At 41.0% G+C, this 72,089-nt stretch overlaps 1 protein-coding gene across 6 annotated transcripts; it reads left to right on the forward strand.

The window, feature by feature from the left end:
- The first annotated feature begins 973 nt into the window (after positions 1 to 973).
- On the forward strand, positions 974 to 50,721 carry LOC132357384 (integrator complex subunit 6-like). 6 transcript variants are annotated; one of them, XM_059910788.1, is made up of 19 exons: positions 974 to 1,441; positions 1,583 to 1,660; positions 23,224 to 23,373; positions 24,175 to 24,264; positions 24,482 to 24,665; positions 24,925 to 25,053; positions 27,444 to 27,607; positions 30,088 to 30,240; positions 34,175 to 34,307; positions 37,847 to 37,941; positions 38,906 to 39,016; positions 41,194 to 41,412; positions 42,451 to 42,574; positions 43,990 to 44,132; positions 45,768 to 46,002; positions 47,737 to 48,111; positions 48,989 to 49,082; positions 49,806 to 49,842; positions 50,522 to 50,721. In XM_059910788.1, exons 1-19 carry the CDS (start codon positions 1,331 to 1,333, stop codon positions 50,630 to 50,632), a joined length of 2,736 nt encoding a protein of 911 aa, XP_059766771.1. In that variant the 5' UTR covers positions 974 to 1,330; the 3' UTR covers positions 50,633 to 50,721. The 6 variants fall into 6 exon arrangements, with proteins under 6 accessions (XP_059766771.1, XP_059766774.1, XP_059766772.1 ...); XM_059910791.1 differs by having other exon boundaries at positions 45,768 to 45,870; XM_059910789.1 differs by lacking the exon at positions 38,906 to 39,016.
- Positions 50,722 to 72,089: the final 21,368 nt, after the last annotated feature.

The raw sequence follows: 72,089 nt of genomic DNA on the forward strand, positions 1-72,089 counted from the left end.
TCACTGAAGTTCAGGATTCCACGTTGTGCACAGCATACTGCTGGGAATACACACCTCCATATTTAAAATTCGAGTTACATGAAGCAGTCAGCCAAGCGTGGTTGGCCACTCATTGAGACTCTCCGTAGAGCCAGACCTGAGAACATCCCTCAGTGTTGTCCTCATCTCCCTGAGCTGCACTTTCCTTTACTGAAAATTGAACATAATGCCACCTACCACAATTATTTCAAAGACTAAATGAGACTAACGTGGGTGGCTGACACTTCATAGGTGCTCAATAAATGTGAGATGAATCAGAATCCAGGATGGCAAAGCTTCCATGTGTAAAGGCTGCACAGACACGACAGTGGGTGGAATTATCACAGGCAGGGCAATACTTCAAAGTGCTCAATGAAACTGAAGAAGCTTGTGCACACAAAAGGCCAGTTTAGGTAACTGTGTTTAAGTTTTAGTTTCCTTTCTAAGTAGATATACGCGGAATGCAAGGCCAGCGACCGACTCACAAACACTGATCAAGCGTGGGGAGGGATCTGAAGGAATGCGAGTAGGTCTTGCCAGGAAAGAAGTTTGCTGCTTCTGAAATGTTTTGGTCTTAGCCACTGGCAGGATTGATCGATTGCAGTTAGCAAAGCGTCTTCTATACAGCCTGTCCAAGCATCTGTTTCTGTACCTCTGCACAACTGTTGCTCAAATTCACTCTTCCTTTCGAATTATCATCTTTGAAGAGCAAGAGAAAAGTCCATCCAAACCACCCTAAGTATCCTAACAGCTTCCAAGTCCTTTAAATGAGGGTCCTTAACATTTCCCCTTACCCCCTGCCTGGGTTCAAACTTCAACTCCCAGGGTTCGCCCAAGTCCCTCCCCTTGCCCTGTCATCTAATGAATATGCAAATAGCATATAATTGGCAGCCAATGGCGTGGGTTCTGGTCACATGGTGCCCATGGTAGGTGAGCGGACAGAAGTTGTGTGTTGGTTAACAGACAGCTCTCAGTCTGGGGCGAGCGCTTCAGTGAGCTTGGACCGATGCTCGGGCAATAGTCCCTGCGGCGGCAGCGGCGGCGGCGGCAGTAGTGGTGGCAGAAGAGAGGAAGGGGGAGGGTCCCGAGGGCTACACACGCTCACACTTTCAAGTTCCCTTGGAGGGAGAAGAGGTGCGGCTGCAGAAAGAGGAGGCCAGGAGCAGTTCCATCCGTCCCGTCCCGTCTCCCCCTCTTACTCTTGCTCCCTGCACCCTGGCTCTGCGAGAGTTGAGGGTTCGGGTGGCAGTACGCGGCAGTGAGGGCAAGAGGGCCAGGAGAGTGGGCACCGGAGCCAGGGGTGCGGGAGAAGATGCCCATCCTGCTGTTCCTCATAGACACGTCCGCCTCTATGAACCAGCGCACTGACCTGGGCACCACCTATTTGGACATTGCCAAAGGCGCTGTGGAGTTATTCTTGAAGGTAAAGGGAGGGGAGGGGAGAGATGGGGAGAGTTCGCTAGGGATGGGGGTGGTGGTGGATTTAGGTGCTTCTGTAACGTTGGTATCGCCCCCTCCTCCCCCTTTCCTTTCGCGGCCCCCTCCGTCATCCCTCGTCCCTCAGCTGCGCGCCCGGGACCCGGCCAGCCGCGGAGACAGGTACATGCTGGTCACCTACGACGAACCGCCGTACTGCATCAAGGTAAAGGGGCCATCCAGGGGGTGGGCCGGGCGGGAAGCGGGAGCCGGTCGGCCTGGGCAGCCGAGCCCCCCTGCCCCCGCCCGAGGCGGTCCTGCGTCGCCCGGCGGGGCGGGCGGGGCGAGGTGGGGGCGAGGGCGGGAGTGAGTGGCGCCTCCGCGGCTTCCGAGGAGCCGCGGCGCCGGGGGTCGGGGAGGGGGCCGGGGGAAGGGCGGCCCCGGGGAGAAAGCGCAGGAGAGCCGGGCCGGTGGCGGCGACGAGCGCAGCCGCCTCGGAAGATGGCGGACATTTTGCTTTTGTATGAGCCGGAGAGGGAGACCGAGGGCGCTGCTGAGATGGAAAGGAGGGAGGGGAGGGAGGAGAGGGGAAGGAGGGCCCGAGACCCGGAGGGAGGCTGCGGGCGGGCCCGCCCCTTCGGGGCGCACCGCGCGCGGTGTAGGCCGAGGGGCCGGACGGAGCCGGCGACTCCGCCCCGAGGTGCTGCGGGCTCGCGCGCGGGTTTTCCTGGAGCCCTGGCTCCGCCCCCGGCCCCTCCTTTCCCCCCCTCCTCCCTTCCTTCGCCGCTTCTCCTCCCCCTCTTCCTCCCGCTCCCCTCCCCTTCCTGCTGAGAGCGTGGCAGAGCCGGCCGCCGGCCTTCAAAGATTAGACTACTGCTTTTGCGCTTCTGTGGTCTCTAACCCACCCCCACCCAATGGAAAATCAGTCCGCGGAGCCAGCCTCCCAACCGCCAGGCCCGGAGAAACTCTTTTCACTTCTTCTCCGGCATCGGTCCGGTTAAGCCCGGCTCTGTTACCTTAGCTACTGTTAGTGTTTCATTGGCGATTCCACCCAAGCCGCGACAGGGTGGGGCGGAGAGATGCAGAGTCTGAACCCGCGGGGACAGAGCTTTTTAGGGACCTGGCCTACCTATTGACATCATAAATTAGGTTTGTGTTAGTCACGTAGGGGTTTGTCCAGGGAAAAGAAAGGAAGGAAGGGGAGGACTCGCTGAGCGCGGTTACAATAGTCAAATGCGATGACTCGATCCACAGGGTTCTGACCTACAGGAGAGAAGTAGGGAGCACTTCACCTCCCTACCCTTGTCCTAATGGTGAGGAGATAAAGAACTGCTTTGCCTGCAGTAGCCCGATAAAATAGAACTCAGACTATTAAAGCAACCTGCATAAGAGTCCTGCTTGCATATTGAAAATTTTAAAATACATCACCATGATCCTTGACGTCTTTCGCTAGATACCCTCTTTTTCTCAGAATTGTCTTAACAGGGTCGGGGAGGCACTGGATGTGTTGTAATCCGTTTTAGCCGAGTGAGGTGTTTGAAAGAATGGAACCTACCAAACTGAATAGTTGGCTATAGAGAGCCTTCCTTCAGAAATAAAACCAGAGAGGCTTTACTTTTGTAACTCGTAGCTTCGGTTAACAGTTTGATTAGTAGGGTCCCCTGAAGACCGGTCTGGTTTTGATGCTTTGTTTTCCGTTTTTGATTTATCTATTTAGAAAAATGGAGCAAGTAGACATCTTTAAGAATGCCATAAGCTTTTTAAACATGTCAGTTTCCTACAAGGGTGTGACCATTTTTTCCACATAGAAAAGCAGATGTTTGTCCATCCTAAGTATGAAAGTCTACACCCTTTGAGTACTCATACAGATAAGAACCCACCGTTTGTAGTGTGGCCATTTGAAATCCTCCTTAATTTGAAGTAGTAAAAAGGATAAACTACAAAGCAGTGTGCCTTTTTTTTTCTTGAAAGGAATAACTTATTTAACATTTTCCTGAATGCCAAGACTCATAGTTTAAACATGATTTTTGATCTATAGAACTTTTATGGCAATATTTACAGAATCTTTGGAAAGGAAAAAGAAAGTCTGGCCCCCTTCTTAACAACCATCATTACAGCTTTTTACCTAGCATTGTAATCATAGTGTACATATTACTTTGAGTTCTGCCTTTTCCACCTATTTTGTCCTATGAATTATTCCCGGTTGCCACATAGTCTTCATACTTAAAATTTTTAGTGGCTATGTAACTTATCCACGGTATTTTAGAGGCTCCAGATAGTTCTGTGAACAGAGGGGAAAAGTTGAATTCTGTTTTTAGTGGAAATTTCATCTGTCAGCTCGTTTTATCTTGCCATCTTCTACACTACATTTTTTCCTAAAGTAAAAAACCTTCTTCCAAGTTGACATTGATCTTTCTTTTCTTATGCAGGGCAGGTATGGGAAGATACTTTGTATAATACTTTCAATTGCTGATCATGAGTTATCTTCTTTAGTCTTTAGGCTTCTCTAAAGTCATTCAGGTTTTTTCATTTTAATCTTACATGATAACTACATGTGCTAGGGAATGGTTAATGATCTTAATGATGTTCTTGTCATTTTGCTGTCTATACCTGAATTTCTAATAATATGCCATATTTTGGTAGCATTTTCTTTCTGTGAGTCCCTTTCAGTCACTCCCTGCTGCCCGCCCCCATCCCTCCCCTCAGCATGTGGTAACTATTTGTTCTTTTGCTTTTAGGATCTAGCCATTTTGGAAGGTCTGAAATTTTAGAACATTTGGTGAATTTTTCTTAAAATTTAGTCTAATCTTTCACTTGCTAATAGCTGGGAGCCATAAATGTTCTGTTTTCTGTCACACTGATTATCAAATAGGTCTTTATTTGACTGTCAGCAGGCGTCTTAGTTGCTACTTAAAACTGCACTCTTCGCTGGGAGCCTGAGGTCCTTTCAGCAAAGTGATGTTAGATAGGGTTTTATTTGTTAACTTGTTTTTCTGCAGAATAACGTGAAGTGTATTTTTGGATTTCTGTACAGTTGGAGGGCCATTGTTTATCTCTTGTCAAAGTAACTGCCTACTTATTTCTCAGGTCTTGGTTATATCCAACTCTAAACACTGCAAAACCGATTTTTTTTCCTAGTAGAAGATTCAGTTCTGCTGGTGGTGTAACAGGCGTGAGTTGTGCATTTGGTTGGAAGGTTTTTTTCCTAATAGGCGTGGAACTATTCCCAGTATATCCACTTACAAGCTCTGACAATAAATCTTGTTGTGAAAAGTTACTGTGACTGGAATTCTTCACTAAAGTATACTGTTGAGCATGTGAATATAGTATTTCACCCAGGACTTAGTAGCTTCTTACTGCATACCCCTCAGGACATGGCTATGCGCTCTTTTAAAATTAGTCATACCTGTTACTTGCAGTCAGCTGGGCATGGATGGAATTAAGTTTGATTTGGGGAACCATACAAAAAGCATATGAAATGCAAGTATTTTGTGCTACATCTGTTTCAAGTGTTGCTTTGTAGACAGGTTTTATACATAGTGTCACAAATGTTAACACTACATTTATACAATGGTATCTTTAGTGTACACAGCTGGGATGAAGCCTTTTAATATTTTTAAATTTCCAGTGTATCCTTATAAGACGAATACATGGTTTTAAGAAGTGGGGTGGGTTTTTTTTTTCTTTTTCTTTTTTTGGTATAATAGTTCTTAATAGTTTTGGCTGAGGTTCTGCTGTCTTGTATGTTTTGTTTTGCTATGAGTCATAATTTCCTTTTATTCAGTGAATAGCAGAGGTAAGCTTGTCGCTACTACTAACTCTGAGCAAATTGAGGGCACCAAGAAGAAAGTGAGCCGTGAGACTGAAGTAGATAATAAGTATTCAAAATGGTTTGATGTTTGAAGCTACTTTCTTAAAGCGATTTCTTTTTTATTGAAGGAAATGCTTTTTTTTCTAAACATAAAACTGAGTCATTTTTCTAGAAATAGCTGAAACACATGTATAAATCATGTACAGACTTTTTTTTTAATAAATAGGGAGAGTTGTTTCAGAGAAATATCCCAAGTCTGTAATTTGAAACAGAGAGCATTTGAAAAAGTGCAATTTTCCCTTGAGTGTTGCTTTTTCACATCCTGTAGCCAGCCTTGCTTACTGGTATCTGTGTGCCTTCGTCAACATGTATCAGCAAAAGGCAGTATTTTGGCTTACAGATTTAAGAAGTAAACCTATGCTTTTTAAAGGATCTGTGTTCCAAGCATTTAGTGGTATTTTTAACTAAGGCTTAACTTTTTCATATGCCCGTGAGTATATTTTATGGGGCTTATTTGGAAAAGGAGTGACTTTTAGGGGAGCCTTTCATTGTGGTTGGAAGCTAAGGAAGTGGTTTTGGGTGAAACAGTGGCAACGTGGCCTGTGAGAACAACCGGAGGCAATGGAAGGTGCATTGAAAACTCAAAATGCCACAAAAGTGGGGCATTGACTTTTATAATTAGTTGTTCCTCCCCTGATCTTGCTTCCTTTTCACCTTCCTCATTGGCCATTTGAAGAGTGTGATGATAGTTATTTTGAGACGAAAAAGGGGGAAAGAAATCATCAACAAAATGAAAAGGCAACCTGCTGAATGGGAGAAAATCTTGTCAAATTATATACCTGATAAGGCGTTAACATCCAAAATATGTAAAGAACTCATATAACTCAATAGCAAAAAAACTAAACAATCTGATTAAAAAATGGGCAGAGGATCTGAATAGACATTTTTTCAAGGAAGATATACAGATGGACAGCAGGTACATGAAAAGATGCTTAACATCACTAATCATCAGGGAAATGTAAATAAAACCACAGTAATATCACCACAGGCCTGTTAGAATAGCTATTAACAAAAACACAAGTAACAAGTGTTGGAAAGGATGTGGAGAAAAGGGAACCCTCCTCCACTGTTGGTGGGAATGTAAATTGGTGCAGCCACTATGGAAAACAGTATGGAGATTCCTCAAAAAATTAAAGATAGAACTAACGTATGATCCAGCAACTCCACTTCTGGGTACTTATCTGAAGAAAATGAAAGCATTAATTTGAAAAGATATATGTACCCCCGTGTTCATTGCAGCTTATTTATAATAACCAATATATGAAAACAACCTAAATGTCCATCGATGTATGAATAAAGAAAATGTGATATATACATACAATGGAATATTATTCAGCCATAAAAAAGAAGGAAATCTTGCTATTTGTGCCAACACAGATGGACCTTGAGGGCATTATGTCAAGGGAAATAAGTCAGACAGAGAAAGACAAATACCATGTGATCTCACTTAAATGTGGAACCTAAAACAAAACAAAATGAAAACAAAAACAAAACAAGCTCATAGATACAGAGAACAGATTGGTGGTTGCCAGAGGCAGGGGGTGGAGGGTGGGTAAAGTGGGTGAAGGGTGTCAAAAGGTACAAACTTCCAGGTATAAAATAAATAAGTCGTGGGATGTAATGTACAGCATGGTGACCATAGTTAACACTGCTGTGTGGTATATTTGAAAGCTGCTAAGAGAGTAGATCTTAAAAGTTCTCATAAGAAAAAAGAAAAAATGTTGTAACTTTGTGTGACAATGGATATTAACTAGCTTTTCTGTGGTGATCATTTTGCAGTATATACAAATATCAAATCATTATGTTGAACACCTGAAACGAATACAATGTTATATATCAATTAAACATACATACATACATACATAAAAAGTAAATGCTCCCAGACTTCTATCCAACCTGTGAATTAAATATAGTTTACTAGAAAGAATTTTAAGAATGAGGTACTCTGCCTGATAGCTCTTTTTCTTTGTGTAAGAGTAGAAGGAGGAATTAGAACTTTAGTGAAAGCTTATACAGAGAACCCTCTATCGGTCATGTGTATACTACTATGTTTATCTGCACTTTTGTTTGTTTATTGTTTTGTTTTGCAGCGAATAAAATATTTCTTGTTAAAAAAAAAAAGAAAGAAAGAAAAGGGGAGATTTAGGGGTAGAAGACTAGATCCCTGGTCAAGGGAGTAAGTGCTACTTTCACATTAGGTACCAGCTGGGAGATGACTAGGAAGTGCTGAGACAATTATGGAGTCCTGTCTGTTCTGTATCCTAAACCTATCTTGTATCCATTCTTTCTTATTTGCTCCTCCCTTGTTTCAACTTTCATCTGGACCATTGTTTCAGCAGGCACTCAGTTGGTCTCCCTCCTGGTCTTGCTTGCCACTGATTCTTCACCCTCATCGCCACTAGATTGCTGATTCTTAAAATAAAGTAAATTAAAAAGTCATTCCCCTACTAAAAATTCTTCCATTTATATTTCAGAATAAAATCCAAACTCCTTAACCTGGTTTTGCCAACAGTGTCTCTCCACACTCTTCAGAGTCACTTCTCCAGACTCACTCTGCCTCTTGCTTCTGTGCCATTGCATATGTTGTTCCCTCTGCCTGGGACACACTGGTTGGCCTGACATGCCTCACGTCTTCATTCTACGTTCTCAAAAGTCATCCTGCCCCTCTGCCCACCCCTACTCCAAATAGTGAAACAACTTCCACTATGATCCCTTAACCCTCTGTCTAGAACTTAACCCAGAAAATGCTTCTTGCTTCTTCCTGCAATCCCTTCCTCCCCTGAAGGTAGCCGTTGGTCTGACTTTTACCACCATTGTGGTGATATGACCAAAATGGTGTTTCTGGAAGATAAGTCTGATTTTGGATTGCTACTATAGCAATCTAGGCTTTCGTATACCGTATGTTCATTCAACACCCTCTGTGGACTATACTATACTATACTTGGGGCCAAAGGAGACACCAAGAAAGACTTGCCCCAAGGGGAAATTGGAATAGTAAAAGATATGGTCCTAGTCCTCAAGGGTCTTGAGAATAGTCATTGGAAAAAGGTGACTGGAGAATGTGGATTAAGATACGGGAGATGTCAACAACAGTGGACTCTTAACCAACAGATTGCAGGTGAGGGAGGGAGAATTGACAGGACCCAGTGATGATTCAGTTTATCCAGTCAAGATTGCAACTAGTTAAGACTGGATCGCAAAAGGGCTTCGAAACCTACAAGCTAGAGTTTGTACATTTCTCCTGGAATGAAGAGCTATGAGGTGGATTTGAAGACAAATAGGGTAAGGCTTGTTGTCTGTGTGCTTGCATGGTTATCATGCAGAAGCGTACGTTGAGGTGGGCTGGGGAGATGAGAGAATGAGAGGTGGGGGAGATCTAAAATATGTAGTTGAAATTGCCTAGTTTTGCATTAGTGCTGGCCACTTGAGAGCTTTTGACTTTGAGGTTAGGATGGGGGTAGGAGGGGTGGCAGAAGGGCAGGGCACACATAAGGAAAGGGCAACTATTGTCCTTTTCAGTTTGCCTTTGCTTCAGGAAGATGACTAGAACTGTTCAGAAGACAGGGTTCTCAGTTTCACGGAGTGTTCCAAAATGGCAGCTGTTCCACATCTCAGGGAGAAATGTGCTTTCCAGAGAAGGGCAGGATTGAAGGACCCTCTGAATGCGGGGAGGAGGGGACAGGGATGAAGAAGGGAACCAACTGGCTTAATTTAAGTACTTAAATGAAAGCTCTTTGTAAACATGGCTGTCAGTTCCCTTTTACGAAGAGTGTAGATGAGAGATCCAGGCAGTCTCTTTGTGTGCCTGTTGGAAGGTTGGAACACGCTATCTCCTGGATAGTGTTCTAAATGGTGATTAGGTTCCCAGACCTTCCTCCCCAGGAAAGCCTATTTAACCCTTAATGCCACTTAGCCATAGAACTATTGTGTCTGCTATTGTTTCTACTGGGAAATGGAGTTGGGTTTCCAAGGTGCTTTGTTAAAAACACATCCTTTCCCCCCCTTCTTCCTCACAACTCCAGGTGGATTAGTGGTCCCAGAGAGGGGTGGGGACACTATAAGAGCTCCAGCAAAGAGGGTGAAGGGCTGAGGTGTCCGTGAGTCATTCATGTCAGATTGGCTGTATTTGCGCCATTCAGTACAGCATCTGCTAGCCACGTGTGGTTATTGAGCCCTTGAAGAGGCGGCTAGTTTGAATCAAGATGTGCTGTAAATGTAAACTAAACACGGGATTTTGAAGATTTAGTACCAAAAGTATATAAAATATCTCATTAACAATTTTTATATTGACTACAAGTTTAGACAATATTTTTGATATATTAGATTAAATTAAATATATTATTAATCTCACCTGTTTCTATTTTTTTAATGTGGGTACGTGAACATATAAAATTACATATGTGGCTTTCACTGTGTTTCTATTGGACAGCCGTGTTGGTCTCTATTTTTTCTTAACATATTTATGATGTTCATGTCCTAGAAATTGTTTCTGAAGGGGGATCCTCCCTCTCAAAGTTCTGTTTTAAGTGAGCACCTCCATAATGGAGTCATTTGTGCATGAAAGGTTATCATACAGTTCAGAGTTGATTGGGTTGATAACCCTTGGCCCTGGGGTAAAAATATGAAAGCATCCCATTCTTGTTTGTATTGAAAGCCAGTTTGGTTGCTTAGACTTTTGGATACAGTTGGTGATCCAACTGGTTGGGTTAGAAGTTTTTTTCCTGGGCTAAGTAGAAAAAAATATGTATGTGAACTCCTAATGTAACTACAGTAATTCAGAATTCTGTTTGTAATATGTGGTCACCAGTGGCACAAAGTGTTCCATGCTTCTAGTGCTATTAGAAATATGTAACGTATCCCTTATTAGATTTACATAGCTACTTGGCCCAAGAATTCCCAGGAACAGTATTCATCAACAGAAGGAGGATAAAGGATAAATTCTTTAGCTTGGCATAGTGTAAAACCTAAGAAACAAAGAGGGGTTTGTGTCACTGCTCTTGTTGAAGGATTTCTTGAGGTTCCCTAGCAAGGCCCTTGTCTTATATCATGGGAAGTCATCAGTAGCATTAAAAGGAGGGGGGAGGTCCAAGTGGAGCCATGGGCGGGCTCCCATGATTGTTGCTTTCTCTAAGCTCAGTCCTCCTAAGGGGGATTACAGGAGTGACAATGTTATTTTTTGTTACTGTAATGGCTCCCATTTAAGGAATAAATACCAATGTCTAATTCTGAGCCTGGGTGAGAGTACAGATATGTTGATGAATAGCATGTATATGATGTGGAACCATTTTATAGCCCTAGTTTTAGATCCTCCTAAAACCTATCTTATAGTCAAAGGCGTTATCTGGCTTTTACAGATATGATTCGACTTATATCTACTTCCTTATAATAATGAACAATAATATAATAGCTTTCTAATAATAGCAGCTGACATTTATTGAATAATGCTTATGTACAGGGCAATGTGCCAATGAATGTACAGTGCTTATTTCATTTATCTTCCCAACCAGCCTACATCACAGGTACTATTATTATCCCCACTTAACAGATAAGGAAACTGGGGGCCAGAGAGGTTAAGTAACACAACTGAATAGTAACCCAGGTCTGTCTCTATTCCGAAGTCTTAAGTAACGAGCCACTTCACTTTCCCTATCAACTATGGTAGAATATTCCTTTTAATAATTTCTCAGTGGTATTTTTCTCATTATGGTATATGTCCTGGAATCATGTTTTTTAGACAGAATTGTCATGCTGTTATTTATAGTTGCTTTTGATATAACAGTGTTTGATATTAGAGCAAGCACTCGATGAATGAAAATGACTACTGCTAGTGTTACCATTTTTATTATTTCTCTGATTCTTTGTAGGTGAATAGCATGGTGCATTTGTTTGTGAAACACTTTGGTCTTTGATATCACAGTTATGCCCCTACTCAGGGAAAGAGATGGAGTTGTTGGGACTCTCAGTTGATGGAACTTGAGATAGTTGGGGAGTAGAGGTTGAGCACTGGGGCCTAGGCCGAGTAGGCCCCGTGGGAAGAACGGTAGGCTTGAGAAAGCAACAGGGTGGTTTTTGGCGATCTAATGGCCTCCAGAAATTGATACATCATCTTCACCCTGTCACTCTCCTGATAAATGTTTCTCTTGTAGGGAAAAGAAAGACAGTCAGTGTACTCCACAGTAGCCATTTAGTTTCCTTTAATCCACAACCTGTGGGAGAGGCAGAAGCCATTTTGTAAAAGGCCTGAGTACGCCATACTGCCTTCGCCGAGTTTTATCTATCAGCCTGTGCCTGATCTAATGGTCCGCTCCTCATTTCAGCCAGATCTCCCACTCTCCTCAAGCCACACCCCTGCCATAGGCAGATAGCTTTTCCCCCCGCTTCCTGCTTAGTTACGTTGGTAAGGGATGAATTTCAGAGGATTGGAGGTGCTGCCAACTTAGCCACTGGGGTCTTAACCAGAGAAAAGTTACACGAAGGCTTTTGTGCCAGATGTGCCAGATGTTCGTAGAAAAAATTGAGTTCTGTATCTTAAACCATATGTGCGTGATTATCTTAATATATATGTGCCTGTATCTTCAGCCATATGCACCTGCTCTTTCGTTAGTTATATCCTGCCCTGTTAAGTCGAATAGTTCACTAAACTTAGTACTAAGAACCAAACTCTGGACTTGAATGCTATTGAACGAAAAGCTCAAAACATTTGTTTGTGTGAGTAGGGAGTAGTATTACTGAGGAAAGTAAATATAGTTTATTAAGGTCTTAGGATTTACTATGTAGCTACTTGGGCTAATTTACTAATGTTTATTCTTTTTGTCCTTGCCTATATTTGAAACTGTTAATGCTTCTTCCTTCCAGAAACTTATCACCTCCTCCATTCTGTTTCTCCACCCCTCTCTCTGATAATTCTTTCCCTATCTGCCAAATTCTTTCCCTTGCTGAATGCATCCTACCTCATTCATGATTTCAAATATTCCTTCTACTCCCCAACTTCAGCTTCTCACCCGGGCATCGCTAGCTGACGACGGGACATCTCTCCACTTGCCTGTCTATACTGCCATCAGCTCACAGTTAGCATGTCAAACAGACCTCCTTATGGCTCTAAAACTATCCCCTCTTCTATATTCCCCATCTTTTAGTCGCTCAGGATTGCAAGGTGGACATTATTCAGCTTTGATCCTGTCCTTCCATCTTTTTCTGAGGCCTATCCCTTTGCGATGTCCCTTACATATGTTCCTTCAACTCAATGTCTGCTGCCAACACTTCAGTCCAGGTCCTGACTTCTATGCTTTGGCCACTATAACAACCTTCTTATGTAGTCTTCCAAGTGCTTCCCAAATTCCTACTCTCTACCCATACCAACTGCTAACTTTCTAAAAAAAGATGGTTTCATCGTATCACTCCCCCACTCATAAGCCTTCAGAGACTCCCCAGTGCCTATGGAATCAAGTCAAAATTGCTCAGTCTGCCATTCTGAGCTCTCTAGGACCTGCTCCATGTGTCTGTATAAACGTATTTCCCATCATTTCCCCACAGGAGCCCTGCCCTTCAGCCAGACCTCTCTCTTCCACCCCCTGAGTTTGTCTCCCTACTCCTGATGCCAACTCTTAGACCATCAGTTAACCAAAGGGAGAAGAGAGAGAGAGCCAGAGGAGCCGGAGGCCTGGGGGAGGAGAGAAAATGAACCGAAAGCATGCCAGCAAGGGTGTGACTTGAGGGGGAGGATGTGACAGAAGGTGCTTTAAATGCTGTTATAATGATGAGGAGTTGCAGGAGGAAGGGGGAGAGAGCTGGACTCTGACCTTTAGTGGTTGATTAGCCTGAACCAGACCAAGATGTTTTGATTTAAATTGGCCTCAAGATGCCGGGAAGCCCTGCCGTTTATCTAACCAGTCCCTCTCTGCCTTTGTCTCTGTGGAAGGGAGCCCACGCAGCTAGACAGTGGATAATGGGATTCCAGGGAGAATATCTAGCCTTTAATACAGCCGTGACATTGGAAAGTTGGGGGTCCCTCCTGTTGTATGTCTCGTAGGAGAACGTGCAAGATGTTTGGAGCAAAGCGCTCCTTTTTCTTAAAAGCTTACGTGTGTATAGACATTGTAAATTCCATTTCATAGTGAAGTTTTTGAGCTATATGTTAGAAGTCTATTTAAAGTCTTCCTAGGTACTTTCATAAAAATTAGATTTGAAGAAGTGGTCATAGGATAGCCTGTCTGGTAGCTACTGATTAGACACATGACCCTGGGCAAGTCACATAACCTTCTACGTGTCAGTTTTCTTATCTGTAAAACGAAGGGATTAGACTAGATTATTTCCACTATTCCTTCTGAAAAAAGTCAGGAGAGAATTGTATAACTGAAAGGCAGGAAGTGGAATAATTCTGGCTGGGACGTCAGGGGTATTTCAGAATTGCTTTAATTTTTGGGGGGGGGGGGCGCTGCGCCGCATGGCATGCGGAATCTTAGTTCCCCAGCCAGGGAGTGAACCTGCGCCCCCTGAAGTGGAAGCACGGAGTCTTAACCACTGGACCTGCAGGGAAGTCCCAAAATTGCTTTAAATTTTAGAAAACAGTTTCTGTAAGTGGTTAAAGTGCTGTATCACGTACCTACTGGTTAAATCGGTCACTCCATCTTATTGGTAAATGTCACTTCATCTTATTGGAGTCATTTCTGCTTGCTGCCAACAGTTTAACGTTCAGGACAGATTCCTAGCAATGGTTACCTCTGAATAGTGGAACTGACAATTTGGTGAAGAGATAGACTAACTTTGTATTTCTGTTGGGATTTTTAACAATGAATGTGCGTTACTTTTATAATGTAAAAAACAGCTCATACAAATTTTTTGAGAGAATTTTTTAAAAAGAATTAGTCTGGAGGAAAGAGATGCCATAAGATCTTTAGAAAGTAAGGAATGGCCATTCTGCGCTCTCCTCTCTTCAACTCTTTCTGTAATGTTTGGGTGGCTTAGTCTCACTCCTGTCCTTGTGTATTTTCCAAGGCCACTTTTGTTGATTTTTATCTTGTGTATGTGTTCATAAAAATATCTCCTATCAGAACCCCAAACCTAAGCAATTGAACATGTGCTCTGCATGATAGCGTTATTTTGTTTGTTTGGTTGGTTGGTTGATTTTTGTTTTTGTTTTTGTTTTTCTAATAATAAGTATTGGTCAGTAGCTACAGTTGAAATGAACTCGGAGTGAAAGAGGAAACTTAACATTTATATCTGACCGAGTTGTTTGGTAAATTCTTTGCAACTCTATGGTATTTTTCTTTCAGTAACAGTTCAGTTGCCTCTTGGACAGAGGAGAAAATTTGGTTTCTACATGTTAGCGTCCTCTGGTGAAGATCAAATTTCTTTTGATCTTATGCTTTCACATGAACTCTGAGAGGTGTGCTACTTCATAATTTTATCTTAATTCCCTTGGGTAAGAATTGAAAAGTCATAAATGAATTTTGCAGATATTTTAGACTAATCCTTATGATTGTTAATCCACTAAAAAAAAAAACCCCTCATCCTAGGTATCTTAAAGAGACCAGTAACACAAAATGGTGAACTTTGTGAGGGTGGAATCAAACTGAATCATGTCTTTGCCTGGTTTACTTAAAAATATGTGGTTATGAGAGTCTTTAACCATCTGCTGAAAAAACAATTCAGCAGGCCACAGACTGTCAAATAAGTTTCTGCAATATATTAGGGGGTCAATTTCTAAGAATTTTTTTAAAAAGTAGAAGACTCAAGTAAGCTAGATTTCTTTTTTGTGGTCTTGGCTGGTAGTATTTCCTGAAGCTTATGGATGAAAATTGGTGGACTCAACCACAGAATGATAACATTCAGAGTTCTCTGGAAGAGAACTGATGTAATCAAATAAAATGGGCTTCGAGTATCTTAGCAAGTTCAGGACACTAAGAAGTGCCCCTGGGGAAGTAAATTTGACAAAAAGGAATCCAAGAGAACTGGATATTCTGTTTTGTTTTTTTTTTTAACATCTTTATTGGAGTATAATTGTTTTACAATGGTGTGTTAGTTTCTGCTGTATAACAAAGTGAATCAGCTATACATATACATATATCCCCATATCTCCTCCCTCTTGCCACTCCCTCCCACCCTCCCTATCCCACGCCTCTAGGTGGTCACAAAGCACCGAGCTGATCTCCCTGTGCTATGCGGCTGCTTCCCATTAGCCATCTATTTGACATTTGGTAGTGTATATATGTCAATGCCATTCTCTCACTTCGTCCCAGCTTACCTTTCCCCTTCCCCGTGTCCTCAAGTCCATTCTCTACGTCTGCGTCTTTATTCCTGTCCTGAGAACTGGATAGTCTTAAAACAAGTAATTTTACAAGAGAGAGCTTTATTAGTACACATAAAACACAGAATAATAGAATGTCTCCTTTGAACCTAGAACTGTATCAGTACCTTGAGTCAAGTGAGAAAACCACAAAAAAAAGTGAAATCAGACCAAATTGCTAGAGTAGTAAGGGAAAAATATTGCGTCAGATAGGGTCAGAAGATATAGTGCAAGAAAGAGTTTTCAAAGTTGATACAAGAAGCGAGACAATCCTATTCTTTCAATGATATAGCGTCTGCCTAATGTGTATTTCATGGTTTTAACAACCTCCTTTAAAGTGCTCTAGCTGTAAACACAATTTAAAAAGACGTTTTATATGGAGACACACACACAAAATAAAATAAAATAAAATACTGAAAAAAAAGACATTTGAACATATTAAAGTGATTTCAGCTGTTACAGTGTTCTGTTTACCTAAAAGGGCAAGTAAACCTCATCTTATATGTATCAGAATTGGAGTCCATTTTAGTTGTGAGAAGAAAATTCTCGAAGTTGAAAACTTTTAACTCACACAAATATTCCATATAAAGCTAAGGGCAAAGACCAAGGGAAAAGTCATTTGTCTTCTCAGGAGAGAGAGTTGATTGGAAAAGCAGGGCTTCTTATTTTTCATGTCATCCTGTCCCACTGGTCACTTTACCAACACAAGAACAGTTTGTGATGACAAAGATGATAGAATGTTAAATTGGAGAAGAAAGTTAAGTTAGTTGAAAAATGCCGTTGAAGTTGATTTATTCAAATTGTCTGGGTTGTTGCAGAGCAAGTTTCCCCCAACTTGTGAAGAGCAGATGGAAAAAGGAAAATAGTTTATCTTTCAACAAGAGAAATGATGGCCCTGCTAAATTTAGACTCTTTGGCTTTAACTTGCAACATCTGGGAAAATACTTAAATCCGTTAATCATCTTGTTTGTAAGCACCTAGAAGAAGAGCCCAAGGTTCGGGATAGCCCTCTATATGAGTTTATGAAGGGCAAATATTACCAGGCTGATTTCATTTCCTTTAATAGAAGTTAAAAAGTCTTGTCAAGGAGAGGGAAACAACATGTATTTTCTCTCTGCAATCCAGTGAGGCTTTTTATTCATTGTGAAGGGCTTGCTAACAAGCTAGGAAGCCTTGGATTGAATTGAACTGCTCTTCAGGTTAAGGTCCAAAGAGGCTTTCGGGTGCATTTGCCCAAAATGGGTTAGTGCAGTGGCTCAGCACCCAGTCAGAGGGACAGAGCAAGTGATGCCCTTCCAGTGAGAGGTTCTCTCGCTGCATGTGAGAGCCTGGCTTGTGACAATCTGTAATAGAGAAGGATTATTTTTGCTGTTTGAAAAGATTCACTGCCATTCTCTTTCAGGAGCTGTCACCCTAGAGGATTTTAACTATTCAACTGTTTTTTTATTTTTACATATTCCATTTATATGGTCTTTTAAGGGGCGCTTCTTCTGTGGAAAGCTAGATGCAGCTGCCCTAAAAAATGTTTTTCAGTTACCTTGGATGGAGAAGTTAATACCGTGTTCATTAAATCTGCACTATATACTGAGTCTAACACGATCATTTATATTTTGGAAAAGGATTGCAAGTGACCTTCAGAGATAGAACAGGCGTTTACAGAAAGGGCCCTAACACCACTGCCACATGGCCCTCTGGCTCCCGAGTGCTCCTGCCACATCCTCTTCAAGGACAGTTGATCTGTTTTTATCTCTTTTACTTGTTTATACTTCCTGGCAAGATTTCCTTGGAGGAAAGGGTTCTTCATTTTAAAAAATAAAAATAAAATAAAAATCAATGAATCAGAGAAATGGTCCTGCCGAAATGGGATGAAGTTTAGGAAGGACAAGTGTTCGGATGCTGAGGTTTGGGGGAGCCATTAAATAGCACCCCTACCTTTCCCTCCTCCATTGACACCAATGGAGAAATAAGACACAGGAGCCAGCCAGAATTCTAAGTAACAGCGTTATTCCTGAGAAAAGCTAGACTGGAGGGTATAACTTAGATGTGTGTTCATAAAAAGCTTCCAAATAGTTTGCATGTTGACAGACCTCCACTATAGTTCTGTCATAGGGGCAAAACCTACCCTTTAAACACCATATGGCAGAGAACATACCAGATAAGGACATGGAAATAGGGGTGCAGAGGGTAGTAGAAAATATTTCTTTTAGGCTTTGCCCTTCTGAGGAAAGGAGTACAGACTCTCTCCTTTTTGTGGTGGTATGAGTAGGGAATAAAAGGCTAGTGGGCTAGTCCGTAGAGCTGCGGGGAGAACCCAAGTCATTGACAGACTGAAAGGCCCATACTCTTCCTGCTGATATTCAAAGATGTCTTTAGTTGGCTATACAAATTTAAACCAGACCTGAATTAGCATATTTATTAAGATATGAGGCATTTTCTTTCTGTAAGTCAGATTTATATAAAGGATGGATACAAGGTATGGAATGCTAGGATATGAAAACTGGAAGGGACCTTAGAGTTGGTTTTCAGTTTTTTCATTGCTTAGGTGACGAAACAGCCCCAGTAAGGGGAAACGACTTACTCTGGACCACTTGTTTTGCTAGTTAGTTACAGCCAGGATTAGACCAGGGTCTTCCAAGTCCTAATTCACTGCTCCCCACACCGACCTGGTCTGCGTTCTGACATCAGGGAAAGTAGGCTTAAATTAATGAAATTTGGAAATTCCATTAAACTTATAAACCTTTAAGCTAGTATAATGAGACATGTCTATGAGGTGAATATGTAGAATAGGTAGAACAATCTCTAGTATAGTGGTTTACATTGGTGGGTTCTAAAGTTAGGCTACCTGGGTTCAAATCCTGGCTGTGTCATTTATTAGTTGTTTTGACCTGGACAAGTTGCTTATCCTCTCTGAGCCTCAGTGTGCTAATCTATAAATGGACATAATAATAGCACCTACTTCATGGGGTGGTTATGAGGCTCAGATGAGAAGGATAGATATAAAATGCTCTGCTTAGCATAAGTGAGTTCCTGACACATAGGCACTGATTAATATTACCTATGATTATTATTTATCATCATCATCATTATTCTCACTTTACTTCTGGGAGGCTTTAAAAACTTGACCTGTGAAGACAGTAAACTCTTAGTTTAGGATTTCATTCACCCCAGGTTTTTCCTTTGTCCTAAACCTCTATTCTTTAGTCATCTCAGGTTAGAAGTTTTGTAATCATCTGTTACTCTGTCTCATTTAGGCCTATGGTCTGTCTGTCACCAAGTCCTATCTTGGTGGTTCAAAATGTTTCTCAGTTAACCCCTTCCTCAGGCCTAGATGCCTATTCTAACCTCCTAGCTTATTTTTCCTGACTACAGCTTCTCCTTCTCCAGTCTATCCTATAATTCACTGCCAGACTGACCTTCCTGAGACACTGTTTGATCCTGTTTCTCCCAGCCTTGGAATCTGTAATGAGTCTATTTTCTGCTGAAGCAAGGCCAAGTTCTGCCTGACCTTCAGTTCCCTCTAGATGATCTCTGTCCAATAGATATATAATGCCAGCCATACACAGCATTTCAAATTTTCTAGTAGCCACAGGTGACACTTTTAGTAATATACTTTATTTACCTAAAAGCATTCAAAACATTATCACTTCAACATGCAATCAATCGAAAAATAAATAATGAGATATCTTCATTCTTCTTTGTTGTTGTTCTAAGTCCTCAACATCCCATGTGTATTTTACATTTATATCGCATCTCAAGTCAGACTAGCCATGTTTCAAGTTCTCAGTGACTGGGGGGCTACTGGATCAGATAGTGCAGCTCCAGACTGTGCCTCTCTGACTATCCACTATCCCCCCAACAAACAAGACATACTCAAGTCTTACTTCCTCCTGGTCTGTTAAAACAAAATAAGGATGGTAATACCATGCCTATTTTATAGGATTGTCTTGGGCAAATGTGAAGTATGAAAATGCTTTGTAAGCTGTAAAGCTCCATAAAAATGTATGGAAGTTATTATCAGGAGTAAAGGTTTTACTGACATGAGAGTAGGATATCTTTGGAGTTACTTGAAAGAAAAGACTGTATTAAGAAGGTCAACGGGCTGTCCTGAATTCATTTATGAAAAAATCAACTGCAAGCAATGAATGAAGAATATAAACATATACTTTCTCCCACTAGAACTAATAATTATCTTTTTGGAAGAATTTTTCACATTAATAAGGTTCTCTAGATATTTAAATTACTCTGTAGGCCTTTTTTCCCCTTCAGCATTCTGAGGACTGGATTTAGGGGCATTAATTCTTCTCTTGAAGGAGCTAAACTGCTACCAAGAAGTTTATTGCTTTGGGTTGTAAATGTAGCCCATGCACTGTGTAGTACTGAGATAGGAATAGCATTCAAATTTCAAGTATTGTCTAATTCATTGCAAAGGATTGGAATTGACCTAAAAATTGAATGCCAGTGATTCAGGTGCAGAAACAATTTGTAAAATGTTTTCAATTCATATTAGAAAGGAAATTTTAAAGAGCAAACATTCTGACAGATTGATTAGTGACAATTAGGACACATTATTTTAAACACAGATGAGTTATAGGGTGCTTGCTTAGGTGGTACTCAAACCTTATCCCAACCCTTTACCAGATCAAGTAGTTCACTGATTTTTCTTTAGTCATGCCTTGAACTATCTTGTGGCTCTCAGGAGTTCAGCACTCGCTGCAGATATAACTCTGAGTGTACAGTGTAGAAGTTAGATTGCTAAATGAAGCCGTTCTGAAAAAAAAAAAAAAAAGTCAACTTTGTAAAGTGGCTTCTGGGTGAAAGACCCCACCCAAGGGGCTTGCCCAAGCAAGAGAACTCAACCTAATGTATGACCCTTTTTCTCCCTCACCCATGCCCCTAATTAGCTACTAAATCCTTCTGACTCCACCTCTGAAATACTTCTTTAATCTGCAGCCTCCTCTCCATCCCCGCTGCCCTCGCTCAGGCTTTCATCACTTTTCTCATAAGCTATTGCAACATTCTCCAAACCAGTTTCCCTGCCTCAAGCTTCAGCTTCCCCTGCACCCCACAATTTATTCTCCAACTCCCAGCAGAACGATCTTGCTAAAATACAGATCTGATCATGCCACGCCCCTAATTAAAAACCTCAAGTCATTCCCAGGGCCAACAGATAAAATCCAGACTACTGAGCACAATGTACACAGCACGTTATAGTCAGAGCCCAGCTTATCAGCTCTGCCTCCTGCTGCGTACTCAGAGTGATGATAATCAAATTACTTGTGGTTCCCCAGGAAGCCCCGTCCTTTTATAAACTCTGTTCTCTTCCTTTGCCCTGCCCCCTCCACTCCTCACATCAGTGTGGGGATCCCATGATCTTCTCCTCATGCCATTAGACTTCTTCAAATGCCCCGTCTTCTGTGACAAGCCTTCCCTAACTCCCTGGTCATTTGTTCTTTCCGTCTCCATAACTGCATTCCTTATTCCTTTGCGGCAGGAACTCCTCAAGGGCTAATTCCTCTTGATATCTCCAGCATGTATCATTCTGCCCAGCATAGCATAGTTGGTCCATAAAACTTTGTTGGATAAATAAAGGAAAGAACTGATGCTATCCCTCTCCCTCACCTGCAGCCGTAGACCTTCTCTTCTACCCCAAATAAGAAAGCTAAGTTTTGAATTCAGTGTGATTTATAATCACCTGCTGATATTTCTAGGTATTTGATGAGGACAATTCAAATCATAATCCTTCCTTTTAACAAAAGTTTAGTTTGTCTAGTTCAGTAAGATTTTCCTTGGGCCACAAGGAATTATTCCCATCCTCTACTTTTCCCAGCTACTATAAGTCATATATACAGTCTGGCCAAAGGAATAATACATGGAAAGTTTCTACCTTTAGATCCTTTGACTTACAGGATATGTTAGGAAACACACACACACACAAAGAGGAAACTCACATTTTAAAAAAATTAATTAATTAATTAATTTTATTTTTGGCTGTGTTGGGTCTTCGTTGCTGCACGCGGACTTTCTCTAGTTGCGGTGAGCCGGGGCTACTCTTCGTTGCGCTGTGCGGGCTTCTCATTGCGGTGGCTTCTTTTGTTGTGGAGCACGGGCTCTAGGCGCACAGGCTCAGTAGTTGTGGTTCACAGGCTTAGTTGCTCCACAGCAGGTGGGATCTTCCCAGACCAGGGCTTGAACCCGTGTCCCCTGCTTTGGCAGGCAGATTCTTAACCACTGCGCCACCAGGGAAGTCCCTAAAAGCACATTTTTAATTTCACAGAATCCAGACTATTGGACTGGAAAGGATCTTAACCAGGATCACCTTCACCTTGTATGGTTATGGACGTTGCAAACTGTTCAAGCCTAGGGGGCGCCATTCTCATGGGTCACAATGTGAATGGCTCTCCAGGGTTGTAACATGCACAGCCTTACACAGTATCCCTGTTTATCTAATCCTCTTCATTTTCAGATAATGAAACTTAGGTCCTAAGAGATGACAGGTTTGCTCAAGGTCATGCATATACTTCATAGTAGGGTACAGGCAATGGGCCCCTTTTCTGCCTTTCAGTCACTCTGACCCAGATTGCTTTAGGAGGCTATGAAACTAGAAAAGATAGCGTTTGCTCTAGTTGTGTGGATAATGGTCTTTAGCTGAACATGAAACTTCAGTCATTTCGTTTAGCTCTGCATTATTTGCGCTAGCTTTCCACCTCTAGCTCTACTGGTCTGGTTGGCGTGACTTGAACCTTCAACATATTACACTACTGCCCGCAGGGCTACCAAGACTCAGGTGGCCGTTCGTCCCACAAAGTTGCCAGGCTGTGCTGTCTACTGTCTCCTTTGCTGGCCTATTCCTCTGTGACCTACTGTTAGCTGCCATCTTCTTTTGGCTTCTCTTCTTGGCGTTTTGTGCTGCTTTGTCTTTATAACCACATTGCTGACCAGTCAACGTGGTCCTTTCCTTCCATTCTACAAATGATTCAGTCAGAGCATGTTGGCTGTTGACCTTGGGTCTTTGGTTCTTTGCTGCTGTTCATAGCTGCTGGGGGTGCCTAGGCGATGCTGCTTCTTTGTCAAAACTTTTTGTTTCTTTTCTTTCTCCCCTATTCCAGATTTGCGCCTTTCTGAATGCTTAAAGATGCCAGAAGGATTGTCTCCACATAGTTGTGGCTCCATTCCTATAATTCCACCTATACTCTTGTTTAAAGTGAAAATATTGTTTGGGAGAAAAAAATCTTGGTTAGAAAAGTTCATGTAAATCAGACACTCAATAGCTAATTGTCTCTATCAAGGACGATGCATTTAAAAAATTACTCCTTCCTCTGCCCCGTACTCTGTGCTCATCCTCAGTGCCAAACTAAGGTAAATACTGAGGTGTTTTGGTAGGTTTGATTGAGCCTGAATAGCAAACTAGACTTCTTGAGCCCAAAGCCCTCCAGCCATAATGGACTGAATGCAGATCTTTCTGAACCTAATGGCCTGCTTTTGTTCCACTTCATCAGTCGAGATATAGAATAGAATTAGATTAAGGAATTATTAATTTGTTAGAGGTTTGATACTTGCTATTTGGTGGTTGTTTGCACTTTATATATCGTTCATTGTATAACTGAGAATTTCTTTGTAAATGTTTGGTTTTCAGGCTGGTTGGAAGGAAAATCACGCAACATTCATGAGTGAACTAAAAAATCTTCAGGCTTCTGGACTGACTACTCTTGGTCAGGCTCTAAGATCCTCATTTGATTTGTTAAATCTCAATAGATTAATATCTGGAATAGACAATTATGGACAGGTAAAAAAATTTTTGAGTGAGTATAGCTAATTTATTTTGGTGACTTGGGGTAAGAATTTAAGATTGGGCATGGCTACCAAGTTTTCTGCTCCTTTTTATAACGTCCAAAAGGAGGTCCATGTATCTTTTAAATACATACTTTAACAAAAATCCTTTTGGGGGAGTCTTGTATGTGGCTTGACCATAAAATAGTTAAAATTGCCTATGCATCAGATCATCAGCTATCATGGGATGAATAAATTGCTGAGAAATATTGGAACAAGACAATTGAAGAGAAACTTTCAGAGTCCTTAAGTCCCTCGTCCCTCTCAATTCAACGAAAAAGCTCTAGTATAAGAGGAAGGCAGAATAGCATTTGCTGATGCTATCATTACACTTTCCTACTGTAAAAGCTCTGCTCACAATAACCAGTCCCTGGCCAGCTTGCAGAGCATAAGTCACTAACGTCCCCCTCACTGTGCCAGGATTCTGAATGATACACAGGTGTGGGGGATGCTGCCATTATAATCCCTTTAATATCTTTCTTTTATGATTACTTGGAAAGCAGAGGGAGAGGGGGATTTGGATGTTATAGTTTGGGGTGGTTCCTGAATTATAAGAATTCCTCCGTTTATTCTGAATGTTACCTCTGCAGGGATTGTTATTTTGATTCCCACCCACTTCAGTCCCTAATCTTTTCCTTCTTATTGATCCAGGCAAATTTGATCACACACTTGAAAGATCACAGGCGAGGCAAATGTAAAAGTTGAAATACAATGTTATTACTTTACACAGCTCTAATACTTCTTAAATGTATTTTAGGGGAGAAATCCATTTTTTTTAGAACCATCTATTTTAATTACCATCACAGATGGAAACAAGTTAACAAGTACTGCTGGTGTTCAAGAAGAGGTGAGATTTCATTTTTTCAAATTTCGTTTAAATGGCAGAGAACATGCAGCTCTTTCAGTTAAGAATAAGTTTGATCAAACGTTCCATCTTGGTAATCCTTGAAAGATTGCCTCATTTTATTGACGACATCAAAGAAAGGTGAACTCTATAACTCTTGAACTGTCTTCATTTTTGTATGGGTTGTTATGATGAAACTTTTCCAATTTTGCCTTATCAGCTTCATCTGCCTTTGAATTCTCCTCTGCCTGGAAGTGAACTAACCAAAGAACCTTTTCGTTGGGATCAAAGGTTATTTGCCCTGGTGTTGCGTTTGCCTGGATTGGCTTCTACTGAACCAGAGCAGCTAGGGAGTGTACCAACTGATGAATCTGCCATCACACAGATGTGTGAGGTCACAGGAGGTATTGGCAATATTTACTATTTCTAAAGGAAAAATTCAGGGCAGCAGAGCACCGTTTTTCTTAAATGCCACATCCAGTCTTTACTTCTTTTCCTTCTGAATCTTTCAACTCTGCTGCTTAAGCTCATCATCAGTGTGATGTTTGCTGCCAGTGTAGTTTTGATGATTTCAAGTTGTATTTTAGGATTTCAGATGCTTGTATTGTTAAGTAGTGTTTTATTTGATAAAACTTGTACTATTTGTTTTTCCTTCTGGTATAGGTCGCTCCTACTGTGTTAGAACACAGAGAATGTTGAATCAATGTTTAGAATCTTTAGTTCAAAAAGTTCAGAGTGGTGTAGTTATTAACTTTGAAAAAACGGGACCAGATCCACTTCCTATTGGAGAAGGTACAGTAGATAACCCTTTTTTTTTTTTTAACCTTAAAGTGTTATATAGGAGAGTGATCTGAAGTTGAGAAAACATTGAACTAATCGCAATAGACGCAGTCTTCACTAGCCACACACAATCAAGTGGTTACAAACATCCATCCAAACAACTACCATTCATTCATTGCCTGTGGATACATTTCAGGTAGCCAAATTCTAGCTTTAATTCAATGTCAAATCTTCCTCAGAAAATTCTCCCTTTTCCCTACCCATTTCATATTCCTGGTCCCAGTCTTGGGATGACACTGAATTCTTCACTTCTCTATTCATGAAATATCTGGAGATTGACTACAGAGTGCCATTTAACCAGCCATCTGCTTTTGGTCTTGTGAGCGCCAAACGTGCCAAGCTATCTTGATGAAATCTGTGAGTGTTTAGCCAGGAACTGCTAATATTCTATAAGATCCTACACCAGTATTTTCCTGGCCACTTTTTAACTGCAGAACCTTTTCTCTTCAAATGAGATTTTATAGAAACTTCAACATCTCAAAATATGAAAGCAGAGCTACTTTTGTATTGGGAAAGGGAGTCATACCCCATTGCACGGCTTCCTCAGAGCTCTGTTCTAGGGCATCGCTTCTCCTCATTCCTACACACACATACATACATATGTGTACCTAGACTCCATCATCACCACAGTGCTTGTCTGATCTGATCCATACATTTTAATCGCTGTGCCCACAATTAGTGGTAGCTGCCTGGAGAAGCAAAGGGAGTAAGTGCAAAGGGGCAGAAAGACACACATTTCTTGCTGAAGCAGTGGATCCTGTGGTTCCTGACCTTTTTGCTATTTAGTCCCCAGAACCCTTTGAGAAGCTGTTAGAAAAAATAGAGACCCCTCTCCCCAGGAAAATGGACATGGTCAACACATACACACATAATTTTGCATTTCATTTCAGGGGTTCTTGGACTCCAATTTAAAAACACCTGCTGTAGGGACTTCCCTGGCAGTCCAGTGGTTAAGACTCCGGGCTTTCATTGCCGAGGGCTCAGGTTCTATCCCTGGTCAGGGAACTAAGATCCCACATGCCGCGTGGCCAAAAAAAAAAAAAACACAGAAAACGAAAACCAAAAACAACAACAACAACAAAAACCACCTGCTGTAGAAGACTGAGGCTTCACAGCCCATTTTAAAGTAATTAAATTAGTTGTAAAGGAAGGACGTGTTATATTGGTAACGATTGACCACTCAGGTCTATAATTTTGTGTTCATTACCTTCATGTGAACAGGGAACTTTCCTACTGAAAACCAATTTGATGGTGTCACGTAAATAGCTCAGACATTCTTTCTAGCTCCATTTCCCCTTTGTCCAGAGTTCTTAACCTTTGAGATTCTGGTGAAAGCTAAGAACTTTCTCCTCAGAAAAATGCACATCCCCAGAATTGTGAGTTCAACTTTAGGGGGGGTGTCTTGGTCCCCTGAAGCATTACATGTATTCTCTAGAGCTCCATGGGCCGCAGTAAATCCCCTGCTCTAAAGTAATTACTTGTTTAAAGTAATGCTTAAGTAAATCAAATGATATTGAAGAAAAAAATGAGACTCAAATCACTAACACATATCTTTTACAAATATAATTTAGACTAATGAATCATCCCCTTAAAGGTTATGTAACTCTGCCTTGTCCTGTTTTCCGGGGGCAAATGAAATATGCTAGTTCAAATAATTAAAATGCATTCAGGATATATTATTCAGCATTATACGATGCCCAGTTTCCATGGGATTTTAATGGTGGGATGGGCAAACTATAATGAATTAGTCCACATAAACGTGATGCATTTGCTTTGTGTTCCCTCCCCAACTATATACATAGATTGTGTTGTCAGCATTCCTTCTACCTTTTGGTGAATTTGCCTTTGTGGTCATTGGGTCTAACTGTTTAGTAAAGAATACTTTTTTTCATCTAGTTGGAAATAGAAAATCTAAATAGAATTTATGACCCATTTGTCAGATTCAAAAATGTAAAACTATACCAGGAAATGAACAATTTCATTTGCCTAATTTGGAAAAATAACTGTTGTGGTTTATTTAGTGTGTTTAATTTATGTGTCCAAATCTCAGAAAATTTAAAACTAACTTTGTAACAGTCTTCCATATAACTACATATTTTGGTTGTAATTAAGGAATTGGGGGGGGCAGGATGTTGGATTAGAGGGGGTGGATTAGATGATGAAAAGAGTTGCTAGAGAGAACATTCAGAAATCCTAGTAGAGTCACTTTTTACTTCCATCTTTCATGAATCACTGATTTGGTTTGGTTTTGTACTTTGCTTTTAACTGAAAAATCTGTACAAGAAGATCAGAGGCTGTGAAAGGAAATTCATGCCTTAGTCTGTCTTTTGTTTAACTTTTAGATGGACTTATGGATTCATCCAGGCCAAGCAATTCATTTGCTGCTCAACCATGGCATAGCTGTCATAAGCTCATTTATGTGCGACCTAACTCTAAGACTGGTGTTCCTGTTGGACATTGGCCAATTCCAGAATCTTTTTGGCCAGATCAGAATTTACCTTCACTAGTAAGTGTCATAAAACAATAAGGTAAACATCATTCTGGATTTTCCATTAGTTGATTGCAGAGAACCTTTTAAAATAGCTTGGAAGCTTTTAAGTTGTGCCTTCTATTTCTTACTGAAAAGTCTAGCTTGTACCTAAGAGCAAGAGAGGACCTCCTTTCTGTTCTGGCATTCTTTCTTTCAGTTGCCTTTGCCACTTGACCCGCCCTCTTCAGATGTTAAAATATTGTTATTTTTGATGCTGTTGCAATCTGTGACTTGGTTGTTATTTCAGAGCCAGAGCCGCTGACGTGATTTACATGGTAAAAACAATCTCTAAAAAGGGCAGGCATTGATTTTCACGTACATCCCCTGGAAATTAGAACTTAGTTTGCACCTTGTATAGGCTCTAGAAACATATTCAAAGCAGAGGTCATTCTACTTCCTCCGAGGGAGCCATTAGACATGTAGTGGGACTTTGTGGGCCTACTTTTCAGGTTTTTGTAATCAGTGGACTTGAGTTCCTTGGCAATGCACCTTTCAACAATGGGTAATTAAGCAATATTTTTAAAATAATCTCTAAGCAAGGGTTTATCTTTTTGTTCACTGTATTTGGTGGAAGAAGGTTTGATATTGTAGTTGCTCCTAGCACCAGATGAATTGGCTTGGGAGGGGGGAAGGCGCGGTGTCTAGTAATAAGGGAAACCATATGAAACCCACTCTCCCTTTCATCTTCCTCCCTCCCCGCGGCCAATATAAAAAGGCCAGAGTAATCCTTGAGGGAGGGAGGGGGCACAAAAAGGTCACTGCTCTTCCAGCACCTTCTTGGTTCAGCTAATCTATAGTCTATCTAGGTTTTAGACATTTCTGACATGAACTGCATTTTCTCCTGGATTGCTATTTTGAGGCTCCTGCATTTTTTTCAGAGGTGGCCACGAAAGGCCTGAATGTACGACTGAAGAGCCATCTTCAGCCCCTGCCGTGGGTGAGGCTCTGTCTCCTAATCCCATCCCTTGGGGCACCAAGGTGGCGCGCTTGTCAAACCTCAGGGCCCAGTTACTCTCAGCCCCTTCAAACCCCAGACTGAATGTTTTCGTTACAAATTTGCTTCATTATTGCTGGTGACAGGGTTTCACTCATGTCTTTTTTTTTTTAATGAAGTTCTCTTTTTTTAAATTAATTAATTTTATTTTTGGCTGCGTTGGGTCTTTGTTGCTGCGTGTGGACTTTCTCTAGTTGCAGCGAGCGGGGGCTACTCTTCATTGCGGTGCGTGGCCTTCTCACTGCGGTGGCTTCTCTTGTTGCGGAGCACAGGCTCTAGGCATGAGGGCTTCAGTAGTTGTGGCACACGGGCTCAGTAGTTGTGGCTCACCGGCTCTGGAACGCAAGCTCAGTAGCTGTGGCTCACGGGCTTAGTTGCTCCACGGCAGGTGGGATCTTCCCGGACCAGGGCTCGAACCTGTGTCGCATGCACTGGCAGGCGGATTCTTAACCACTACGCCACCAGGGAAGTCCCCACTTATGTCTTTTTATAGATTTCAATCTAATAAGCCAGAAATATTTTGCAAGTTTGATTAAAATAAAAAATTTTTTAAAAACCGGAATAGAAGGAATTTCAGGAAACTCACACATAGCTCGTAGCTTCAGCTTTAAAAGCACATTGGAAGGCTATATTTCTCAGCTTCCAAAACATCTTGTAGGTTTGTAAATCATAAAGCCAAATGGGCATGTTTTTCCCTTTTATGAAGGAAACAGGTGTTTTGTCGTATTCACATCAGCCTTACAGATCTCTCAGCCAGGGTAGGTAGAGCCACGTCTCACTCTTGACCCTGGAACTTGTCCAATCTCTTTTTCTCTCCATTTGCCCTTGCTGCCACCATTTCTGTCTTTGGTGCTCGCCATCCCCACAAGCTAAAGCCATTAATAAAATGGCTGCTCCATCAATCTGCTCTGGTACCCCAGGTACATGGGCCTTTCAGCCCAGCCAAAAGCATCCCCAGCTCTAGCTGTTCAAGGAAGTGTGTGGGTGTGAGAAATGCTGTAAAAACTCAGCTGCGAAGAAAATTTCAACCAGGCTCTGGAGTTGTGATGGGCTCCTTTTCAGTCTCTATCTTGCCGTTTCCATGCCTTTACAGTCATTCACCTTGCTTGTTAGTAGCTCCAGCTCTGTCATTACCTCATTAGAAAGCTTCACGGATTTCTTCTTCCCTAGCAGTGTCTGGCCTGTCTGAAACCTCATGGTACAGAGGAGTGAAGGGCAGGTAGTCCTTGGAGGTTGCAAAGTGGATCTGAATTTCAGAGTTCTTAATATTCAAAGCAGTTTTATTTTTTACTTCCCTGAAACCGTAGTTATGAGTGTTATAATTTACCTTTCTCAATTCATCTTTCTCAAAATAGTAGTCTGGATCTCAGCGATGGTTTAACAAAACATAAAAGGGTTGCAGAATTGTCAGAAATGTAAGCCCTCTTGATAACGGATTATATTTTCCCCTCTTGTTTTTTAGCCTCCACGAACATCTCATCCTGTTGTGAGGTTCTCCTGTGCAGATTGTGAGCCAATGGTAATAGACAAACTTCCCTTTGACAAATATGAACTTGAACCTTCACCCTTAACTCAGTACATCCTGGAACGAAAGTCTCCCCATACCTGCTGGCAGGTACTTATCCTTTGTTGTCAGCCAAATGTCTGGAACCACTCTGAGATCTGGGAATTGTTTTAAGAAGTTTCGAAGGTTAATCTGGGAATAGTCGAGCTGAGTCTGTTGATAATGTTTCTCACAAATGCTATCAAATAAGCAACAAGTCCAAGCAAATAATTTCAGACTGATATGAATCACTAGCCTACCGTACACTGCCATTTAAGGAAGTATGATCTGATGAAGCCTATGTATTTGAGGATTTAGAGGACTCCCCTAAAGCCTATCCAGGGACCCCAGGTTAAGAATCCCTAACCTAGGGACTTCCCTGGTGGTCCAGTGGTAAAGAATCCGCCTTCCAATGCAGGAGACGCGGGTTCAATCCCTGATTGGGGAACTAAGATCCCACACGCCGTGGGGCAGCTAAGCCCGTGAGCCACAACTACTGAGCTCGTGTGCCTCAATGAGAGAGCCCGCGTGCCGCAAACTACAGAACCCATGTGCCCTGGAGCCTGTATGCCACAACTAGAGAGAGACCTGTGCACCGTAACAAAAAGATCCCGCATGCCTCAACAAAGATCTCGTGTGCCGCAACTAAGACCCGACACAGCCAAAAAACATAAGGAAAGTAAATAAATTTAAAAAAAAAGAATCCCTAACCTAAAGGATGTAATTCTATTCACCTATGGATTCTTCAGCTGAAGCAATGTTCTCAGTCCTTATTGTGAACTTGACAGATTGGAACTACAATATTTTTTTTTAATTAAAAAAATATTTAAAAATTTAATTTTTAAAATTGGGATGCAGGATCTTAGTTTCCTGACCAGGGATCGAACCCGTGCCCCCTGCAGTGGAAGTGCGGAGCCCTAGCCACTGGACCGCCAGGGAATTCCCAGTACAAGATATTTTTTTTTTAAACTGGAGTTCCTTTATTTATTCTTTTTTTTTTTTAGCAGATATTCATTTTTAATTATTATGTATGTATTTATTTACTTTTGGCTGTGTTGGGTCTTCGTTTCTGTGCGAGGGCTTCCTCTAGTTGCGGCAAGTGGGGGCCACTCTTCATCCCGGTGTGCGGGCCTCTCACTATCGCGGCCTCTCTTGTTGCGGAGCACAGGCTCCAGACGCGCAGGCTCAGTAATTGTGGCTCACGGGCCCAGTTGCTCCGCGGCATGTGGGATCCTCCCAGACCAGGGCTCGAACCCGTGTCCCCTGCATCGGCAGGCAGATTCTCAACCACTGCGCCACCAGGGAAGCCCACAAGATATTTTTGACCAAAAAATAAATAAATAAATAAGCCTGAAACTACTTTATTTGTGTAATGTAATCAAACCCTTCTTCCTGTAGTACAAACCACATTGGTGAGTGTAGTGTGGGTTTTCCTTGGATGAGGCAAATGTACAGGCAAATGCACATACACTGGCTCTTCCAAGGGTTATACTTCAGCCAGAAGGGCTTGCTGATTTGTTAATAGACTCACCTTTGGATTTTAATTTGTGAAAATCCGGACGTGGCAGTCACAGCCTTTTTATTTGAATATAATAAGGAAGCCCTACACTGTAAGGATGTTTGTTCTATTTCTAAACTACAGCACCGTATAGCAATCAGTAATTATTAGGTTCTACTTACGCAAGGAACACTTTCAGACTGCCATCTGTTTCATCCTAAAATGTGAAATCATTGCTACTAGTTGCCTTTAAGCTACTTGAATTCTCCAAAGATGCTAAAACTGGGTAGAAAAAAAAGGAACAGGCATAAAACAAGGATGTAAAAGTGCAAGAAACAGAATGATCTCATAAATATGATATTGAGCGAAAGAAGCCAGACGTAAAAGATCACATATCATATGATTCGACTTTATATAGTTCAAAAAGAGGTAAGACTGCCTGACTCTGTTAAAAGTCGGGACAGTGATTTCTCTTGGGGGTACAGAGTAGTGACCAGAAAAAGACACGAGGGGGTTTCCGGTTAGGTTCTATTTCTTGATCTGGGTGCTGATGACACACGTGCATTCGCTTTTGAACATTCATTGAACTGTATACTTATAATTCATGCACTTTTTTGAACGTATGTTTATATTTCAATAAAATACACCAAAAATGTGCTAGAAATGTAGAGATAGGGATGATAGAATGCTAAGTTAAAATCAAGACAGAGGCTTGAATTTATGAATTGAAAAACATTTTGGAATAAAAGCAAATAAAATTATAAATTATACTTCTTCCCTAAATGAAACCCTCTTTTCTATATGGCACCTTCCTTGTAAATCTTCTCCAAAGGAACTTAAGAAATCCTTAAGATCCCTGCAGCACCCCTTAAATATGCCATATGTCTTTCTCTCGCATCTTACGTTACTTTGGTTTAGAGTAGTTTAATGCGATGAATTAGTGGGAGTGAAAAAGAATAAGATGAGCCAGGAGCTGGGAAGTTTGGCAAAATCATAATGGAGACTGGATTCTAACCCTAGCTCTGCCACCAGCTATGTGGTCTTGGATCAGACACTTTCTCTAGACTAGATGGTCTCTAATGATCCCTTTGAACCCCCAAATTCTATGAATCTGCAGGTGATAAGAAATTTGGAAAAACTCAGTGGGCTTATGGGAAGGAAGGAAGGTATGAAGGTGGGAAGGGAGGGAGTAAAGACAGAAAGGGAGTGAGAAAGGAACAAAAAACAGTGCTTTTCCTTTCAGGGGAATTACAGGTCTGATCCTTGCTGGCCGTAACTTTTTTATCCTTTATGATGATTTTCCCCCTTTTCTATTATACACACTTAGGAAACTGGAGGAAATCCAACATGTTTTATTACAATTATCTGTTTCTATTAAGGTTCAGATTAAGACATGAAATCTAGTAGGTGAGTCATGTTTTAGCACAACCCATTTTTTTGTGGAGGCATCCATTACATAGGAAGGGTTTATTCTTAGCTACAGCTAAGTATAGCAAGAATTTAGTGAGCTGGTAGGTGATATGGCTGGTACCAAGAATTAGCAAAGTAAGTGGGTTCTGTTCACCATCAGGGTTTGACTTTTGTCTTAAATAATCCTGCTGAAGGGCTTTAGAAAAGGTAAAGGTCTAGGTCCCTAAAATTACATACTGATGCCCTGATTTGGGCCAAAGAGTGAACATGGAACACAGAGAAAACATGATAGCCAGAGGACTCCAGAATAGCATATCAGGTGTATGGGACCTGAGAATATAATACATATCACATCAGGAATATCAATAAGGAATAAGATGCTAGTCATGTGGAATAAAGATTAATGTTTTCATTTTTATTGAATGTTTGCTCCACCAGGATCATTTACAAGAGAAAGTGCCTTCCAGATTGAACCAAAGCATCTCCTTGCTCAATATAATTGCATCAAAATAATTATCACCAGTGCCTGGCTTGTAACAGACTGCTCAATAAATATTTATTGGATGAAAAATGAATAAATGGGTAGGGGAGTGGGGCATAAAAGGGAAGTAGAGCAAAACTTAATAGTAGTACACATGAGGAGTGTTAGCATAATCCTTTAAATGGGCTTTGTTTTTGTAATTGCATGCTTTAGGCATAGGGGCTTGTTCCATTTTCCTAAGAGTCTCCACTCTGGTCACCACTTGTTCTTTTGAGAAGTCAATTTGTTTTCATGGCTGGTATCACTTAGTGGTATTTCAGCCTTATTTTCCATCGTGCTAACCAAGTAAATATTTGGGTATTGTTGATGCAGCCTGTGGTCTCTGAATCGTTATTGCATAGTACGGTTTCATTTCTTAACGCAATTTGCAGAAGAATTGCAATCTGAACATTCTTCTTTAGTACGATATGTTTTGACATAAATATAGTGAAAGCACTATTCCCATTTTTAAATTACAATTAAATTGTGCCAGAGATGTCAGTATGGAATGTTGCTGTGTTTAGTTTTACATAAAATCCTTATTGTCGTAACGGTACATTACTTCACCATCTTCTCAGGTATTTGTTACTAGCAGTGGAAAATACAATGAACTTGGATATCCGTTTGGTTATTTAAAAGCCAGTACGACTTTAACTTGTGTAAACCTCTTTGTGATGCCGTACAACTACCCAGTTTTACTCCCTCTTTTAGGTAAGTCAAGTATGTGCCACTTAGTCATCTTTGAAATACAACAAAAAAGAAAAATCGACGATGAACTAAGCATTTTAAACGTAGTCAAAGAGTAGTGGATATCAGGATATATAAAAGTCTAAAAACTGATTTGGAAGGATAGAATTTGCATCCTGTTTTCTGTTTTGTTCATTTTCCTTTCGTTGTTTTTACATCAAACAGAAGAGACTCTTCACCTCGGGGGGCGTGATTCTTATGCTGCTCTCTGGGTTGCAAGCTCCAATGCTGTCACCCCTCTTCTCTTCAGTTTTAAGTGCACTTGGCTTTTGGTAAACTAGTTTGGGCCCCCCAAAGTTGATTGGGGTTAACACTTCAAGTATCTGATGGTTTTCTTCAGAAAATAGGGCTTCCGTGGGGCTGTTGGCCTGCACTAAGTTCCTCCACAAAAGAATATTGAATGCTCTTGAGGCATGTGTTTTAGGCAGAGTAGCAAGTTAAGGAAATAGATACAAGAGTGAATTCTGCAATAACTGCAGTTGTAGAAGCTGTGGCTTCCATGGCAAGATTCTAAAAGGAACAACTCCAGAAGCTGTTACTCAGACATCACTGAAAATGTGTGTGATTTCTTTTTCTCATTTAAAGAGCCACATCTGTTTAGAGTAATACAGTACCACACGGTATCCTTCTCTTTGTAAAGTTGTGAACATTTTTAGTTGCTGAGGTTTCTTAATTTTTGCAAAAAGGATCAAACCTTTACTAAGTTTTAATATAGTCATTGAAAGCATAAGATTTTTATTGCTATCAATATTATATGTATTAAATGTCCTGAAAAAGCAATTCTTTTGAATGTTGCAAGTTAAGAAGGTTAACATAAGAATCATGTTAGTAGGGTGGTAGGTAACCAGATTATCACAGTTGGCAAGATTATCTCTCAATCAGGAAAGTAGGAAATTGTTTTTTCTATTGAGGATCAGTAACTACAGAAATTAAGGCATTTGTAGCAACTTGTCTTTTTTTTTCTTTTCTTAAGTATGCCACATTCAGTCACCTTTTTTTAAAAAAAATTAAGAACTGGGGACTTGTGTAAAAAATAAAGTTCATCTCCATATTAAGGCCAGTTATTATCAGGAGGAGGGAAAGAGAATAACCGAAAGAGGATAATCTGACGTTTATTTATCACTATATATCCGCTGCTTCACAGTTCACGCTATTTATAAATTTTATGTAGTGTTTTCACGTACGTAATCTAGTTCCTCAGAACAGTCCTGTGGGAAAAGGCAGTTATCATTAAACTCATTTTATGGATGAAATGGAGGCACAAAAAGGTGAAGTGATTTCTCAAAGCTCACTGAGCTAAGTACATAGTATGTGTCTGAGCTTGAACTCAAACCCCTGCCTTTTTGAAGCAGGAAATGGGGAGAAAGGAACCGGAAGAGAAAATATCTGTAGTTTTTGAGGTGTTGGCAGTGTCATTTTACTCTCGTTCCACACTCTCATCTCATCTTTCAAATGTGGATGAGCTGATTGTTGATGACATTTTTACTGTACCATCCTGGAGACTGCATGTGAATGGAAATCTAATACCATGGAAATCATTTTCTGAGCTACAAAGATAGTGACTAAAGCCGTGTCACCCTAACTGCTCTCTACCCTTGATCTAGTCTGTGGAAGATTTTCTTTTTTCCTCTCGCCCCCGTTAAAAAATAAATCCGACAAGAAGTAATTAGACTAAATTGGCTCCTGGGTGGAATCATTGCAATTGGCATTGTTAGAAATATTAAGACTATTATTGACTCTCATTGTCTAATCTATTTATATCTAAATGTCTCTTCAGTCTTGTAGTATTTACATTTGTCAGTTAGTTTCCAAAATCTGCCTAATTCCCCACAGACTTCACACAAAGACATGGTATAACAGGATATTTCCACGGTCTCCCGTTCCTTTCTGTCAAGGTATGAATGGTCTTTAAAGGACCTGCATGCTACAATGAGCCAGAAATCTCTTCAGATCTTTTTTCCTTTGTTCTTTCTACCCTGTACCAAAAGAACAAAAGACCTACATTTTATGACTTTGTAAATTCATTTAAATTAGTTTCAGCAGGAGTGAATAATTTATTATAGTAGTAAAAGGAAGAAAATATGTAGTTGCTTTTCTTAACCAAATAAATTCAGAATTTCAAAGAATAGCCCTATTTGTAGAGAAATTGTGCATATGGCATAGGGATGGTTTTGTTCCTAGAAGGAAAGCATTTGTTTTTTTTGGATAAAAGCCAGTAAAACATGAAGAAACAATATAGAGAGTGAATTTATAATATCTTTGATATTTATAGTAAGTGTGGCAGGTTCATGTTGGTTGATGTCTGGGGATATCAATTTTGAATTATTATATTAAAAAATTTCTTATCCTTGGAAGGAAATAATGAGATATTTTGGGAATTTTCCATGTAGTGTATATGATGCATTTGGATTATTTAAATAATTAAACTTGAGTGTAAAAATATAGGGGATATCTCCTTTTTTAAGGAAAATATCTTTAGTTGTATTAATAATGCACCTTATTCAAGAACCATATTTAGTTGTACAGAATTTTCAACTTCAACATACATCTCTACTTGCTTTTACTAGTGCCATCAGCCAATTGTTAACTAATGTTTGAGAGACCCAAAGTTTGGCTCAAAATGCCTGACCACTGAAATCAAGGAAATGAAGAGGGGGGAAATATGGATAAACAAAATATATGCTGATTGAGGAGAATCCAAAATGTAATTTAGAGCATGCCATCATTGCCCAGAAATTATTGAGGTATAATTGACATATTCTATTAGTTTCAGGTGTGCAACATAATGATTCAATATTTGTATATATTGCAAAATGATCACCACAATAAATCTAGTTAACATCCATCACCGCACATAGTTCCAATTCTTTCCTTGTGATGAGAAGTATTAAGATTTACTCTCTTAGCAGCTTTCAAATATGCACTACAGTGTAGTTAACTATAATCATCACGCTGTACATTACATCCCCATGACTTATTTATCTTATAACTGGAAGACTGTACCATTTGACCCCCTTCACCCATTTCACCCCCCCACACACACCTGGCAACCACCAATCTGTTCTCTGTATCTATGAGTTCATTTTGTTGTTGTTGTTCTTGTTGTTTTAACATTCTCTATTTAAATAAAAGAAATATTCCATCCACCAGTGACCATGGATTCCTTCTCAGGTGAAAATTACTACACTAGAGTTACCAATATGTAAGATAATATTTCACATAGATCAGAATCAGTGTTTTAATATTATATTTTATGTAGCTTCACAGATGGAAGATGAATATGTAACCTGAGAATTTATTTCATTTTCTAGAAAACTGCTATATATAATTTTGGTACATAGTACCAAAAAAAGATAATCAGATAAACTCCGATGAAATGTTCATCTAATGTAATTGAAACTGGAAATTTCTAGGAAATGATATAATAGATGTGGGTTGCTTGATTTAGATCTTGGAATTTAGGACTGGAATAGTGTAATATTTTCTTGGATTTTCTCTTGCAGATGACTTGTTTAAAGTTCACAAGCTTAAGCCAAATGTGAAGTGGCGACAGGCTTTTGACAGCTACTTAAAAACTCTGCCTCCATACTACTTATTAGTATGTATTAACTCTATCCAATCAATCAAAAACTTCACCCCTGAAATAAGATAGTTTTTTTTTTAATTTGTACATTTGGGTCGCCATTGTCTTCTCAAATTATGTGTAAGAGCTTGGGGATGTCATGGCGGCACAAAAGAGAACTGCTTATTTTATTTCCTTTAACTGCCATGGTTATTGTTATAAAACACATCTATGTTTCTCTTATAAAAGCTAACCTTGTGAAATTATAATTTTGGAATTTAAGAAAAATAGGACTGGATTTATGTATTATATCAACTTCCCTTTTTAACTCTAGAAATTCGCACTATTGGGTTTTCCTCTGAAAAAAAACCAAACAACCTGAAGACATTATATTTACTTATGGCTTGTTAAATGTGTCCTTGACACAGCATGAAGTAGGGGCACTGGTTAGAGGGAATCCAAAAAGAGTAAAAAATCACTTGGCGTCATTTGGACTTTTACAATTTGAGAAAAATATTCATAATTATTTTGAACTGGTCATATAATCTAAATCAAGATTATCAAAATCATTTCAGAGGTGGATGTGGTAAACTTTAAGCCAAGTTTCTAGAGGTGAAAAGGCAGAATCTTAAGTGGTACCGTTGGTGTCACTGGGAGGAGAAATTGGGGTGTGTTAGTATTTACCATGGCAGGAATGGGGTGCACAATCAAATGCAATGTGAAATGATTTTATGACTTGGGAATTAAGACTGAAAGCAATTTACCTGTTTGAATTTGCTGTTACTTGCTCTTCTTATCCCACTCTCTTCTGATTTTTTTACTTTCTGCTCCTTACTTCTCTGCTATTTTCATTGCCACTTTTTAATGTTCCATGTTTGGTTTTATGTGCAGCACCTTGACTTCTAAGAAATGAATCATGTCCCTTTGCCCCTTATAACTGAAGTTTGAGTATTTTAAGATTTATTCTATTCTTACTGTTGTGTATTTTGTTTCCTTATAGCCATTAAAGAAAGCACTAAGGATGATGGGAGCTCCAAATCTGATATCAGATAATTTAGATTGTGGACTTAGTTACAGTGTTATCTCTTACCTTAAAAAACTCAGCCAACAGGTAGTATTGGTAAAAACAAACAAACAAAAATCCTTTGCCCTCAGAAGTGCATTTCCTTATTCTTTAGTGTAACTGTAATTTTCAAATTAAATGTGTATATATTTCTACACTTTATGGATTAGTAATAATGTGATTCTCTATGGCTTCTAGCTTCACCATTAAACTGCAGTTAAGGGTCTGTCAGTATCATTTGATGCTGTGCCATTTCTCCTTTCGCTTGCCAGTTTGTTCTACCCACAAGCTGGTTGATATTTTGTGGCCTAGGAGGGGCAGAGGCTTAATAGAATTATCCATGGGTCACATTTTGTCTATCCTCAACCTAGTTTCTCCTCAAATCACGTTGGGCTAGAGCATCCCCCTTTTTAGGTCAGCACACTGAGGCATGGTGTGATTAATGACTTGCCTGAAATGCGTTTTTAGGCGATAAATATCAGTATGCTTTTTCTTGGAGAGGGGGAGGTGAGACCAGTGCTCCTCGCACTGGAGGGTGACAGGCCCTCCATCTGTTCCCCCACCTCATTTGCCATTATTCACCTTGTCCCTTGCCTGCCCCTCTCTATTAGTACCTCATCCTCCACTCACCCCTACTTATCATACTTCTCACCTCTACCTAGCCCATTCTTGCAGGGTGGAAATGTTTGAGAACTACTGAGTTAGAGCTTCACTGCCATACAGATGTGTTATGTTATATGACAAATTAATGCAGCAGCTTTACTTTCTTCTTGTGCACAAATGTATTCCCAGGTAGGGAATAGTAGTAGCATTTGCAGTGACAATAATGCTTCAAGTTGGATATGTTTCAAAGCTGGGCCTTTAGAAAACAGAGCAAATAAGTGTCAGAGCAAATAAGTGTCAGATTTCTGACACCAAAGAACCAAAATGACTCCACAATTTGGGATGCTGACACACCTTGCTAGGAACTGGCAAAAACTTAAGTATAGTCTGGAGCTTACCAGCTCCTACCAGACCAGTGTGCTCATAAATGCAAAAGAGAGTAAAGGCAAACCCAGATCTCTGATCTATCAAGTGTCCCCTTAACCCCTTTCCCTCTCTGCTAATAGATTTTTGTTGTTGTTAAATGTTTTGTTTTGGTTATTTATTTATTTATTGACCTATTGATTTATATCTTTTTATTTGATGTTTACCTTAGGCCTTTAAGGCTGTGTCAGCAGGGTATGGCCAGAAGGAAGAATAGTGAACAGAGTTGAAACTCATGCAAGTTCTGGGGCTTTCTGGGACACGTTGCTTGTATAGTTTTATCAATGACCTTTCAGGACCAATTTGTGGAAACAGACCCTTCATTTGCTCTTATCCCTTATTTCATGACTAAATTTTTAAAAAGATAATAAACGTACTTAATTCCAATAATTAGGGAAAATTTATGAGTATCTCTGACCAGACCACAAGAAATTCAAAATTAATTTGGGCTTACTGGACATTGGTGGAATTCCACCTTTTAGAGAAAAAGAAAAGATTGTTACTAATTTATACTAGCTCTAATTACTAATTTAATTACTAATTTAATAACTCTATGTCACCAGTGTTCTTTGAACCATCTCAGATGTATGTAAATCACGAAATATGCCCAAATATATTGCTACAATACATTCTCAAGCAATATTTATCAATATGGTATAATAGTGTCTATTAAGAGGATTTTTTTGTTGTGACTTAGTAAGAAACTTACTGAGTGCGTATTACTTGTTGGGGGGTGGTCTGATATTAGAAATAAACACTATAAGTTTTTTTCAGACATAATGCAATCTATGTAATCTGAATTTTAGCACTAGTGTACTTTTATAAATACAGAGTTTTACCCTTTATGTCTGGGTCTGAAATGAATATGTTGACTTAGACTAGATTTTACAGTAACAAAATGTGATTTTAAATGTCTACGAATGTAATTCTTACCCATGGTTTTCATTCTCTCCATGATTCAATCATAATTTTGACACTAGACAAGAGAAAAAAAGTGTATTATTTGTCTTTCTAGCCCCCTCTCTCTGTTTGCTGTGGTAGTACAGAGAAGCACAGGAAAATGTTTAATTATCCGTTTTTCTGTGATTTGCGATTGAAATTTGTTCAATGGGGTTCTTAAAGTATTACCTTTCTTAAGTAGTAAAAACAATAGTGATAATATAGATCTTTTCATAACATACTATGTACTTTCATTTTAGACCAAACTAGAGTCAGAACGAATACTAGCATCAGTGGGGAAGAAACCTCCCCAGGAAATTGGAATCAAAGTGAAAAATCATTCTGGAGGTGGAGTGTCCCTGACTCACAATAAAAATTTTAGAAAACTATTGAAAGAAATCATAGGAGAAACAGCACCGAGACTGGCAGAATTGAATACCAAAGAATTTGCCGGCTTCCAAGTAGGGCTCTTAAACAAGGTAAACTGTGACATAAATAGCTTGTTTGGGGTGGGAGGTGGTAAGGTCTGTGAAAGATAAAGGGGAGAAGGAACAAGAGTAAGCAGAGAGAGCTTTCAGATCCCTTGCAGAACATTTGGTCCTATCTAAAATGTCCATAAGACATTTGGTCCACACCAAAAGGTCCTTGAAATCTGGTTCAATCCAAAACATATCCATGAGCATATTTGGTTCATGCCAAATGGTTTTGGACAGAACCAAATATCAAGGGCCCTTTGGTGTGGACCACATGTCTCCATGGACATTTTGGACAGGACCAAGTGTGACCAATTATCAAGGACCTCTGGCGTGGACCAAATGTTGTACAGACATTTTGGACAGGACCAAATGTCTGCTAACCATCAGATTACGCTGCTGAACTAACACTTGTGAGAGGACGGGGGAAGGAAGGAGAATTGGGTATGAAGAGCCTCAGACATAGGTGTGGCTTCTTGAAAGTCTTGGCCAGCCCAGAAGGGAAGCCTGGCGCCACGATTTCCCATAGAGGAGGTCCACGTTGGGCAGAACTGGCCAGGCCCTAACGTCCCCCATCATTCTCCATCACTGGCTGGGGGCAGCCTGGGGAAGAGCACAGCCTGGGCTCCAATGCTGCCCCAGATCCTGAAGGTACCGCGGCTGGAGGGGCTCAGATCACCGCAGCCCTTGTAGGATCAGCCACTGCTTCCCGGATGGATGTCCCAGCGGCTCACCTCCGTGGCTGCCGGCGGACTACCTCTAGATGACAAACAGTGGGCCTGCAAGGCTGCCCCCAGCACAAATCTCAGGATTTGATGTTTTAAATGACATACTTGTAAAAGGATATTCCCAGTGGCCTTAAAGCTGCGCGGGTGTATTAGAATTCAGAACAGAGCCAGCGAAGGCAAATTTTCCACTGGCAGAATTCTACTGTAGTTAGTTGTAATGAATATCCCTCTCTTCACTAAGATTTTAAGAGGATTAGGAATTATATTTCTATATTAAAAGCCTCAGGAGTAACTGAAATTGTTTCATTTCAAATAGGATTTGAAACCTCAGACATATAGAAATGCTTATGATATTCCACGTAGAGGTCTTTTAGACCAGTTAACCAGAATGCGATCCAATCTGCTGAAAACACACAAGTTTATTGTTGGACAAGATGAAGGTAAGTGAACAAAGAAGTACTTTTTGTTGATTAGGGAAATGTCAAGTCTGACTCTCACGAAGATGTTTATTGCATAACGAGTAAGTTATTTTGTAATACTTTATTATTTATAATGCCTCTTTTCCCTGAATCCCTTCAGCTACCCAGGCACAAGTTTATTGTTCTCGGGTTTAGGGGGAAGTGTGCATTAATCGGTGCATATTTTACACTACACGTTTTAGCTCTTGTAAGTCTCAAAACAGCCCCATGAGATAGATGCTGTTTTTATGCCCATTTTTATGGACATTGGAACTGAGAGTGAGCATTTTAGTAGTTTGCCCAGGTTTAGTGAGTTGGAAAGTGGCAGAACCTAGGTCTATCACATTCCGGAAATTGCATGCCCCGACGCTATACCGCCCAGCCTACTGTGATGAATTCAATCCAAATTCCTCATTTACAGGAAAAGAATGAACCTGATATTGTCTAGGATAATTGGTGACGGTGTGTAATTCCCCTTTACTCCATTTTGCTCGTTTTAAGCAGGGTCATTTGTCCATTAAAATGTGCAAATCTTAGCCTGGCCAACCTCCTGAAATTATACGCCATTTTGTTTTTGTTTTTGTTTTTGTTTTTTTTGGCAGGGGGGACTTTTCTAGGAAGAGAGCCTGTAGATCTAATCAAATTTTCCAAGAGGGTGAGGCCCGCTAACCAAGATTCTCTGGATGATAAGAGAAAACCATGGAACCTAGGCTCCTTTTTTTTTAAAATAAATTTATTTTTAAAATTTATTTTATTTTTGGCTGCGTTGGGTCTTCGTTGCTGCGCGCGGGCTTTTTCTAGTTGCGGCGAGCAGGGGCTACTCTTAGTTGCGGTGCGCGGGCTTTTTCTAGTTGCGGCGAGCAGGGGCTACTCTTAGTTGCGGTGCGCGGGCTTCTCATTGCAGTGGCTTCTCGTGTTGCGGAGCACAGGCTCTAGAGCACAGGCTCAGTAGTTGTGGCTCACGGGCTTAGGCTGCTCCGTGGCATGTGGGATCTTCCCGGACCAGGGCTCGAACCCATGTCCCCTGCATTGGCAGGTGGATTCTTAACCACTGCGCCACCAGAGAAGCCCCGAGCCTAGGCTCTTTAAAACACAAAATATGGGGTTTTGAGTTGGGATGGTGGTATAGGGAATGTCAGCCCATTCTCAAACCTGGTATGAAGAGTGAGGGAGTTGTTCTTGCCCTAGGGATTTGAGCTTGTAGGCCGTAGTGATGGTAGACTGAGTGCTGAGTGGGATGAAGAGAGATGATTTTAGATCCTAGGCTGCTAGATTCGAGATTTTAGACTATCGGTTGCCGAGATACACAATGCTAAATCAGACTATGATCATGTCCTCTCAAAAGGATCACACGCTTCTGCTGTATAGTATCTGTTTCTTTTCCGGTGATTTTGCAGATTCCCTTCATAGTGTTCCAGTCGCACAAATGGGTAATTATCAGGAATATCTAAAGACATTGGCTTCTCCACTTCGAGAGATTGATCCAGATCAACCAAAAAGACTACATACTTTTGGCAATCCATTTAAACAAGATAAGAAGGTGGGATATCTATTTCTATGTCTGCCTAAATTGTGATATTCTTGCAATAATTCCTTTCTTCTTGGCAACATGTACATAAATCAGAGGTTCTCCTTCTGTTTGTTTAAGAGATAAAATACGCCTCCAGGGCTCTTCGTGAATGGAAAGTGGGAGCCTCCTTATGCAAGAGTGTGTTGGTTAAAAAAAGTGATAGCTGGCATTTATTGCGTACGTAGTAGGAGCTGATGTTTTAAATGATAACATTGAATGCTCACAACTGCAGATGAGTACTACTATCTGCCCTATAATATAAAATCACAGCTCACAGTGGTCAAATGGTTCACCCTGAGTGACACAACTGATAAGAGCCAGGATTTGAACCCCCGTCTTTCCAGCTCCAGAGTCTGTATTTGTTCCCATCTCCACACACTAATTCCTTTAATATTGAGATCACCATTTATTTCCTCTGTTTACATTATTCAGATCTCTAGAGCTGTATCTAGACAGTTATAAAGTATTCCTCTTGAAATATGAAGTACTAAGTGGTGTTGCCTTAATGGCTTGTTCTGTATGTGAGATGTGTGCGTGAGATGTACATGTGAGATGTGTGCGTGCGCATGCGTGTGTGTGTATCTCTGTGTGTATAAGTGAGAGATATACTGACTTGAACATATAAGCATGAAGACAAATGGAGATTATATCTGCATTCATGGAGGAGACCATTGTTATAAAGGTGCAGACCATGCAATAATGTCTTCTGTAACAAAAATAGACTGAAAGGTATTCTGCTTCACCTGAATCTTCAATTAACTGGAGTTTTTCTTACTCTTTCTGTGTCTTGGTTTCCTCATTTGTAGCACTGGAGATAACTATGACACCTAACTAATAGAGCTCTGTGGAGTATTGTTAGTACCTGTACACCATTTAGAACATTACCTGACACGTGGTACATGCTCAGTGACTATGTTTTCCCCTTTATGTACTGTTTTGCTTTGGGAAATGCTTTGGAAAATCATTTATCATGATTTTATTCAAATAATGGGAGCGCGCATTCTTGGGTTATCCTTGGATGAGAACAGCTTTTAGTTAACCTTCTATACTGCTGGCTCTCATCTTTTATCTATTCCCAAGGGTGAAAAGCCCCCTCCCTCATTTCTGTCCAGCACCAAGGTGGGCATATTTGAATCTCTGTGAGATTGCTGTTGGGGGAATGACATTTTCCATCTACCTGCCCATCACCATTTTCATGCAGCATTGTGTACAGTGACTATCAATATTTCTTAAGGATGCGTTTAAAGCACACAAAAGGGAATGATTTCCCTTACCAAGGGTTGATGCAAAATGGTTTGTAACTTCTTCAGAAAGGTCACTGTGGGTTTATTCCCACTTTGGAACTCTCATCGAGTTGCTCATTCCCCAAGCTTTCTGGTTAATCATGATTGTGTTATGTTTGACCTTACAACAAGTTTCCTCCTCGTTCCACTTAGACTAGATTGAAATTGAGTAGCATTTTCTGAGAACAGTCTCTGTGGGGAATGGCAAATCTCTGGCCCATGATTAAGATCTATATTGCTGATGTAGCGTATGATTGTATATGCATGTGAAGAGTTCTTGCAGTGTTGTCTTTAATGGAATATGTTCATTGATGTTTTCTAGGGAATGATGATTGATGAAGCAGATGAGTTTGTAACAGGGCCACAAAACAAAGTGAAACGTCCTGGAGAAGCCAGCAGTCCTCTGTCATCTAAGAGAAGGCGGAGTATGTCCCTGCTGTTGAGGAAACCACAAACACCACCTACTGTAACTAACCACGTGGGCGGAAAGGGACCACCCTCAGCCTCGTGGTTCCCATCTTATCCAAACCTCATAAAACCCACCCTTGTACATACAGGTATAGAGTAGTGGTTGTGATTTCCTTATGGCCCCTAGAGGACTAAGACACTAAACAATTTTCTTTTCCTTTGTATTCATTTCTTTTGTATTCAGTTTTTGTTCATTAAGTAAACCGTTATTAAACCATCTATGTGGTACGTACAAAGGGCCCCATGGGGAGTGGAGACCGTGTTTCAAGGATCTCAATAAATATGAGGGGAGGAAGATCTCTACTTACATAGTAATTAACACAAGTTGGAGAAATGGCAAGAGATACGCCTGTTTGCTTTGCCAGGGCAGGGCGGAAGGATGTGCAGGCATTTGGAGTTGCTGAGTCAGTAGGAGCAAATGGGCTCAATAAGGGATGGGTCTGCATGTGTGCTCCGTGTCCTCAGTTCCTCTCTGTGCTCCAACCCAGTGCAGTCTGACGCGGCCTCCTCCATTCCACTGGATGATGCCCAATATAAATCCCGCATCCCACCATTGCTCTCCATTCCTCTGATCTGTGCTACCCTCATGTCACCAGGCTACTCCAATAGCTTCTTATCTGATTTCCCTATTTCCCATCTTCTCCACATCTGTCACTTTCTGCTCTGCAAACAAAGTGATCACGCCAACACAGAATTGAGATCACGCCACATCCATGCTGAAAATCCATCATCACCTTTCCTAGGCACTCAGAACACAACCCGAACTGCCGACGCTGGTCTACCAGCTGTGCACGACCTGGCCCCGCCATCCTCTCCTAACACGTGGCCTGTCGTCTCCTCCTTGCTCTCTGTGCCTCTGTCCTTTGCTCTGTGCTGCCTGGCCAGTCCCCTCCCCGGGTCTGTGCACGTGCCCTTGCCGCAGCCTGGAACTCTTCCTCTGCATGAGCACAGGCCGGCTCTCTCTCCTCCTCCAGGCTCTGCCCAAAGGACACCTACCTCCTCAGGAGGGCCTTCCCGACCCCGTGGTCCACTGGGGCTCCCCCTCCTGCTGTCTGTCCCATCCCTGCTTACTTCTTCCCTAACACGAATTCAAACTGTAATTGTTTTGTTGGATCATTGTACACTCACTGCCTGGCCTCCCCATGAGCATGGAAGTTCCATAAGGGCGGGGATTGTTTCCGCCTGTCCTGTTGGCTGCCTCTCCCCAGCTCCTGGCACGGTGCCCGGCACAGAGCAGGACGAGTCAACGGACGAGAGGTGTCAGACCTGGAGTAAAAGGAAACTCACTTTTCTGAGACAGAAAAGATGGATGAGGAGGATCGTATACTGACAGGGATTGGGGGTGGGGTGAAGGGGGACATACAGAGCCTTCAGATCCAATGGCCACCACCTCTGTTTCCTCAGAACTTTGGAGGGAGAGAGGCGGGAGTTTGGCGGGGGGGGGCATGTAGTCTGATGTCAAGCTCAGTAGAGCATGACATTTCATAGGTAAATGACAGAAATCATGACACCAAGTGAGACTTGCTGCTTTTCAGCTTGTAAAGCACAAGCTGCAGCTAAACCCTCAACACCAGGGACCTGAGACTGTTTAGCAGTTGTACTGTCTTACTTGGTATCCATATGTATTCATGGTGCCATGAAGAGAAGAAAGCGCGTTTGTCGTATTACCTTCCTGTGCTCAATTTGAGGGGTCTCAGGCTCCATCTGGTACATCCGCTTGCTTTATGAAACAATTTCCTCAAAACTGAGGAGCGCCGGGCTGTCCCTGTGGAGTTGCCATAATGCACCTACGTCACAGCTCCACTTGTTAATTTGGTTTCCAGATGTTACTGTCACTCACGACGCTCATGAGGAGAAGATGGAAAATGGTCAAATCTCACCCGATGGCTTCTTGTCAAAATCTGCTGCCCCAGAGCTTATGAATATGGCAGGAGATAGTATCCCATCCGACCAAGTGGATTCTCTGTCTGATGATTTCACTAGTCTCAGGAAAGATGGCCTGATGCACAATCCTGGTAGTAATGCACTCATAGGAGGAACCAAGAACTGCAATGTCTCTGTAGAGGATCGAAAAGTGTCAGTAACATCTGCTTTGGAAACTGGGCCAAATACGTTGCAAATAACTCCTGCTATGGCACAAGGAATCAATGCTGATATAAAACACCAGTTAATGAAGGAAGTTCGAAAATTTGGACGAAGTAAGTAGTGACAGAACATCTATCAGTAATATAATGGGAGGTCCCTTTCCTTTTAGGATTCAGAATAGATTCCAGGTATCTCTTGAGGTGCATTTTCGGGAAGTACTGGGTTTTCACATAATTTAAAATGATTCCTCTTGCTTTACCTAAAAAAGACCCAATACACCTTTCTCTCTCTTTTTCCCCTTACTTGCTGTAATAGTTTCCTTTTGCTGCTGTAACAAGTTATCACAAACTTTGTGGCTGAAAACTGTAGTATCTTAGAGTTGTAGAAGTCAGATCTGAAATCATTTTCACTGGGCTAGCATGAAGGTGTTGGCAGGCCAGGGTTCCTTCTGCAGGCTCTAGGGAGAACCTGTTTCCTTGCCTCTTCCAGCTTCTACAGGCTGCCTGTGTTCCTTCGCTCGTGGGCCCTTCCTCCATCTTCAAGCCAGCAACTTAGCCCCTTCTCTCCTTTCTAACCTCTGCTCCCACCCTTCCATCTTTTCTTTCTGACCAGCTCTACTGCCTCCCTTTCGTAAGGATATTTGTGGTTACATTGGGCAACATGTATAAGCATGGATAATCTCCCCATCTCAAGAGCCATAACTTAATCACATCTGCAAAGTAAAGTCTCTTTTGCCATATAAGGTAATATGTTCACAGGTTCTCAGAATTAGGACATGGACAACTTGGGGGGCCATTATTCAGCAGACCACATTTAATTAGTGTTTAGAGTTTCCCTAGCAGATATGTGCAGATGTCTTGATTTGACAGTTTCAAATACAAATTATACCTAACTTTCCACACACAAGGAATGATTACTGATGATGTATAACGATTGAATTTTATTTTTCATCCATATTTTTAAAAATACTAATTTTTTAAATATCTGCAGAGTATGAAAGAATTTTCATTTTGCTTGAAGGAGTGCAAGGACCTCTTGCAGTGAGGAAACAATTCGTTGAATTTACCATCAAGGAAGCTGCAAGGTGGGTGTAAAGAGGAAGTCTTCACAGTATTTTCTTTTAAGAAGGCGGGCCCAAGGCAAGACAGGCGGAGGCATTGGTGCTGCCTTGCTTTTCTTTTTTTTTTAATTTATTTATTTATTTATTTATTTTTGGCGCTGCTGGGTCTTCGTTGCTGCACGCGGGCTTTCTCTAGTTGCGGCGAGCGGGGGCTACTCTTCGTTGCGGTGCGCGGGCTTCTCATTGCGGTGGCTTCTCGTGTTGTGGAGCACGGACTCTAGGTGCACAGGCTTCAGTAGTTGTGGCACGCGGGCTCAGTAGTTGTGGCTCACGGGCTTAGTTGCTCCGCGGCATGTGGGATCTTCAGGACCAGGGCTCGAACCCGTGTCCCCTGCATTGGCAGGTGGGTTCTTAACCACTGTGCCACCAGGGAAGTCCTGCCTTGCTTTCCTAAGCCCTGGCCCTCAGTCATCGTTACAGCTGTCTCCAGAGGCGTTTAGATTAATACTACCTGAGGCCAACTCATTCATCCAGGTCTGTGGAGCCTTCTGGACTCCTCACACTCTGAGGTGGGCCTGGGCTCTCAGTTGGTACTCTCGGTATTAGCTAAGCCCTATGTTTACATGAACATACATTTTCTATTTCCCATGTGAATGGCCAGTTCCACTTTGTACCCCGCACGGTACCTCACGCATCATAAATGCTTTAAGGACCTTTTGGTTAATAAAATTTCTTTTTCTTTTTTAGGTTCAAAAGACGAGTCTTAATTCAGTACCTTGAGAAGGTACTAGAAAAAATAGAATCCCATCACCTTCTCAACAACGTTAATCACATCAACAGCAGATCATGATGTTAATGCAAAGACCAAGGAGGAAAAAAGAATAAGTTTTCTGTGCTGTAGGATAGAATGAGATATTGTTGAGTATCCTACGATGTTTTAGTCAAGGGAACTGCCTTCCAGAGGCTATGAAAAAGCAGTGGAGCTTTTTGTTTTCAGATCCTCTGGTGGGAAAAGCTGGCTTTTGCCCTATGAGTTTTCTTTGAAAGTATTAATTGGTTGTTTTGTTGTTACTTTTCCCAATTGAGGAGGGTGATGTTATTAATCCAGCAGGTTAAAATCAGTAAACCCTGTCGCCCCTGCCACATGTGATAAGGGTTCACTCTTGAACTTGGCCGTCCTGGGCATTTCCAGAGTGACGAGGGGCCACGTGCAGGTGGAGCACTCCTTGGTGCTCTTACTATGTCCTTTAGAAAGAACAGGTGTTCAGAGGCCAACTGGTAATCTTGTGTGTGCTGAACAAAGTTTTCAACCATTCCGAGTTGTGCCTTTAAAACCATGCAACATTCAGGACAGTTTGGATCAAAGAGTAAGAAAGCTGCTATTTGGGTAACTTATTTCTCCGTGGGAGGGGCAGGGGAAGTCACCAAACAATCTACCTCCAACTCTGTTCTATTTTGTCTAGAGACATTACAAAGTGCACCTGAGGCTGCCTCAACCCCTGACATTTGTTCTCGCATGTGACGACAGAAAATCTTCAGGTGGACTTGTGCATTCTGTGCTTCAGAAGCACTAAAAGAAAAAATAATGTATATATTTCCTTTAATGTTTATACAAAGGTTTATATGGAGCAGTATTGTTATGTCTGTATTAATTTGCAAAAATTTAAGTGTGCAAAGAGATTTTGACTTGCATATATAAAATAAATCATTTTATTGATTTTTCACAAGGTCACTGATGCTAGAGAAATTTCTACTTTTCTCTTTCTTCTGATTTGTTATTCCTTTCAGAAAAAAAAGTGCACGCTATTTTTTTTAATAGATTTATTTTATTTCTTTATTTTTTGGCTGCGTTGGGTCCTCCGTTGCTGTGCACGGGCTTTCTCTAGTTGCTGCGAACAGGGGCTACTGTTCTTTGCAGTGTGAGGGCTTCTCACTGCGGTGGCTTCTCTTGTTGCGGAGCACAGGCTCCAGACACGCAGGCTCAGTAGTTGTGGCACACAGGCTTCAGTAGTTGTGGCTCACGGGCCTAGCTGCTCCGCGGCATGTGGGATCTTCCCGGGCCAGGGCTCGAACCCGTGTCCCCTGCCTTGGCAGATGGATGCCCAACCACTGCGCCACCAGGGAAGCCACCACACTGTTAAATTAAGATGTTAGCAGAAGGATGTAAACTTCAAAACGTCACTCACGGAACTGAGTGAAATTGGTGGACACGGTGGAGTAGGGCACTCTGGGTAGGGTACTCCAGAAACCCTGGAAACACTAAGAAAAAATGAACAGAATCAAGTTTATTGGAACTCTGGAAGATCGTTAGAGGTTTACAGCAACCAAGCAAATGTTAAGTCAGTAGGAGAGCCATTGAAATGTGATAGGAGAATTTGCTGGCATTTAAACTTATTCTTGCCCCAGCCCTTCCCTAGTAGAGCAGCGGTCTTGAGGATGTCAGCCTGCATTCCAAGTGAGGGTTCTTGGCTCAGGAGGGAGGAGTTTACCTTACTCCCAAGGAATTGTGTTTGTTTCAAGCTGTCTAGAAGGCTCCCTGAAGGACTGACGCAAGGGGATTTTTTGCTTTTCTGTTTTAACTCTAAACTCTTTTAGAGTGGAGAAGCAGCTATGTGAAGGATGTTCCTCAGAAACTTTCAAAGGCAAGTGAATAAGCTGCCGATGCTTATGGCAAACAACAGTCATGCCAGAATCCCGGAAAGAAAAAGGGAGGAGTGAGATGCTTTGGAGAAGAAGGGCTTTGAAATGTTCCCATGTATATCTGGTTATGTAGAAAGCCATGTGCATGCCCAGGGCAGGACTCAGTCAGAAAAGACCAGAGAAGACCATAAGATTTTACCTCTGGCTAATCTTTAGGGTCAGCAAAATAAATGACAAGAACAACTAGTTAGAAGATCAGTAAGGAGGGACTTCCCTGGTGGCACAGTGGTTAAGTATCCGCCTGCCAATGCAGGGGTCACGGGTTCAAGCCCTGGTCTGGGAAGATCCCACATGCTGTGGAGAAACTAAGCCTGCGAGCCACAACTACTGAGCCCACGTGCCACAACTACTGAAGCCTGTGCGCCTAGAGCCCGTGCTCTGCAACAAAAGAAACCACCACTAGGAGACGCCTGCACACTGCAGCGAAGAGTAGTCCCCGCTCGACGCAACTAAAGAAAGCCTGGGTGCAGCAACGAAGACCCAACACAGCCAAAAATAAATAAATTTATATTTTTTAAAAAAGGAGATAAGTAAGGAAATAGAGGACTTGAACAGCACTATAAACCAATTAGGTCTAATAGACACATGTACAACACCCCACACCACAACAGCAAAGTACATATTCTTCTCAAGTACTCATGGAGTATTCTCCAGGGTTGACCATATATTAAGCCACAAAGCAAGTCTCAATAAATTTTATAACATTGAAGTCATACAACAAATCTTCTTTGCCATAACGGAGTCAAACCAGAAATCAGTAACAGAAGTCGCACCCTCACCCCATACCATATACCAAAATTAATTAAAATGAATCAGTACCTACCTATAAGAGTTAAAACCACAAAATTCTAAGAAGGAAACTTTGGAGTAATAGTTTATGACCTTGGATTTGGCAGTGGTTTCTTAAATAAGACACCAAACACAAGCAACAAAAGAAAAATATAGATAATTTGACTTCATTAAAATTCAAAGCTCTTGTGTGTCAAAGATCTCAATCAAGAGAGTGTGACAGGACAGCCCATAGGATAGGGGGAAATATTTGCAAAGCACATATCTGATAAGGGTCTAGTGTCCATTATATAAATAGAATTCTTTCAACTCAACAACATAAATATAATTTAAGAAAGAAATAGGCAAAGAACTTGAAAAGACATATCTCCAAAGAGCGTATACAGATGGCCAACAAGCACATGAAAAGATGCTCAGCATCATTAGTCATTAGGGAAACGCAAATCAAAAGCACAATGAGTTAACATTTCACACCTACTAGGATGGTAATAATCAAAAGAAAGAACAAGTGCAGAGGATGCAGAGAAATTGGAATGGAGTACTGATACATGGTACAGCATGGGTGAACATTGAAAGCAGTACGCTAAGTGAAAGAAGCCAGAGGAAACAGAGCACATATTGCATGATTCCATTTATATGAAGTATCAAGAACTGGCAAATCCATAGAGATTGAAAGTAGATAACTGGTTGTGAGGGGCTGGGGAAGGGGGAAATGGGAATGACTGCTGATGGCGTTTCCTTTTAGGGTAGTAGAACAGTTTTAGAACCAGATAGTTCTGTGATGGTTGCACAACGTTGTGTGAAGGTACTTTATGCCATTGAGTTGTACATTTTAAAATGGTAAATTTTACGGAATTCCCTGGCGGTCCAGTGGTTAGGATTCCGTGCTCCCACTGCCAGGGGCCTGGGTTCGATCCTTGGTCGGGAAACTAAGATCCCACAAGCCACATGGCGTGGCCAAAAAAAAAAAATGGTGAATTTTATGTACAATTTACAGCAACAAAATGCTCCAGAGCAGCCCGGCTGCCATCTGACACCACTTGATGCCATATGGAGCAGAATGATTGCCCATCTCAGCCATGCTCAAATTCCTGACATACAAAATTATAAGATGTAATAGTGGGTTTTTTTGGTGTTTTTTTTTTAAATCACTGACTCCTGGTTTCTGGTTCCTCATGTAAAGAGCTTGGAAGCCACCACTCTGTCCCAACAAGTAGAAGACTGAACAGACTGGATCTGTAAGAGTGGGAGACATCGGGCAAACCTCCAATATTGGTGAGACAGACAGGCAAATAACAGGGAGTCATGGCTTACTGGAGCAGAGATTCATGACTGAAAACCACTGTGAGAACCAGTGCCGGGGTAGGAAAACCTGAACTATAACTGACAAATTGCTAGGTGCTCAGTGTGGACACGTCTGAGAATTAAAAACGCCAACTTTTGGTTGTCAAGATGTCAGTTCTTCCCAACTTGATCTATAGATTCAATGCAATCCCAATCCAAATCCCAGCAAGTCCTCTTGTGGATATAGATAAACTGATTCTAACGTTTATATGGAGAAGCAAACAGTATTGAAGGAAAAGAACAAAGTTGGAGGACTGATGCTACCTGACTTCGAGACTTACTGTAAAGCTACAGTGCAATCTAAATGTCCATTGACAGAGGAATGGATAAAGAAGATGTGGTACATATATACAATGGGATATTACTCAGCCATAAAAAGGAATGAAATAATGCCATTTGCAGCAACATGGATGGACTTAGAGATTGTCACACTGAGTGAAGTAAGTCAGACAGAGAAAGACAAATATCATATGATATTGTTTATATGTGGAATCTAAAATAAGGTACAAATGAACCTATTTACAAAACAGAAATAGAGTCACAGATGTAGAAAACAAACTTATGGTTACCAGGGGAAAAGGGGGGGAGGGATAAATTGGGAGATTGGGATTGACATACACACACGACTATATATAAAATAGGTAACTAAGAAGGACCTACTGCATAGCACAGGGAACTCCACTCAATACTCTGTAATGACGTATATGGGAATAGAATCTAAAAAAGAGTGGATATATGCATATGTATAACTGATTCACTTTGCTGTACAGCAGAAACTAACACAACATTGTAAAGCAACTATACTCCAATAAAAATTAATTAAAAGAATAAATAAAGCTACAGAGGTGCGCAAGGAGAGGGGATTCAGAGCACCGTCTAAACGAGCTCCAGAGACGGGCGCGAGCCGCGGCTATCAGCTCGGACCCCAGAGACAGGCAGGAGACACTAAGGCTGCTGCTGCCACCACCAAGAAGCCTGTGTGTGAGCACAGGTCACTCTCCACACCTCCCCTCCCGGGAGCTGGTGCAGCCCGCCACTGCCAGGCTCCCGTGATCCGGGGACAACTTTCCCGGTAGAATGCGCGGCGCGCCTCAGGCTGCTGCAACGTCACGCCGGCCTCTGCCGCCGCAGGCTCGCCCCGCCTCCTCCGTACCGCTCCCTCCCCCCCGCCTGAGTGAGCCAGAGCCCCCGAAGCAGCTGCTCCTTTAACCCCGTCCTGTGTGAGCGGAGAACAGACGCCCTCAGGCGACCTACACGCAGAGGCGGGTCCACATCCAAAGCTGAACCCCGGGAGCTGTGCAAACAAAGAAGAGAAAGGGAAATCTCTCCCAGCAGCCTCAGGAGCAGCGGATTAAATCTCCACAATCAACGTGATGTACCCTGCACCTGTGGACTACCTGAATAGACAACGAATCATCCCAAATTGAGGAGGTGGACTTTGGGAGAAAGGATATATTATTTTTCCCTCTTTTTCTCTTTTTGTGAGTGTGTATGTCTATGCTTCTGTGTGTGATTTTGTCTGTATAGCTTTGCTTTCACCATTTGTCCTAGGGTTCTGTCCATTTTGTTTGTTTGTTTGTTTGTTTTTAGTATAGTTTTTAGCGCTTGTTATCATTGGTGGATTTGTTTTTTGGTTTGCTTGCTGTCTTCTTTCTTTCTTTTTTTAAATTTTATTACTTTTTTATTTTTAATAATTTTTTAAATTTTTTATTTTAATAACTTTATTTTATTTTATTTTATTTTTTCTTCCTTTCTTTTTTTCCCCTCCCTTTTCTTCTGAGCTGTGTGGCTGACAGGGTCTTGTTCCTCTGGCCAGTGGTCAGGTCTGAGCCTCTGAAGTGGGAGAGCCGAGTTCAGGACATTGGGCCACCAGACACCTCCCAGCTCCAAGTAATATCAAACACCATAAGATGCAGTCCTGCCCACCAGAAAGACAGGATCCAGCCTCATCCACCAGAACACAGGCACTAGTCCCCTCCACCAGGAAGCCTGCACAACCCACTGAACCAACCTTAGCCACTGGGGGCAGACACCAAGAACAACGCGAACTACAAACCTGCAGCCTGTGAAAAGGAGACCCGAAATACAGTATGTTTAGCAAAATGAGAAGACAGAAAAACACACAGCAGATGAAGGAGCAAGGTAAAAACCCACCAGACCTAACAAATGAAGAGGAAATAGGCAGTCTACCTGAAAGACAATTCAGAATAATGATAGTAAAGATGATCTAAAATCTTGGAAATAGAATGGAGAAAATAGAAGAAACGTTTAACAAGGACCTAGAAGAACTAAAGAGCAAACAAACAATGATGAACAACACAGTAAATGAAATTAAAAATTCTGTAGAAGGAATCAATAGTAGAATAACTGAGGCAGAAGAACGGATAAGTGACCTGGAAGATAAAATAGTGGAAATAACTACCGGAGAGCAGAATAAAGAAAAAAGAACAAAAAGAATTGAGGACAGTCTCAGAGACCTCTGGGACAACATTAAATGCACCAACTTTGTTTTTTTACAAATTTATTATTTATTTGTTTATTTTTGTCTGTGTTGGATCTTCGTTGCTGTGCGTGAGCTTTCTCTAGTTGCGGCGAGCGGGGGCTGCTCTTCATTGTGGTGCATGGGCTTCTCATTGTGGTGGCTTCTCTTGCTGTGGAGCACGGACTCTAGGCGCACGGGCTTCAGTAGTTGTGGAACGTGGGCTCAGTAGTTGTGGCTTGCGGGCTTTAGAGCACAGGCTCAGTAGTTGTGGTGCATGGGCTTAGTTGCTCTGCGGCATGTGGGATCTTCCCGGACCAGGGCTTGAACCTGTGTCCCCTGCATTGGTAGGCGGATTCTTAACTGCTGCGCCACCAGGGAAGCCCCTAAATGCACCAACATTTGAATTATAGGGGTTCCAGAAGAAGAAGAGAAAAAAAAAAGGGACTGAGAAAATATTTGAAGAGATTATAGTTGAAAACTTCCCTAATTTGGGAAAGGAAATAGTCAATCAAGTCCAGGAAATGTAGAGAGTCCCATACAGGATAAATCCAAAGAGAAACACACCAAGACACATATTAATCAAACTATCAAAAACTAAACACAAAGAAAAAATATTAAAAGCAGCAAGGGAAAACAGCAAATAACATACAAGGGAATCCCCATAAGGTTAATAGCTGATCTTTCAGCAGAAACTCTGCAAGCCAGAAGGGAGTGGCAGGACATATTTAAAGTGATGAAAGGGAAAAATCTACAACCAAGATTACTCTACCCAGCAAGGATCTCATTCAGATTCGACGGAGAAATTAAAACCTTTACAGACAAGCAAAAGCTAGGAGAATTCAGCACCACCAAACCAGCTTTACAACAAATGCTAAAGGAACTTCCCTAGGCAGGAAACACAAGAGAAGGAAAAGACCATACTTAATCTCTAAATAGAGGCAATAACAAAATCATGATTCTGTCTAACCTGATGCATCTCTCCCACAACCAAGAAAACACTAACCTTTCTCTGATAGAAGGCACAAAGTCCTATCTTAAGTCTTGTTCATTCTTCTACCTGATTCACACCCCAGTTTAATATCCTGTATCTTAAATACTGAAAAATATAATTAGCTAATAATACATCTTGTGTTAGAAGATAAGGAGATGAGAGGCTGTCAAAGTCAAAATTATTTGGTTAATATATATGTGAATCAATTCATACAAAAACAAAGAAGTAATACTCATAATCATTACAGTCCTTGTTTATGCATATGGTTATGTGGTTACTTCTACTACCCATCCCACATCTTTTTACCCTCACAAGCCCTTTCCCTGGTGATTGATTGTCCTTTTCCTGATGGGGTGACCCAGCGTTTCACTCGTGAGATTCATGGCCATTAGGAGTCCTGAATGAATTAGGATGGTGTAGTTTCCGTTGACTTTAATCAGTGGGCATGAGAGCACTGAGAGGTCTCCTACAGGAGCTGCTACAGTGTTGAAAGGAAGGAGTGATGGCTGGCATCCTTGTCTTGTTTTTGATCTTACATGGAATACTTCCACTTTTTCATATAGGAATAACGTATGCTATAGATTTCTGGTGTGTAACCTTCTTAACATACTTTCAAAATTTTCTGTATGAATAGTTGTTGCATTTCATCCCATGTGTTGTCCGCATTCATTGGGATGATTGTATTACTTTCCTCTTTTAATCTGTCAATAAAATGCGATGGTTCTATTGCCGGTAAGCTCCAAATTCACCTTTTTGTCCTGCTTCCATGAAAATGTTCTGGGTCCTTTCCATTTTTTTCTTGTGGCAGTTGTTACTGAAGTTTACCACTAGAGGGAGCCAGAGACAGTGAAAAGCTAGAGTTTTGCTTCCTGGTCCTAGGTTGCTGGCACAGCTGGCTTCCACTGGACACCAGGCTTCTCCAGCGCCAGCCTCTGCACCTCACGTGGCTTCTCCAGGGCCCGGCTGGTGCAGGGCGGTGTGGCCAGCGCCACTCCATAGCCACAAGCTTCCTTTAGACCCCTCTGGGGCAGTAATATATCAGAGTGTTTCTGGTGAGACACCTCCCCGTGTACAACAGTGCCAGTCACCTCAGGAAGATTTCCAGCAACTTCCAGAGCACAGATTTCCAGAAAGTTCCACTGGTGTGGCTCCACTACAACTTTATTGACATTCTGTGAGTTTCTGCCAGGCTCCTCCAGCCAGGTGAGAATTTCAACACTGGGAGAGGGGATCATTTTCCTTGGGTGAAAAAGTATCTCCTGTGTGGGTTAGTTGAGTACTTTATTTCAGCCCTGTAGTTAGGTGCTGTCTCCAGGGCACTCCTAGCTCAGCCATGTTTCGGGAGGGACTTTTCCTCGGGTGACCTACCTCAGCCCTGGGACAAGGGATTTTGCCTTGGGTGCTTCATCTCTAATTTCAGAGGGTGGCACCACAAAAATTCTCTGCCACACACTGAGTCACAGCTGGGCCTCTCCAGCAAGGTCTAGACTTCCGCCCTTGAGGGGGTGGTTCCTTGTATGCTCACTCTAAGCGTGGTGAGGACTTTTGCTGGTCCTCCATCTCAGCCTGAGGGTGGTTACTCTTCCTGGGAGAGGGCTCTTACATGAATGCGCTATCCCAACCCCAGGGGTGGATGGTTGGTTCCTCGTGGGCTCTGTCTCAATCTCTGTGGGATGGGGCTATTTCTGAGGTGCTCTATCTCAGCCCTAGAAGGGAACTTTCCATAAGTGCTCTCTCTCTCTCAGTCCTGAGGGATGACATTTCTTGGGGGCTCGATCTCGCCCTTGGGGAGGGATACTTTCCCTTGGATGCTTTATATCAGCACTGTAGAGGACTCGGTTATGTTGAGGATGGTTTCCTTGGTTTCTCTATCTCTGTCCTGGGGTGGGGGATGACTATTCTTTCTTTAGGTGCTGTATCTCAACCTGCGGGGGACACTTCCTTGGGTGTTCATCAGGGTGAAGTTGGGGGGGTGCTTTCCTTGGATGCTGGACCTCAGCCTGGGTTAGGAACTCTTCGTTGGGTGCTCTATCACATGTTTAGGAGGGCAGATTTCCAGGAGGTTCTGCCACTGTGGTACCACAATGCCTTCCCTGTCATTCAGTGATCCACTTCCAGACTTTTCCGACAAGGTCTGAGTTTCAGCTTGGGGAGGGTGCAGTGGGATTCTCATGGGCGCTATATCTCAGCCCGGGAGGAGTACTTTTTCTTGGTGGCTCTATATCATGTTCCAGAGCATGGAGTTCCAGCAAATTCCACTGGTGTGACACTACAACATCTTCTCTGTCACTCTGTGAGCCACAGCTGGGCTTCTCCAACATGGTCTGGATTTCTGCCCATGGAGTGGAGGGGAGTGAGTCTTTCTCTAGTGGGGGGTGCTCTTCTTTGGGTGCTCTGTTGTCCATTTGGGTGGGAGGACATTTCCTTGGATGCTGTTTATCAGTACTGCAGGTTGTGGCTTCTTCACTGAGTGCTCTCTCTCAGCTCGGGTGGGGAGAATTTTCTTTGATGTTCTACCTCAACCTGAGGCTCTTCTTTGGGAACTCTCTCAGCCGTGGGAAGGGTCAAATTAGTGGCTGCTTTATTTTAGTCTTGGAGCAGGGTGCTTCTTCCTTTGTTGCCCGGCATCAGCTCTTCAGTTGGGGTGGGGGTGGGGGAATATCCTTGGGTGTACCATTTCAGCTGTGGAGGGATATCTAACTCGGATATTCTATGTCAGTCTGGGATAATGGCTCATCGTTAGCGTGCTTTGTATTACTTTTGGGGTGGGAGCTCTTTCTGTGGTTCTTTCTCCGTCCTGGCAGACGACTCTTCCTTGGGGAATCTGTCTCAGCCCTGTTAGGTACAGGCTTTTCCTTGGATTCTCTATCTCAAACCCCAGGTGGCTTGTCCTTGGTATTCTATTTCCGCATTGCTGGGATTTTCCTTAACTTTGAGGAATAGGACTTTTTCTTGAGTGCTCTATCCCCTGGGGAGGATTCTTCTTTGTGTCCTCTAACTCTACCCTGAGAGGATCTTACTTGGTGCTCTGTCTCAACTTGGAGGGGGTAGGGTGGTGGAGAATTGTACTTACGGTGCTCTCTCTTTCCCGGGAGGGGTTTGAAGTCTTCTTCAGGTGCTCTAAGTCATCCATGAAGAGGGCTCTTCTTCGGGTCTCTATCTTAGCTCTGTAGGAAAGACTCTTCCTTAGGAGCTCTACCACAGCTCTCCCTGGTGCAGGGGCAGTGGGGAGGGACTTTGCCTTGGGTGCTCTATCTCAGCCTGGGCAGAATTCTTCCTTGGGTGCTCCTTCTCAGCTCTGAGCAGGAGAGTCTTCTTTGTGGGATCTAACTCAATCTTTGGGGCATTCTGCCTTGAGTGCCTTAACTCAGCCAAGGTTGGGGGGAGTGGCTTTCCCTTGAATGTTCTGTCTTAGCAATGGCTGGGGGATGGGGGTTAGGGGATAGATTTCCTTGGGTGCTATAACAAATTATCATAGACTGGGTCGTTTATCAACAACAGAAATTTATTTTGTACAGTCTGAAAGCTGGAAGTTTGAGATCAGGGTGCCAGCATGGACAGGTTCTGGTGAGAGCTCTCTCCCAGGTGTGACTTCTCCTTTTATCCTCCATCGTGGAAAGAGAGCCAGCTAGCTCTTTGGCCTCTTCTTATGATGGCACTAATCCCATTCCCATGAGGGTGGAGCCCTCATGACCTATTACCTCCTAAAGACCCCGCCTCCAAATACCATCACACTGATATTAGGGTTTCAGTATATGAATTTTGAGGGGTGGGCACATTCAATCCACTGCAGGTGCTCTATTTCAGCTTTGGAGATAGTGACAGCTCCTTATATCTGCTCTTTCTATGTTTAGAGCTCTCGACTTCTTACTAGACAATCTCTTGATACTCTATTCCCCGTTATAGTCAATAATTCTTTATATTAAATGTTCACTGTTCAAATTACTATCTGGTTTCTGTCTCTTGACTCAACACAGTCTGAAACAGAATTGGTGCCGTGCATGGTCCCTAAGGTAGACCCTTAGGATGAGATTTGGGAACTTATTTGATTGTGCCTTTGGGCTTGAGTACAGTGCTCTGCTTCTTGCTAATGGGAAATGGGATGAAAGTAATCCATGGCATGAAGTGACATCACAATTTGTAAAAGTGTCACGATGGATGATTGCCATAAAGCGCCAACTGAAGTAGTGGGGGGGGCCAGTGTATCAAAATGGTTCCAGCAATGCACAAGAGTTCACTTGCATCATATGCTCACAAATATATGGTGTAGTCTGTCTTTAATTGTAGCCATTCTGGTGGGTGTTTAATGGTATCTCATTATGGCTTTAATTTGCTTTTCTCTGATGATTAATGAGTTGGAGCATCTATTTATGTTTAGTAGCCATTTGGATATGTCCTTATGAAGTACCTTTTAAGGAATTTTGCCCATATTTGGATTGTCTTTTTCTTATCAATTTGTAGGAGTTCTGAGTTCAACTCCTTTGCTGGATGTATATACTATGAATATCTTCCATGAGTCTCTGATTTACTTTTTTTTAACATCTTTATTGGAGTATAATTGCTTTACTTTTTCAGTCTCTTAATAGTGTCTTTTGATGAAAAGAAGTTCTTAATTAGATCTGACTAGTCAATCATTTTTTTTCGTATCTTATTTAAAAATCTATGCCCAGAGTCATGTACCACAATGTTCATTGCAGCTCTATTTACAATAGCCAGGACACGGAAGCAACCTAAGTGTCCATCAACAGATGAATGGATAAAGAAGATGTGGCACATATATACAATGGAATATTACTCAGCCATAAAAAGAAACAAAATTGAGTTATATGTAGTGAGGTGGATGGACCTAGAGTCTGTCATACAGAGTGAAGTAAGTCAGAAAGAGAAAAACAAACTCAGGAAATGGTTTAATAAAGACATTTTTAAAAAGATTTTTTGTCTGCATCCCAAATTTATTTTTTTATTTATTTTTTTTTAAGATTTTTAGAAATTTCATGTAATGTCTGAAACATTTATATTAACATATTTCCATACAAATAACCCAATGAAAGTTTAGTATTAGTTGTTTTGTTTGTTTGTTTTTTTATACTGCAGGTTCTTATTAGGCATCAATTTTATACACATCAGTGTATACATGTCAATCCCAATTGCCCAATTCAGCACACCACCATCCCCACCCCACCGCAGTTTTCCCCCCTTGGTGTCCATATGTCCATTCTCTACATCTGTGTCTCAACTTCTGCCCTGCAAACCGGCTCATCTGTACCATTTTTCTAGGTTCCACATACATGCATTAATATACGATATTTGTTTTTCTCTTTCTGACTTACTTCACTCTGTATGACAGTCTCTAGATCCATCCACTTCTCAACAAATGACTCAATTTCGTTCCTTTTTATGGCTGAGTAATATTCCATTGTATATATGTACCACTTCTTCTTTATCCATTCGTCTGTTGATGGGCATTTAGGTTGCTTCCATGACCTGGCTATTGTAAATAGTGCTGCAATGAACATTCGGGTGCATGTGTCTTTTTGAATTACGGTTTTCTTTGGGTATATGCCCAGTAGTGGGATTGCTGGGTCATATGGTAATTCTATTTTTAGTTTTTTAAGGAACCTCCATATTGTTCTCCATAGTGGCTGTATCAATTTACATTCCCACCAACAGTGCAAGAGGGTTCCCTTTTCTCCACACCCTCTCCAGCATTTGTTGTTTGTAGATTTTCTGATGATGCCCATTCTAACAGGAGTGAGGTGATACCTCATTGTAGTTTTGATTTGCATTTCTCTAATAATTAGTGATGTTGAGCATCTTTTCATGTGCTTCGTGGCCATCTGTATGTCTTCTTTGGAGAAATGTCTATTCAGGTCTTCTGCCCATTTTTGGATTGGGGTGTTTGTTTCTTTAATATTGAGCTGAATGAGCTGTTTATATATTTTGGAGATTAATCCTTTGTCCGTTGATTCGTTTGCAAATATTTTCTCCCATTCTGAGGGTTGTCTTTTCGTCTTGTTTATGGTTTCCTTTACTGTGCAAAAGCTTTGAAGTTTCATTAGGTCCCATTTGTTTATTTTTGTTTTTATTTCCATTACTCTAGGAGGTGGATCAAAAAAGATCTTGCTGTGATTTATGTCAAAGAGTGTTCTTCCTATGTTTTCCTCTAAGAGTTTTATAGTGTCCAGTCTTATATTTAGGTCTCTAATCCATTTTGAGTTTATTTTTGTGTATGGTGTTAGGGAGTATTCTAATTTCATTCTTTTACATGTAGCTGTCCAGTTTTCCCAGTACCACTTATTGAAGAGACTGTCTTTTCTCCATTGTATATCTTTGCCTCCTTTGTCATAGATTAGATGACCATAGGTGCGTGGGTTAATCTCTGGGCTTTCTATCTTGTTCCATTGCTCTATGTTTCTGTTTTTGTGCCAGTACCATATTGTCTTGATTACTGTAGCTTTGTAGTATAGTCTGAAGTCAGGGAGTCTGATTCCTCCAGCTCCATTTTTTTGCCTCAAAACTGCTTTGGCTATTCGGGGTCTTTTGTGTCTCCATACAAATTTTAAGATGATTTGTTCTAGCTCCGTAAAAAATGCCATTGGTAATTTGATAGGGATTGCATTGAATCTGTAGATTGCTTTGGGTAGTATACTCATTTTCACAATGTTGATTCTTCCAATCCAAGAACATGGCATATCTCTCCATCTGTTGGTATCATCTTTAATTTCTTTCATCAGTGTCTTATAGTTTTCTGCATACAGGTCTTTTGTCTCCCTAGGTAGGTTTATTCCTAGGTATTTTATTCTTTTTGTTGCAATGGTAGATGGGAGTGTTTCCATAATTTCTCTTTCAGATTTTTCATCATTAGTGTATAGGAATGCAAGAGATTTCTGTGCATTCATTTTGTATCCTGCAACTTTACCATATTCATTAATTAGCTCTAGCAGTTTTCTGGTGGCAGTTTTAGGATTCTCTATGTATAGTATCATGTCATCCGCAAACAGTGACAGTTTTACTTCTTCTTTTCCAATTTGTATTCCTTTTATTTCTTTTTCTTCTCTGATTGCCATGGCTAGGACTTCCAGAACTATGTTGAATAATAGTGGTGAGAGTGGACATCCTTGTCTTGTTCCTGATCTTAGAGGAAATGCTTTCAGTTTTTCACCATTGAGAATGATGTTTGCTGTGGGTTTGTCATATATGGCCTTTATTATGTTGAGGTAGGTTCCCTGTACGCCCACTTTCTGGAGAGTTTTTATCATAAATGGGTGTTGAATTTTGTCAAAAGCTTTTTCTGCATCTATTGAGATGATCATATGGTTTTTATTCTTCAATTTGTTAATATGGTGTATCACATTGATTGATTTGCGTATATTGAAGAATCCTTGCATCCCTGGGATAAATCCCACTTGATCGTGGTGTATGATCCTTTTAATGTGTTGTTGGATTCTGTTTGCTAGTATTTTGTTGAGGATTTTTGCATCTATATTCATCAGTGATATTGGTCTGTAATTTTCTTTTTTTGTAGTGTCTTTGTCTGGTTTTGGTATCAGGGTGATGGTGGCCTCATAGAATGAGTTTGGGAGTGTTCCTTCCTCTGCAATTTTTTGGAAGAGTTTGAGAAGGATAGGTGTTAGCTCTTCTCTAAATGTTTGATAGAATTCACCTGTGAAGCCATCTGGTCCTGGACTTTTGTTTGTTGGAAGATTTTTAATCACAGTTTCAATTTCATTACTTGTGATTGGTCTGTTCATATTTTCTGTTTCTTCCTGGTTCAGTCTTGGAAGGTTATACCTTTCTAAGAATTTGTCCATTTCTTCCAGGTTGTCCATTTTATTGGCATAAAGTTGCTTGTAGTAGTCTCTTAGGATGCTTTGTATTTCTGCGGTGTCTGTTGTAACTTCTCCTTTTTCATTTCTGATTTTATTGATTTGAGTCCTCTCCCTCTTTTTCTTGATGAGTCTGGCTAATGGCTTATCAATTTTGTTTATCTTCTCAAAGAACCAACTTTTAGTTTTATTGATCTTTGCTATTGTTTTCTTTGTTTCTATTTCATTTATTTCTGCTCTGATCTTTATGATTTCTTTCCTTCTGCTAACTTTGGGTTTTGTTTGTTCTTCTTTCTCTAGTTTCTTTAGGTGTAAGGTTAGATTGTTTACTTGAGATTTTTCTTGTTTCTTTGGGTAGGCTTGTATAGCTATAAACTTCCCTCTTAGAACTGCTTTCGCTGCATCCCATAGGTTTTGGGTCGTCGTGTTTTCATTGTCATTTGTCTCTAGGTATTTTTTTATTTCCTCTTTGATTTCTTCAGTGATCTCTTGGTTATTTAGTAACGTATTGTTTAGCCTCCACGTGTTTGTCTTTTTTACGTTTTTTTCCCTGTAATTCATTTCTAATCTCATAGCGTTGTGGTCAGAAAAGATGCTTGATATGATTTCAATTTTCTTAAATTTACTGAGGCTTGATTTGTGACCCAAGATGTGATCCTGGAGAATGTTCCGTGCGCACTTGGGAAGAACGTGTAATCTGCTGTTTTTGGATGGAATGTCCTATATATATCAATTTAATCTATCTGGTCTATTGTGTCATTTAAAGCTTCTGTTTCCTTATTTATTTTCATTTTGGATGATCTGTCCATTGGTGTAAGTGAGGTGTTAAAGTCCCCCACTATGATTGTGTTACTGTCAATTTCCTCTTTTATAGCTGTTAGCAGTTGCCTTATGTATTGAGGTCCTCCTATGTTGAGTGCATATATATTTATAATTGTTATATCTTCTTCTTGGATTGATCCCTTGATCATTATGCAGTGTCCTTCCTTGTCTCTTGTAACATTCTTTATTTTAAAGTCTATTTTATCTGATATGAGTATAGCTACTCCAGCTTTCTTTTGATTTCCATTTGCATGGAATATCTTTTTCCATCCCCTCACTTTCAGTCTGTATGTGTCCCTAGGTCTAAAGTGGGTCTCTTGTAGACAGCATATATATGGGTCTTGTTTTTGTATCCATTCAGCCAGTCTATGTCTTTTGGTTGGGGCATTTAATCCATTCACGTTTAAGGTAATTATCGATATGTATGTTCCTATGACCATTTTCTTAATTGTTTTGGGTTTGTTTTTGTAGGTCCTTTTCTTCTCTTGTGTTTCCCACTTAGAGAAGTTCCTTTAGCATTTGTTGTAGAGCTGGTTTGGTGGTGCTGAATTCTCTTAGCTTTTGCTTGTCTGTAAAGCTTTTGATTTCTCCATCAAATCTAAATGAGATCCTTGCCAGGTAGAGTAATCTTGGTTGTAGGTTCTTCCCTTTCATCACTTTAAGTATATCATGCCACTCCCTTCTGGCTTGCAGAGTTTCTGCTGAGAAATCAGCTGTTAACCTTATGGGAATTCCCTTGTATGTTATTTGTCGTTTTTCCCTTGCTGCTTTCAATAATTTTTCTTTGTCTTTAATTTTTGCCACTTTGATTACTATGTGTCTCGGCGTGTTTCTCCTTGGGTTTATCCTGTATGGGACTCTCTGCGCTTCCTGGACTTGGGTGGCTATTTCCTTTCCCATGTTAGGGAAGTTTTCGACTATAATCTCTTCAAATATTTTCTCTGGTCCTTTCTCTCTCTCTTCACCTTCTGGGACCCCTATAATGCAAATGTTGTTGCGTTTAACGTTGTCCCAGAGGTCTCTTAGGCTGTCTTCATTTCTTTTCATTCTTTTTTCTTTAGTCTGTTCCACAGCAGTGAATTCCACCATTTTGTCTTCCAGGTCACTTATCCGTTCTTCTGCCTCAGTTATTCTGCTATTGATTCCTTCTAGTGTAGTTTTCATTTCAGTTATTGTATTGGTCATCTCTGTTTGTTTCTTCTTTAATTCTTCTAGGTCTTTGTTAATCATTTCTTGCATCTTCTCAATCTTTGCCTCCATTCTTATTCCGAGGTCCTGGATCATCTTCATTATCATTATTCTGAATTCTTTTTCTGGAAGGTTGCCTATCTCCACTTCATTTAGTTGTTTTTCTGGGGTTTTTTCTTGTTCCTTCATCTGGTACATAGCCCTCTGCCTTTTCATCTTGTCTATCTTTCTGTAACTGTGGTTTTTGGTCCACAGGCTGCAGGATTGTAGTTTTTCTTGCTTCTGCTGTCTGCCCTCTGGTGGTTGAGGCTATCTAAGAGGCTTGATGGGAGGCTCTGGTGGTCGGTAGAGCTGACTGTTGCTGTGGCGGTCAGAGCTCAGTAAAACTTTAATCCACTTGACTGTTGATGGGTGGGTCTGGGTTCCCTCCCTGTTGGTTGTTTTGCCTGAGGCAACCCAACACTGGAGCCTACCTGGGCTCTTTGGTGGGGTTAATGGCAGACTCTGGGAGGGCTTACGCCAAGGAGCACTTCCCAGAACCTCCGCTGCCAGAGTCCTTGTCCCCACAGTGAAACAGAGCCACCCCCCGCCTCTGCAGGAGACCCCCCAACACCAGCAGGTAGGTCTGGTTCATTCTCCCCCAGGGTCACTGCTCCTTCCCCTGGGTCCCGATGCGCACACTACTTTGTGTGTGCCCTCCAAGAGTGGGGTCTCAGTTTCCCCCAGTCCTGTCGAAGTCCTGCAATCAATTCCCACTAGGCTTCAAAGTCTGATTCTCTAGGAATTCCTCCTCCCGTTGCCGGACCCCCAGGTTGGGAAGCCTGACATGGGGCTCAGAACCTTCACTCCAGTGGGTGGACTTCTGTGGTATAAGTGTTCGACAGTCTGTGAGTCACCCACCTAGCAGTTATGGGATTAGATTTTACTCTGATTGCGCCCCTCCTACCGTCTCACTGTGGCTTCTCCTCTGTCCTTGGACATGGGGTATCCTCCTTGGTGAAGTCCAGGGTCTTCCTGTCAATGATTGTCCAGCAGCCAGTTGTGATTCTGGTGCTCTCGCAAGAGGGAGTGAGAGCATGTCCTTCTACTCCGCCATCTTGGTTAATCCCCCACAATTAGATTTCTCGGAACCCTGCATCCCAAATTTAAATTAAAAGTTGTATGCAAGACTTTAAGGATGCTTTTTGTGCATATATATCAATATTCATAGATGGTACAATACTGGAGGATATCCATTTTTATAAAGACAGAACTCTAAGAGGAAGAAAGTGGGAAATTTGCCGTTAGTATACTGATATCTGACTAATACTCAGTTTATGTTCATGTTGCCTCACTTTTAGCCATTTCAGATTGTTCCTAGCCCTTAATAGGTCCATGATGGTTGTAGGAACCAGGCAACCTACTACATGTCATTTGTAATTCTAAAATTACTGTTACTTCCTCTGAGAAGCCACGTCTATGCATATGTAAGTATGTTTCAGTGGGGCAGTATAATCAAGAGGATTTTTCATTTAACACATGATCATTAAAATGAAATAATTTTTTTCATAGAAATCAAATCATCTATTCATTGCCTTTATTTAACATTTAACTTTTAACTCTTTTTAGTCTAGCAGAGCAGTCATGTACCACAATGTTCCCTGCAGCTCTATTTAAAATAGCCAGGACATGGAAGCAACCTAAGTGTCCATCAACAGAGGAATGGATAAAGAAGATGGGGCACACATATACGATGGAATATTACTCAGCCATAAAAAGGAACGAAATTGAGTTATTTGTAGTGAGGTGGATGGACCTAGAGTCTGTCATACAGAGTGAAGTAAGTCAGAAAGAGAAAAGCAAATACCATATGCATATATATGGAATCTAGAAAAATGGTACTGATGAACCTAGTGGTAGGGCAGGAGTAAAGATGCAGATGTTGAGAACGGACTTGAGGACACAGGGGAGAAGGGGAGGCTGGGGCAAAGTGAGAGAGTAGCACTGACATATATACACTACCAAATGTAAAATGGATGGCTGGTGGGAAGCTGCTGCATAGCACAGGGAGATCAGCTCGGTGCTTTGTGACCACCTAGAGGGGTGGGATGGGGACGGTGGGAGGGAGATGCAAGAGGGAGGAGATATGGGGACATATGTATACGTATAGCTGATTCACTTTGTTTTACAGCAGAAACTAACACACCATTGTAAAGCAAATATACTCCAATAAAGATTAAAAAGAAAAAGAAGGAAAAAAAAATCCCACCATGTTGCATTTTGGTGAAAATTGACAAGCGGATAGTAAAAAGTGTATGGAAATTAAAGGGCTTAGAATAGCCAAGACAATCTTTAAGAAAAACAACAAAGTTGGAGGACATGGATTACCAGATTTGAAGATTTACTACAAAAGTACTGTAATTAAAACAGTCTGGTAATGGAGCAAGGATAGGCCAATACACGAATGGAAGAGGACAGAGAATCTAGACACAGATCTGGAAATATGCTAAACAGCTGGATTTATAACACAATGTCCCCTGCCAACCACTGTGGATAAGGTAGTGTTTTTAATATGTCCAGCTGTTATGTACACGGGAAAAAATAAAGCTTGCTTCTTACATCATCCCATTCCACAAAAATTTATTAGAGATGAATGGGAGATCTGGTGGCAAATTTAGAATATTATCTTCATAGCTTTAAGGTAAGCAAAAATTTATTTTTGAGGATAAAAAAGGACTAACCAAAAATAATAGATTGTCTAATTAGACATAATTAAATTTGAAACTTCTGTTTACCAAAAAGACATGATTAAGAGAATGAAAAAGCAAAACATATATATAGAAGATACTCAAAATTTTGTAGATATATAAATTGGATAAACATTTAATTATTCATATATTCATATATATCTATGTATTATATAATCAATTTAAACAATGTATATAAATATTTGTGCATATTTATGTATGTATATATAATTGGATATATCTCTCTCTCCAAAAAATCAGTGAAATCCAGAATATATGCAGAACTGTAAATCAATTTAAAACTTACAAACATCCTAATAAAATATGGGCAAAAGACCTGAAAACGCACTTCGTGTAAGACATACTCAAATGGCCAATCCATATCTAAAAGGTGTTCAACTTCATTAATCAGCAGAGGAATGCAAGTTTAGACATAATGAGAAGTCACTGCACACCCACCAGAGTGAAATGAAAGACTGCCTGTAGAGCAAGTGTTTGTGAGTATGTGGTCCGACTGGAACTCTCACACATTGCTTGCTGAACCCAGATTTCCACCTAGAAGCTCAAGGACATAGTTGAAAGGTTAGCTAGAACTCTCTTAAGGCTGAGATAAAGAAATCAAGAAAATACTATTGAGCAACCTGCTTTGAGTTGGCAGCAAGGTAATTCTTGGAGCAATAGAAAGCATGAACTAATGGAGAGTTTCTTTAAGGTGTTGCTGTGGGAACAACTCAGCCTTGAGTTCTCTCTGCAAAAAGTGTGAAGTGCCCTAGTCTGTTTCAGGAGAGAACAGTTTTAATAAGACCCTGTGAGAGGGAGGAGGCATATTCCCCTCAAAGGAAAAAAATAGACCAAAACAACAGACATCAACCTTGCTAGTGAAGAAAAAGCGTATCCCCATATGTTGGCTATTGTTACTTCTCCTTTAGTGAATTGCTTCTTCTTGAAATGCTCTTGACTTTCCCAGCTACTATGTTTGTCCTTTTCATACTGAGTTATATCTTTTTATATGTTGAGAACATATACCTCATATCTCTAATATTCATTGTAAATTTTTCCCCTAGCTCGTTGCAAGCTATGCAGTATTCTTTTCTTAAAAAAGTTTTTGCTGTTTAAGATATTTGGAATGAAATAAACCTAATACAGAAAATAAGGAAAGAAGTTAAAAGGAAGGCAAGACAACACAACTTTCCCTATAAATGTTAAAATTAAATAATAACCGGGAGTTATTATGGTCAAGATGATAAGAAAATATGCCTTCACACAAATTTCTAAATTGCTGCAATTTTTCTGGAGGTGCATCTTTCATGATTTCTTCCCATGAGATACTACTTCTACTAATTTATAGAGATGAATTTTATAAATGTTTACATATAAATATTTTATTATACATAAAGATTTATAAAATTGAAAAATCACAAATAAATTGGATGCTTAACAATGCAGAAGTAAATAAAAATCATTATATAGCTATGTGATTAAATACTTTGCAACCATTAAAACACAAGTTTCAGAATAACATTTATGATCTAGAGAAAAGGCTTCTGACATAAGTTAGAAAAAAATGTAACAAATTCTAAGATATGTAGTATGATCTCAACTTGGGGTAAAAAGCATAAATATTTGCACATTAAAAAACTGCTAAAAGCCCAGCAATTCCACCCCTGGATATATATCCAAAAAAAGCAGAAACACTAATTCGAAAAGGTACATGCACCCCAATGTTCATAGCACCATTATTTACAATTGCCAAGATATAAAAAGCAACCCAAATGTCCATCAACTGATGAATGGATAAAGGAGATGTGGTGTATATATACAATGGAATACTGCCCAGCCATAAAAAAGGATGACATTTTGCCATTTGCAGCAACATGGATGGACTTGGAGGGTATTACACTAAGAGAAATAAGTCACACAGAGAAAGACAAATAGTGTATGATATCACTTATATGTGGAATCTAAAACATACAACAAACAAGCGAATGTAACAAAAAAGAAAGAGATTCACTGATAACAGAGAACAAATTAGTGGTTACCAAAGGGGAGAGGGAAGGGGGAGGGGCAATATAGGGGTAGGGGACTAAGAAGTACAAACTATTATGTATAAAATAAACTACAAGGATATACTGTATTATACAACACAGGGAATATAGCCAATAT

The sequence above is a fragment of the Balaenoptera ricei genome, chromosome X (genome assembly GCF_028023285.1).
Source record: "Balaenoptera ricei isolate mBalRic1 chromosome X, mBalRic1.hap2, whole genome shotgun sequence".
Taxonomy (NCBI): domain Eukaryota; kingdom Metazoa; phylum Chordata; class Mammalia; order Artiodactyla; family Balaenopteridae; genus Balaenoptera; species Balaenoptera ricei.

Coding starts and splice junctions, on each gene's coding strand:
- LOC132357384 (XM_059910788.1), top strand. CDS start 1,331: ATGCCCATCCTGCTGTTCCTCATAGACACGTCCGCCTCTATGAACCAG. Junction 34,308..37,846: donor AGTTTTACTCCCTCTTTTAG/GTAAGTCAAGTA, acceptor TTTCTCTTGCAG/ATGACTTGTTTAAAGTTCAC. Junction 44,133..45,767: donor CATTTAAACAAGATAAGAAG/GTGGGATATCTA, acceptor GATGTTTTCTAG/GGAATGATGATTGATGAAGC.